The sequence below is a fragment of the Mus musculus genome, chromosome 9 (genome assembly GCF_000001635.26).
Source record: "Mus musculus strain C57BL/6J chromosome 9, GRCm38.p6 C57BL/6J".
NCBI classification, from domain to species: Eukaryota; Metazoa; Chordata; class Mammalia; order Rodentia; family Muridae; genus Mus; species Mus musculus.
The window spans coordinates 26,761,596-26,815,652 of NC_000075.6; the positions used below are offsets into that span (position 1 = coordinate 26,761,596).

Sequence of the window (54,057 nt, forward strand, 5' to 3'; positions counted from 1 at the left end):
GGTGGGGGGGCTGGGGTTCCATGAAGCATAGAGAGAAAGTCCTTCTTCATACGGGAATGGGAACCAAACAGCAACATGCCAATGTGCAGCTGAGGCAGACAATCCAGATAAAAGTGAAGTGTCCCCAACTGCAGAGTTTCCCCCATACATATAGTTCAGCAAAAAAAAAAAAAAAAAAAAGCAATGTGACTGCAACTGATCAGGCCAGGGAGGGGTGGGAGTGGGGTGACATGGGAATAAGAAAGCCTGGGACCATTTGGCCTCCAAAACTAGGGTAAAGTTTTTGGTTTCTACACTAAGTGAAACCAGAATCCACTGATGGAACGGACTGACCTTCAAGAAAAACCACTTTGTTTATAGAGCTGAGGACAAGTGGTCCAAGTTAGGGGGCTGGGGAGGCAGCCCCTGCAATATACCACCTACAAGATGATGGTGGGTTGGAGGAGGGCAGAGAGGAGCATCTGTCTTCCCAGCTTAAGAAGGGGGTTGTGTGTGGAATGAAGAGACAAGAGCCCAAATCACCTGGGACACACAATGGAATTTCTGTTTGTTTGCCCTGGACGGTGTGCAGGAGAGGTCACATAAGGGAGAGTGAAGTTGTGTTTCTGACCTTGTCATACACATATGCCATAGATAGTGAGGGACAGCTGTCTGTGTGCCTGCCTCAAAGATTGGGAACAGACACTGGAGGGTGCTGGTGTCCCACAGGAGTGGTCCCACACAGTGAGTAGACAAAAGGAAGGGAGAGTGAGTGAGCAGAGTCTCAGAGTAATTGGATGTTGGTGAGAGGAACTCTGGAGGGGCTGAGATCAGGTATGTGGTTCACAGGCTCTGCAAGAACTAGTCAATTCTGGAGAGCTAAGGTCGGCTGCACATGCTAGAGAGGTAGAGAAAAAATGTTACTACAGAAAGACCTTATCTGGATACATACCTAATGGTGTATGCATGAAACCGACTCCCGGGCTTCTTCACTCCTTTACAGAGGATGCTGTGTAAGATTCCTTTATATTCCGACTGCCTGTCACACTTCTCAGCACAGCCCTGCTTAATTCAGCTTTGCAGAAACCCGCTCTTATGTAATGCAAGACAAAGTGACAATATGACACTGCTCTCTGGCTCTGGCTCTGCTCAAGTAGCCCTGGACTCCTCTGCATCTTAGCAGGATGCTTCATCTTCCGGGCATCGCAGAAGAAATTGGCAAGAGTGGGGAAACTTGGGGGCTTGGCAGGCCTTGCTCTGTAGGCATCAGCTACAAGTTTCACTTTGAAAGGCTTCCTCTGAGGGTGAGTAGGATGGCTCAGTGGGTAAAGGCACTCTCCACCATCCCTGACAATTTGACTTTGTTCCCTGGGACACAAGGAGAGCCAACTCCCACAGCCTGCCCTCTGAACAGTCACACATCACATCATGGCTCTCATACACCTCATTTCCCCAGACACAAAAACAGATAATTATCAAGTGATTTTATTTTAAATTTTTAAGACAAATAAAAGGCTTTTTAAAAAAGGTTCCTTTGAGTTGGGCATGATGCTACAAGCCTGTAATCTCAGAAGTTGGGAAGCTAAGGCAAGAGAACCAGAAGATCAAGGCCAGACTGGATTATTATAATATGACCCCATCTTAGAGACATCGAGAAAAAGACAGACAGACAGACAGACAGACAGACACAACCTCAATTTCTCAGACCCAGTGGGACATGGGTTGTGCCCCTATGACCACTCACAAGTAAGTTAGCTGGGCGCTTAGCTCAGTGGCTGTAGTAGCCCTGACTACAGTAGTCTTGGCCTTACTCAGGGAGCCACCCTGTCAGTCTGTAAGCCTCTCCGTTGGCCTGTTCTTGCCTAGCCCATCTTCACTGGGCTTCTGTGTGGGCACTATTACTTGGAGCAGTACATTTCAGCTGTAATTTATGAAGCAAAACTATCTTCTATAGCTCAATGATATGTTCTGGTTTCGCTTTCTAGAAAGTTCTTATTCTTAACTACCAGCATGAGATTGGACTGCTCTGAATGCAATGACATGCCAAGGAGAATTGAAATCAGGAAAAGTGGTAAGAAGCCAGTGGTCTGTGCCACTTGCCAGCTGGGTACCATCAGTATCTAGATCCTTAAGGGTCACCTCCCATGGCTGAGAGTGGCGCAGACAAGCTTGAGACATCCACAAAGAAGGTTTGCTTCAAATGTATTGCAATTTAGAATGACAAGCCCAAGCCAAACCATTGCACTTGATCCCTTGAACAAGAACCTTCAGTCTGGACTAAGACAGCGTGGCCTTTCCTCCACCCTGCTGCCTTTCCTCTGCCCTGCGGTTTGGTCAGGAAGGGGAAGGAGAGTATTCAAAGAATCACTGAGCTAGAAACAAGACAGTGCTAGACCTGTGGGCTGTAGCTAACGCCAGATCCAACTGCAGTGGGGTGCAGCTGCCCAGTACTACCTAGCTGGGCCTTCTGCCATTCTCTTCCTGAGAGCATGGGTGTGAGGTGGTTTCTGCTGAAATGCCAACCTCTTAACATGGGAGATAAGTACTGAACACGCCTTTTTCTCTTAGGCTCTGTTTACCAACTGATTCATGTAAGAAGAGACAGCCTGAAAAGGAAAAGACATGTTTCTTCCAGATTCGCAGAACAAAGTCAGGTGCAAAGTCAACAAATAAAGTTGACTCGTGTTAGATCCCCTTTTCTCTTTGCTCTACAAACAATGACAAACGCACAAGTTCAGGAGCACAAAGAGACTGTCTAAGATGTTGCTATGCCCTGCTGGGAATGTTCAAAAAGCCTACCTAGAACCAGCAAGCTGGTCAGCGAGGCTTTCACTTCCAGAAGAGGGCAGTACCCACCCAGGCCCAGCACCTTCTTCGAAGGTGATATAACTACATACTCCACCCTCAGAGATGGCCCTACGGCTTCCCCTGAAAGATCAGAGGAACAGAAAGTGCCCATCCACAAAACCAGAAGAGAAGACATCTCACTGTGAGTGTATCCCAGAGAGCGCTACCCCATCTTCTCTTCAGTCCTCTCAGGCTTAGGATTTTTATAGTCTAAGTTGACTATAGCCCTTCATTCCCTGAGGTTGCTAGTTATGAATTCTCCTGCAGGAGAGGAAGGAAGCTGCCAACCACAGCAGGGGCTGCTGGGACTTCTGTTCAGTTAATGTACTGGTTCCTGCCCAGGTGGGGGATATCAGTAGACTGGACCATGGAGCCTGACATTGTCTCTTCAAAAATGATAACCTGTGAGGAACAAGGGCTGGACTGTGAGGTCTGCCCTGTAGGCAGATGGGAGAGTATAGAATAGCAGGATTGGAAGGGTGGGAGTGGAATGGGGCTGGAAGGAGGTAGTAGGGGTGAATGCCACTAAGGAACGGGGAAGAATAGAGTAGCTGAAATACCCACCCTCTCCTACTTCCTGGTCAAGCATTTTAGGGACAGAGAAGCAACTTGATAGCATGGGGAGCAGAGATGGGAAGAGAGTTTCCAGGAAAAAGGGGGGAGTCTACAAGTATTCCCACCTTGTTGATTCCTTTGTCCAGCCAGACACCTGGGAGGTAGAGAGTCTCCTGAGGTCCTACATTCCAGTAGCGTCCAAGGTTGTGCCCATTAACGAATACAACCCCCTTCACCCAGCCCTTCAAATAAAAGAGGGAAGGTCTCGCTTTACCACGGGAGCCCCAAAGTGAGAGACAGACCATGTTCCTGAGAGACCAAAGTGAACCAACATTAGACATCCATAAGGTCAAGGCACCCCGCTGCTGTGCCTGCTAGGCAGGGTAATCAACCTTAGACTGTCCACAGGAACCCACACACTGAGGAGTAGCACAAGGTGCATCAGCACAGAGCCCACTCTGGCCCAGGATCCCTATCAGATGGGGCGATATAGAAAGACAGGGAGGTTTCTGGTCCCGGTGTTACAGAAAACTCTATCAAAGTCAGCTTGGCTCAGGGCCCTAAGACAATGAGAGAACAAGTGAGGAAAGGAGTCCTACAAACCTCCAACTTCAGAAATGTGTCAGAAGGGTAAATGCCAACTGACAAGGCACCCAGGAAGAAAGCAGGAAAGGTCAGTTCTTTGGGTATGACACTCCAGTTGTCCATGTCGAACCTAAGGACAGGATGGAAGCAGAAAAAAAAAGAGGGAAGGACCATCTCACATCTGCTTCCAGACCCACATCTAATTCCTAAGGCACGTTCCTTCCCCTAGCAAGACTCAAAGACCACCCACTCCCAACTAGGTCATAGGATGGCAGCAAGATAGCAGGATGGGCACTTCCCAGTTTGTAAACATGGGTTCCAATGCTGCTCCTACACCTCACTGTGGCCTCTGGGAGGCCAGGGTATTCCTGGCTCTTGCTACATATTAGCTATGACCTCATATACCAGATTCATAGGACCTACCTCTGAAGGAACTGCTTTGTCATATCCAGGCTGTAGATTTTGAAGTTTTTCAGAGCTTTATTATTCAGATAGAGATTTCCAATTAAACCTAGGAAGAGTGGGCAAAGAAAGATGAGAAAACCCCAAATTAGGAGACAGGTGACACGGTGGCAGCCAGGGCATGTGTGGATGTGCCGGGAAAGATGGAGCAAGGGTCCTCCCTGAAGCATGTGCAGCCAAAGGTCCTCTGAACGTGACCTGAAGCCTCCTGGATGATGTCAAGCTCATAACAGACAAGACCACCATTTGTCAAGCCAGAGAATTTGTCATGAAGAACAGTTCATCCAAGGACAGTGACAGAGCTGAGACATCAGTGTGTGACATGTGGTTTCTGGCCTCTTTTCAGGGAAAGCTGTATTTGGCTAAGTGATAACAGAGAGCCTAACTTTATGGTATTATAAGGGTCTCAGATGAAAAGACCATGTCACTCAGTAAGGAACTCGCCATTCAACCTAAGATTAAAGATAGGTTTAAAGACATCTGGGTGGTGCACAGGTAGCAACATGATAGAGTTTGCTCATTGCATGTCTGCCTTCCTCCTGGGCCCAGCAGCAGCCCCTCGGTTTTCTTGAGGGAGATGAAGAACAGAAATTCAGTGTCGAGACCCAAGAAGGCAGGGATCCTATACTCTTCCACGGACTCCAAGATATCCCCATTCCTTGCTCCTTAGTCACAACACTGAAAGCAGAGAGGCCCACTCCCACCTAAGTAAATTTCAGCAGAAAGAACGATGAAGAGGGCATATCAGGGCTTATGGAAGTTCCTTGCACAAGCACCATACAGTTCTAAATCACTAAAGGGAAAGTGGACAAACCTCCCTGCCCCATTAGCCAGGACTTATATGTAGATAAACCAGGCACCGTCTCCCTTCAATCAGCCTCCATGAATTGCCTCTCTTGCAGTGGGTCCCCAAGATCCACCTCCCTGCAATAGGCCTCCATGAACCACCTCCCTGGGGGGGCCCCAGTGGCCTGCTAATGTACTCGATGTCGAGCAGACAGACAAGACTGAAGAGTGGCGACGGCTTTTCTCCTAGTCTGTACTAGGACCCACCTTTGCGCTGACTGTCAATGTTATTTCCATAGTTGACTCGCCCACGATTCTCCACCAAGATCCTCAGTATGGTGTAACCCTGCCAGGAACACAGTGGCCAGTTATCACCGCTTGATAAGTCAGCTACACCTGGGAATCTGTGTTCCCAGTTATTCTCCAAGCTCTGAGAATGAAGGTGAGAGCCCCCAACTGGTCACAAAGCTACCTGTGCCCTTCCCTTTCCAGTTTTTAATTAAAGAGTCTCCTGGCTTCCAGATCTTCCTCCTTTGACTCCAACCAAGTTTCCTAGCCATCACCTACATCCCTAGGATAACAAACCTGGGTCAAGGGGATAGTGATCTTTGTTGTTTTATAGTCCAGGAATCCTATGGATACTCTATTCAAAAAGACCTGCCAAAGTGAGCAGATGAAAATCATGATCAACAGGAGGGAAAAGCCCTCTGCTAAACAAGAAAACAAATATTGCTGGCAGTACTTATGAAGGTGCTTAGCAGGCATGGAGGAAAATGAACACCATGGTTATGGGGGAAAGATCATGCCAACTACACACTGCCAACAGATAATCCTGAAGGCAGAAAATAATATGTGTACTGCCATGCCCAGTCACCACAAATTCCCACAAGCTCTGAGGAGATGCTCCTACCTGTCCTCTGTCACGCACGAGGCCACTGAGGACACCAGATGAAAAGATAGTGGTCTCATACAGAACATACCCAAAGGCCTGCCCATTACCATTGTTTACTGGCAGGTTCTCCATGTTGATGGGTGTCTCAGATGTGACTGGCTACACAAGAAGACACAAGAAGGCACAGGAGTCAGGAAGCTCCTAATTCTAAGTCTTTACATGAGCAGCAAGGATATCAGGGACAGGATGCAAGGATGCTCTAACCTCTTCTTCTCTATTCCACCTTCTTACTAGCTTAAACTAATGACTTCTCAGAGGCATAAATAAGGACAAAAGGGGAGATTTCACTAGAGTCCTGCAGTCTAGCAGAATCCTGAAGCCACCATCATGTCACTCAATCCTGAAGCCAGCATCACAACAAAATGAACTATAGCAGGTTTCCTCTTCCTCTCCACAGACCTTCCTCTGCTCCTCACCATATCCATGACCCATGGAAATGCCTACCCCTGAGGCTTGAGGGGAGACACCAGGTTAAAGCTACCCTAGTCATTCCCAATTCCCACGCCAGTACCAATGTATTCTCTTCACTCAGTTCTCTGGTTTGGTAGAGACCTCAAGGCAACTGAGTGGCTTTGCTCATCCTAGAACCCCGTTGGGATATCTCCTGGGTCCTGTCTGCTTACTAGCTATCCCTGACACCCAGCCTATAGCACTTACCTTATCCATGTACTGGATAGCATCCCACAGTGATAGGTAGAGAGCTGGACTCATTGGCTCATAGACCATCTTAGCAGTAAGCTCAGGTGGAGGAGGTGGAGGAATACCTGCAACAGGAACCATGGCCCTCCTTTAAAGACTCAATCATCGTTACCTCTTCCAGCCTCATACCCACGGTCCCATGAATTCCTTTCAGCTTGGCACCAAGATCAACCACAGGCCCTACTCAGAGCTTAAATTATTCTAGAGCATGGGGTCTGGGCAAGGGCAGAACTTATTTTTATCTTCTATATGGCATAAATAGGCTTAGCATGAGTCAAATACAAAAGGCACCAAAGGATGACAATAATCTCTCAACCCTTCTTTGTCTAGAATATTGGTTTTATTATTTACTTATTTTTTTTTTTTTTGGCAATGTGGCATGTGGAACACAGGGCCTTATGCATGCTAGGCAAGAGTTCTACCTCTACCGCCGAGACACATTCATAGTAGTCTAGGTCAATTTTGAGTATGGATTAGTTAGAGTTGAAGTAGGATAGGAAGACAACAGAAACTCCAAGGGTTCATAGCAAAAGCATGGGCCCAAGTGAATGTTTGAATCTGTTCCTTGTTTGTACCTGAGACAGTTCCAAAGAGTTCTCGAAGCTTGGTGTATTTGGCAGTGTAGTCTCCAGCCTCTGTCAGTATAGCATCATAGTCTGCAAGATACCCATGGGCCAATCAGGTTCTCCTGTCCCCAGAACAGTACAAAGTGGGGGGAAAAAAGAGGAGGAGGAAGAACTTGGAAGGGAGAAACAGAGTTCTCAGATCAGTAATTTTGAAGAAAAACAACTTTAGTATGATCCATTCAGTCAAGTTAAGGTACTAATTACTACCAAAGTATACATGAGCACAGCATGATGCTCTATTTTTGACTGCAAGTACATATGATGGAACATCTCTTCTACTCCCTGAGAACTCTCAGTCAGAGGCTCAAGATCACACCTTCCCAAGGGTCTGAGAGAGGGGAGTCTATCTCCATCCCCCACTCTAGACTTACCGCCCCTCTGAGAGAGGGGATTCTAACTCCATCTCCCCACTCTAGACTTACCGCCCCTCCCTTGCTCCTCCAAACAGCTCTCTCATCAGAACAAGCTGTTCACAGGCACCTATCACTCCAGAAATTTAGAGGTGACAGTCAGCCAAAGTCTCTATCTTCCCTGGATATTATGTAGCTAAAGACATGAAAGGACAGAGAAATTGCCTCTAAAGGATTCTCCATCAGAAGTGCCAGCCCTACAGACACTGGACAGGACCATGGAGAATCACTGAGGATACTTGCCATAGCTGGTAACATCAGCCTTGTAGTCATTAAAATGCATGGCTCCATTTATGAAGCCAAAATTTGTGCCTCCATGGAACATGTACAGGTTGATGGAGGAGCCGTCTTTGATGATGGCAGACACTGTTTGCAGGACTTCTTCAAGGAGAGAGCAGGGAGAAGAAACATGTACAGTGAGCCAAAGCCTGAGGAAACTCTCACCAGGCCCCTTGTTCCCAGTCCCCATTGGTCACTCATCACTGGGTCATTCAGCTTTCTCTGGACAATCTGTAGCCAATGGAAACAGACAATCTGTTTCCACTCTACCAGGTAGCATGTTTCCTAGTGGCTATTCTGTCCAAAGGAAATGCAGCAAGGCTGGGACCTCATTACACAACAATTCTGCCTGTGTCCCAATTCCTCCCTTAACTCAAAAGAAATCAACAAAATGCAAAGAGAGTATCAGATAATAAAAATAAAGTTAAATTAATATATATTTGAGTGATATATCTAATAAATGCAAACTTAATTCTGACCTAGTGAATTGGCAATTTTTAAAAAATTATTTTAATACTTGGTACTGATGAGTCTGCAGGAAATGAGTATTCTCATTTCACAATTACCAGTATGCTGCTACAGTCTTTCTGAAGGACAGTGGTAAATACATATATTAAAGCTGTATTGATGCAGCAATTTATTCTTTATCATAAGAAAATATATCCCAACAAACTTCAAGGATGATTGTTTAAGTGGTATTTAGTTAACCAAAGCCAAAATTAAGCAATCAGTAAGGAACGGGGTCACTAAATGGTTTAGTCATCAATACAATGGTGCTCTTCAAACCAAGCATACCTATGTTCAATAGTATAGGAGGGTGGGTGGGTGGGTGTGTGTGTGTGTGTGTGTGTGTGTGTGTGTGTGTGTGAAGATCTGATCAACCTGTTTCTAGCTCTGTCTCTATGTACATGGATGGAGATACACTAATTGCTGCCTGTGCTGTTAAATATATCAGCATTCTTGTTCTGGACTCAGGGACTTTTATTTCTTCTTTAAACTTTCCTACATTTCCTAAATATCTACAATACGCATGTGTTACTTTTCTACTCACGAAAACACAGAAAAAGCAATGAGGAAAGCCCTATTGTTATTTCAAGTGTCAAGTCTCTGAAATACCAAGAGCTGAATCTGAATACGAATGATCCTGGGATCTCAGCATGCTACAACTCCATACGCAATGCCGGGGAAGGCAGAACACATCCCTACAAAGTATCAACATACATACTAGGCTTAAGCAAAGTAAAACACTTACCAGAGGAATCCAAGATATTGTGGGAGCCACCCCACGAGTCAAACCACCCTGTCCAGTACTCCATCACCATCTTGGGTTGAATCCCCTGGGTACCACAAAATGAGAATTAGGCAGGCAGGCTGATCAAACAGAACCCCGTATCTCTGTCCTCCGTGGCTGTCTACCCCTTGCCTGAGAGGCTGATAGGTGCACGGCACGGATCATTCCGCCACCACCACGTGTGGCCTCACCATCTGCTGGTATAACAGGGAAGAGGCTGCCAGAGTTGATGTTTAATGTGCTTTTGATGGTGCATATGACAGATACTCACAAGAAAACTTAAGTATCTGCTCAAACCAAGCTTTCATTAGAACTCATCCCCTGACTTGGTGCCCTTTCCTACACGGGCTGCGTTGCATTCTGGCTCAAGACAACCTTTGCCAACCAGGGAAGAAGAATGTCCTATTCTGGATGAGTACATCTGAGAGTCATGCCATGGACACAGACAGACCAAAGTTACTACTTCTCTGTATGTGGAAGTCAGCAAGCTTCAGGGTTTCCTTAAGTTTGGCTTAAACAACCAACAGTTTACAAAACTAAACCAGAAATTCAGATCCGAGCAGAGCAGCTAGCTACTCATGGTGCAAGCTCTACAGCTGCACTCTGGATTCTCACCTTGCCTCGGATACTGAACAAGTCTTAATTATTACTTCAGACTACTGAGGTGACATCTGCTTTCTCCAAGTATACAGGGATCATTCTGGGACTGTTTGACTCCACCATGTTTGCAAAAGCTGTAAACACCTGGGCTGTGTAAAAAGCCTCATCTGCTAAGATTTTAGGCTCTGAGCCAGGAAGCATTCCTTATTTATTCAGAGACAGCTGACTAAATATCCTCTCTCAGGGCTTCCCTGGCATTTGAAACTCCATAAAGCATAACAGAACATGTTCCAGAGAGGGGGTATACTTAGTGGTTCATGGCATAAAAGTACCAACTATCCCTGAGGAAAAGCTAACATAGCCTCAAGGTATTTTTAGCAAGCTGGCAGCTTTGTTTTTCTTTACATCCCAAAGTATGCCATACTATACACATATCTAGTCACCCAAAAGGGAGAAGCAGAATCTACATACTAAGTCCCAGAACCTCCAGGGCCATCAGTGAGCTTCTCTGCTTAAGAGCTTCTGTGGTGTGGGGAGCAGGTGATGAAGGTCCAGCAAGGACCAACTTGTCTTCCTACAGAATGTGGTACAACCAAAACCAAATTGAGCATCTTCTGGGTACTTTATCCATTTCCTGTCTATCTCAGTAACAGTAGCTAGCACTCATGCTCACTAGGAAAACTGGATGAAAGGTTGCATATAAATTTCTGGTATACAGGAATTACGCATGAGTGATCTTCCTCGCTGAGCATATATTTAAGGACTAATCAATACCCCAAAGTACAGTGCTAGGATCTATAGTGTCCATTCAATGAAGCCCTTCAGACAAAACCAGTTCTTTAAGAAAGGGCAGATGTCACAGACTATACAAGAAAGTACTTCAGCAGTGCCATTCTACTGGTGACAGCCAGCCTAACAGCACTGGCATGGCAAGTTGTCTAGAGATCAGCAGCAGACACCCTTTCCATCTCCAGTATGGTGAGGTGCTTTTCAAATATTACCTTATGCAAGACAAAGTTCTCATTATACCTACACCCCTAAAGGCAAACTTAAACACCGAGGAGCCAAGCAGTGTCTCCACAGGGTCACAGTAGAGTGGCCAAGTGGGGACCGAACAGCTCCCAGAATCTGTACTTCCCTTGGCAGTGCTCAACTGCAACTCTACTGAGCCACTCTGAGGCCATATATCATGAGCCTCTCATCCCAAGTAGATTCCAGACACCACAGGATGGAGGTCCTATGATCAGTCATGAGGTAAGACAGACCAGACACCTCTAGAGACAGAGTATAGACCTAGGACAATACTGGACGAAAGACGATGAGAAGAAAGGGTTCCACCTCAACACACAATTTATATGCATGATCCCTCCCTCTGGGGAGACTACCAGAGACCAGACCTGCCCTCCTCCTAGGAGCCTTCCCACCTTTCTGGCCACCATCTACACTGCAGGAGTAGACAAAATATACACACATCCTCACCTTGCAGGGTACTACCTGTCCCAATGACTTTGAGTGTACATGAGGATATCGTCCCTACTTTGAAAGGCCAACAGCTAGAGCAAACAGTCTACTCAGTGGACCACAAGTAATCCCACACTATTGGCCCAGTATCCCCACAGGCATATATCCAGTGTCAATAGACTCTATCAGTTTCCCCTTTAGGCTGAGGACCATAGCAGATACACAATTGGTGGAGGCAACCTGGGGACATTCACACCTTTTGGTAAGCCTGGCTGAGATGAGCTATCTGTTCTGCACATAAGCTATAGCTCAGCCTCAATCCCATCTGTCTGTTTAGTGGGCCACACAAACAGAGACATCAGCTGGCATAGGACTGTGTGCAACCATCAGTCTGAAGAAGGTGAAATATAACCAGAAACCTCTCTCATTTACTGACCTGGAACCAACCAGACCCCCTGTCTTATGGATAACAGAAACATGTCCAATGCCAATGAAGCCTTAAAGGGTAAGGCCGAATGCCTTCTGCAGTACACAATGGAGAGGTTTTTCCCTCTCAATATGTCAAAGAAATTCTGGGGCTTATAGAGTCCATAAAAGCTAAAAGCTTCAAAAGGTGCCCTTCCCAAAAGAGCGCAACACACTTGGATGGTGTTAGTCTACACAGCAAACTTTAGAGCAGGGTTTCTAAGCTGCTTCTCTCCCGTCCGTGAAGCACTGTGGATGAACCAAGCGACTGAGATTGCTAAGAATCCTCTCCACCATCACAGCTCTCTTGGCACAATTCAGGCATAGGGAATCCCTCTCCTCAAGTTAGAATATCCCAGCATCCCCTGGGCCAGACCTACCTGTATAGATAAGAGAACAGTGTTTAGTGCCATCAGCTCCTGTTGCGACTGTAAGTTGATGGTGGCCAGCACTAGGAAGGCAGCGGAAAAGGAAAAACAAACCATAGTCTTGGAGTCCCAAAGAATTTCCGGATTACCCAAACCTTCAATCCAACAGCATAAAAAAAAAAAAAAAAAAAGAACCCAGCTAGTGTAGACATTCTTTCCCACCTCCCATTAAAAATTAGCTCCGGTGATGCCAAAAGACTTGCCTATATTGTTATTCTTAGAAACTCCACCATTCAACACAGGTCAAAGCCAGAAACTCAACATCTGATTTTTACTGGTTGTGATTTTTGCAGTCAAAGGAAAGTCTTATCTGAACTATGGTCATGGGAACCAGCGCCTGATCTCTACACTGTACCCCCAGTGCAAAGGCAAAGCCTTTGTACACCAATAGCAACAATGGTGTCAATGAAGGCTCACATCACAGTTCCTGGTAAGGACTCACTGTCTACTGTCCCATAATGTATTTATTTTAAAATTTTAACCGTATTTCAGACAGTTTCTCATAAGTAAAATACATGCTCAAGAAAAATGCTACTGATGGCTGATGGCCATGACCCTGCCACAGCCACAGCCAGCTACAGAACTTGATTCCAAGGACCCTTGCCTGCTCACTGTCCACTTGAATGGCCAGTGTCAGATGAATGAGCTTAAGAGCAACTAAGGCAGGATGGCCAGCCCCAGCTATTACCTGGGATCGCAGGCCATGCTCACCAGTGAAGAAAACAAAGCTAAGGCTCTGAAACTTCCCTCATGGTCCTCAATCGGTGAGTGGCAGAGTAGGGTTGCAAACTCAGGCTCCTTCACACCGAGCCTATGATGTCACTGTCCTACGGGAACCCACAGGGGAAGACCCTGCAGCTCAAAGCCAACCCAATGCACAGAGCTAGCTGAACACAGACAGCTGTCATGTCATCCTGACACCTCATCAAATTCAAGAGCTAAGAAGTAAGATGCAGAAGAGGTGTGAGCAAAGGCAGCGTGCTGAGGGAACCCTGGGGAAGTGAAATCCATCAGGGCCAGCAGGGGCCAGCAGGGTAGATTTGGTGCTTTCTACCAGATCCCAAGTAAGTCCTTCCTCCACTCTGAAGGGGGCCCCCTCCATCCACAGGCATCCTCCCAGCCCTGCTGTCAAGCTTCCTTTGCCCCAGAGCCCATTCCTTCAGTGTGGTTCACATGCTCTCAGAAAACAATCCTCTAGGAGCATAGAGGTGAGAAGTAGAGGGAAAGATGGAGGGAATCCATGAACACGGGGTCGGGGGGAGGTGCACAATCTGTTCCTCCAACATCTGTGCAAGAAGCCTGAGGCAGTAAAAATGGCATTTCTAGACACTGATGTGAGTTTCCTTATATTAACAATTCTCATAGCTCCATTATCGCCACAGGGAAGGGTGCCTGTTCACCTCCTCTACCAATCTTCAGAGCTCCATCTCCCTTCAAACACTGGAAAGAATAGTAACAGGAAGTCGGGGCAAGCAGAACTAATAAAAGAAACAGATGAGGTGTTTAGAAACAAAGGAGGCACAGGATGGGAGCTTGGGAGGCCTCTGTTATGAGATTTGCTAAGAGAGAGGGGGAGAGATAAGGCTGGGGACAGAAGTGAGGATGGGCTCCCTGTATGGTACATGCTCAGAGTCCCAGCATGCCATCACTCTGGGGACCAGGGCAAAGGGGTCATGAGTTTGAGAACAGACAGGACAAAGCAAGAAAAGAGAAGTCAGGGATGGGGATTTGGGGGTGGGGAGTGGGGGGTGGGGGGGTACCTGAGATGACAAGAAAATCAGATGGGATCATTCATCTACTCAAGGTGAGACTGGCTGCCTGATTCTCATGCTGCACAGCAGCACGCCCCACCCAGTAGGCCTGCAGCCAAAGTGCACATCAGCACTGAACTGTACTAGCGAGACAGGGAAGGTGTGTGTGACCAGGGGAATCCCAACCATGCCCATCAGCACCAGAAGGCAGCTTCAGACTCCTAAAACAATAGAAGGTTGAGCTGCATGTACAACTTGTATATACAAACAGGGAGGTTTGAGCTGGAGGAAAAGGTTACAGTTTGAGGTAGCTGTTTCTGGGGCTCTGGATGAGGAGGAAGGTGTATTTCTTGATACGTATTATTATTATTATTGTACTGATAGGCCATGTGAGTGAATGTTTTAACTTTTTAAATTAAAAAAAAAAAACACATCATTTTAGGCAGCAGTGGCCTCAGTGGCCCAAGGATTTGAGCCTTCAGGGGAGGACAGGTGCAAAGGGACAGAGCATCTTCTAAGGCCTTTGTAGACTGCCTCATGCCACATAGTCCCTTCATCTGGGCCTTGGTAATAAACATAAGTAGACGCTGCCACCTTGTGGAAATAACAGGAATCACTACTGATCTTTGTCACCTCCAAGGAGAACCAATGTCTTTTCATGTACTCTGCTTGCTGTAAATAAGAGCCTTCTCCTCTCCATCTACCCATCAAGTCATTCCCAGAGGTAACCAAGCCACATACTGTGAAAGGGATATCAAGATAAAAGCCCCATCTATGAACAGGTCAGTCTAGAGAAGGAAACACAAAACAAACAAATCAGACACAAGGAGGTGCTGTCAGAGAAGCATGGCCCCCAGAAAGACTCACAGTGGGACTTACAGGAGGGCTCAGTCTCCCTGGGCGCCAGCTGCAGATGAGCGCACGTTCAAGCACAGGCCATCTGAGACAGCCCAAGGCCCATGCAGCTCACTGCTGCTGTGAGATAGAGCGGTCAATGAAATGAGCCATTCCATAGGTTAAAAGGGAAAATGGAGCCAGAAGAGTGGGCTGAGCCTTTCAAGGATATTCTAGCAGGGTGTTCAGAGAAAGCCTCACTGCAAGGACCACCAGAGAGGAAGCCAGTGCAGACTCCCTAAAGGCGTACAGAGTCACCGAATCCCAGGGCATTCCATGTACTTGAGGAATGGGAGCCAGGAGGGTGGAACAGAGTGGGAAACAGGAGGCACCTGGAGGGGAACTCAGTCGGTCACGTGTGTGTGGAGACTGAGGCATGCTGCCAGGGAGTACTCGGGGTCATGTGTAGGGCTATGGGAGCAGGCAGGGGTGGGGGGGTGCCTGTGGGAGGGAAGAGTGAAGGGGCGTGCAGGGGTTGCTGCTGTGTGAGGAGCCAGTGTGGCCTTTCTCAGAGTGTGTGCATCTCTCTTGTCTCAATGGAGCAAGGGAAGCCAAGCAGTAGATCAAGATGATCTAGGCTGTTCCCTTAACTGTTAGGCACACGGCGTTGCTATGTAGTCTTGGCTGGCCTGGAACTATGTAACCCAGGCTGGCCTCAAACTCACAGCCCTCCTGACACCCTTCCCTAGCGCTAGGTTGGCGTGTGCCCCAGCCCAACGCCAGGGTTACATTCTCAATGGCGGGCAGAGATTGCTGCATTGAGAAAATGCTGCTGGAGGGGTCAGTGAAGAGAGAAGTCGGTGGGAACACTGCAGCCTCGCAGGTGGGAAAGATGGTAACAGTAAGGTAGCGAACCACATCCAATTTCCGGATATATTTTAAAGGCAGGAAGCACCTAGCCTAGAAGAGACTTGAAGTGCCAAGATGGGGGGTTTGGGGGGGGGGGGCTGCCCAGAGGAGAAGGAGAGGGAGGACAGGGAAGGATTGTGGGAGGGGTGACCAGGAGGGGGGCAGTGAGTGAGATGTAAAGTAAATACGTTTAAAAGCATTAAATTTAAATTTTAAAAAAAGGTAAAAGCAAAAGGATGTGCCCAGTGGCTGCTGTGTCCGGCTGGACAGGGCTCAGAAAAACCGCAAGGTTTGGTGCACTTGAAGGGAAATGGAGCTGCAATTTTCCAATAAACTGGCTGATAAGGCATTTGCTAAAAAGAAAAGGGCCATGGGGATGCCGTGCACCCTATTACGCCTACAACCCAGAGGGCCAATCCCCTTGCTATACAACACAGGCACCAAAGAAACCGCTGTTTACATCTCAGCCCAGGGAGTTGTAAGCAGGCAGCCTCCTCCAGGTACCTCCATCAACGACTCCCTTTTCCAGGCCATCTTTGTTGTCCGAGGTCAGGAGCATCTCAATGATGCCTCTGTCTTCCAAAGCCTGTTTGGGGGATAAAAGACAAGTTATAACCTGTTCTCATGGCTCGGAGTTCCTGCAGGGTCACTGCCAAAGCCGAGTTTGTCTACAGAGCAAGAGAGAAAAATCTAGTCAAAGTACTCTGCATGTTATCTACACCCATGATATTCAACCAAGTTCCAATAACTGCTTGCTTTCCAAGTGTGACAGAGGACAAGCCTGCTGAGATCTGGCAGGCCTTGGTCACTTCTGTAGGGCTGATCAGTTTGAGGCTACACATAAGCTTATTCCGAGGCTGGCTCAGGGAGGGTAGATGCCATGCGATTGACTAAGGAACTCCATCGAGAAGGTCAGGTCTCGCCAGGAGAACACTATACTTTCCCTTTCATCCACAGCATGAACAAGCAGCCAGTCTCTTCTGCACTCTGAGCCAGTATGAGCTTGATTAATGGCGAGAGCACACCTCAGGGCCATGCCTGTGGAGTACTGCCCATGGCCAGAAGAACTGGAAGCACTTCTTGGAGGGCATAAAGCCCACTGCTGGCGGAGCAGGAGGATTGCTGCCACTCGGAATAGCTGATAGCATGAGAACATTAGCCATGATGCTAAGCACTTGGACTGTCTCCTTCACTCTTCATAGCCAACATGTGAACAGCACAAACAACGCGTCAGAGGCTGAGTGAAGGATGATCAGTTACAGAGGTCATGCAAGAGGTGAACTCAAAACATGTCCACCCGCATGTGCTCCACCCTGGGACTCTGGACTCAAACCATTCTACAAAGGTGGTTTTACAATGACAAGACTATTTATTTCAATGGAATTCCTCTGGAAACCAAAGGGTAACATGTAACAATAAATGCCAGATCCCATGTGCTGTGAGGACAGAACAAAAAAGGCTTCAAGACTCAGGGATGGCAGGGACTGGGGCATTTAATCCATGAGGAATATTGGTGAGGTCTCTATTAAAAGCCCTGACCCAAACTCCTTCAACTACCTGACTAGTTACTCGCTGACACAGAACATTAAATGTTCTATACCCTTAAATTTTACAGACATTATTTTTTTTCCCCTTTAAAGGCCAATTTCTATTTCCTAAGTGCTAGCCACCTGCCAAGCACAGAGCTCACACCCTCCCACAGAAGCCTTAGGAAAGGGCAATTTTGTGTCCATTTTGCACTTGCTGAGAGTAGGGCTCAGAAAGTTGAGGGAGACCATGCCCAAGGTCATTCAAGGCCAGCAGGCTGCACATCTTGCTGACATGCCCAGGAGAAGTTGCATAGCAGTTCAGGAAAGGATCGTTCCCAAGAGCCTCCACAGGCTGAGCTCTGGGCACCAGGGAAGTAAGGCTGTATAGACAAGATCCCCAAGGGAGTTACTCTCTACTCCTGATGCTCCTCAGAGCTCTTGTCTGCAGCTGCATCATTGGTAAACAACTGCTGGAGAGGCGCCCGTACCCCAGGGAGTCTGACAGAGGGAGGCCTGCAGCAAGAGAAGCTCTGGAGTCTAGGCCTGGCTTTTTCTAGGCGACTCAAAACAAGGAAATTAGACACGTGCTCGATCCAGAATGTGGACAAGGACTGACTGCCCCTTTCCAGCTGGAGGAATGCCACCCTTCCTAGACAGCTGGTACCCTGCTGAGAGCTCTCCTCAAGTAAGAAGGAGGGGGCAGGGAGTCTGACACTAGAGGTTGGAACACCTGAGTTTCAGTCTCCAGTCTGTACAAAAGAAAAGTGATTTCTAGATGGAAAGTTAAACTGGGGCTAAAAGCAGTAGACACCTGCTGTCCAGAGCACCTGAGCCAAAGTCATAGGCCTTTAGTCATACAGATCCACAGTCCATTTCCTACTTCCCAGTCACACCATGGCCAGCTCTCCAGGGTACACTGAAGCCAATGCCAATGACTATCAGAGTCATTCATTGATAATTTATTGTATACCTACAGCAGTGCCAGGCCACCTGACTTTACATGATTCAAAAGACGCAGGCACTCCTTGAAGCCTGCTTAGTGTAAGAGAAAAGGGGGCTTAGGAAAACTGGGGTATTTGTTCAAAGCCTCAAGTGAAAACACAAAACCAGAAACAGACGTGAATGTGCCAGGCCTGTCTTTGCTGTCACCCCACCATCTTCTCCGTCTGTCATCCCAAGTGAATCTGTGGTTTACTCACTCCATGATTTGATGTCTGCGCACCACCCCAGAAATTCTTATAATGAGTGCCATATGTAGATGGTCGTTGTTATTTGTTTTGCTTTTCCATTTCCTCAATAAAGTCAATGAGCAACCACAAATCTGGCTTTATGCTAGGACGAGGCCGACAGCCCACAAAGATTTGCTCACCTCCATTTAATTAAGGTAATTCCTTTCTTCTTAGTCCCTGCATACTGGATGTACACTGTAGCTAGCACGATAAACCCAATCGATAAAGGATAAGTGAGTGGCAGGTCGGCTGAGATGAGCCATGAAGAACATCTCACTAATTAATGAGTGGTGTTGGAAGACATGGTGTATTAATTAGAGAAAAGTACTAGGGCAACGTGTCACAATCTATAATAGAGTCCAGAGGAAGAAATGCGAAGCCATGAGTGTAGTGACTCTTACCTTCTTGATGTAAGGCATGTATGCACGGTCTTTGTTATAGGAACCGTATTCATTCTCCACTTGCACGGCGATGATAGGTCCTCCATGCTTATACTGGAGGAAAGAGATAAACAGAAGTGAAATGGGTAGTGGGGACATGATATCTAAATTTACACCCATTACAAATGACTAGTAGCACACAATACTGAGAACAGAAATCTCAATAGGCTGTGTGTGTAATGGGGAGTGACAGCATCAGACATCGAAGCAAGGAGCATCAGGCCATGTCTTCCCGTGGAAATATCAAATAACCACAGACTAACCACAGCAGTACTGGAAACCAGTCTAAGAGCAAAGCAAATAAGTGTCATGATCACCAATCAAAAAGCCACTGCAAATGATAGTAGGAAATCTGTCATGTTGGTACTCGGCCTTGGCCCCAGTTCCTCCTGTGTGCAGCACAGTGTGGTTAAGAGAAAGCATCTCTTCCAACCCCCAGAACGGACATGCAGAATGAAGCTCATTTACAATGTTCTGGTCTGTCTGTGGACTGCCGGGTAGAGTGGCTTCCATCTCAGATGACTTAGGACCCAGGCTGGAAGCTGAAGAAGGCAGTGGCAGATGCAGTAGCGTGTCAACACCAAAGACTACAGACTTGTGATTGACTGGAGCAATAGAGTAACGGGCCAAAGAACATGGCAAGCATCCTAGAAGAAACTGCAACAGGACTTCTGGGGACATGATGACTCGTAAGGAGATTAGGGTTTGGGTGGCAGAAAGATGGTATGGACAAAATATATGTCCAGAAAATAGGAGGGATTGTATATCTGCATCCTGAGCTGAGTTTCCAATTTCAAAACCCCATCAATTGGTAAAGGCCTTCTCTGACCATCTGCAGAAACAGGGAAAGATGATTTAAAAAAAAAATGCCTTTTGTTCAAACAAAAGCCCTGGGGCAAACACACACACAAATAAAGAAACATGGAAGTTGGGAACATAACCCAGTAGAAAATACTCGGAAGTTTCCTAGCATGTGTCAGGCCCTAGGTTGGATGCTCAGAACCACAAACCAAAAAGAGGGGAAAAGAGCAAGGCTTGACTTGATGGAAAGGAGAAAGAGATGAGAGGATATAGGAGGGCTTTGATCAAAGACTATATATCACATACACACGTGCATATATACGCACACAACAGATTTACTAGACAAAGGGGACAGTAAATGAACTTGAAAACAATCGTTTTAAGTTACCTACCTTAAGGGAAAGAAAAGAAAAATGGATGAAAAATGTGAACAGGGCCTAATGAACTTAGGTGATACCATTTATCAGACCAATATACTTACTTTTTGACATGGAGGGGGAGGAAGGGGAAAGGGGAGAGAGAGAAAATGCCAGACCCTAGATGAAGAGCTGTAGGCAATTAATGGCTGTTAGGAGAGGAAACGCCAGTCTTTTCTGGGGACAAGGCCTCCAGTGGGTTATCCAATCACAGTGCTCAGCACTAAATACACAGACATAGAGCAACACTAAATGAACTCAGCAGCACAAAATTAAATACATATTTCATATATACATACATATATATTACATATTTAAAGAAGAGGTCAATAATTCCAGTGGGAGCAACATGGAAGGAGTTGAAGGGGGGAAGAGGTAGAAATGGTATAATTATGATACTCATATAAAAATCTCAAAAAAAATCAAAATTTAAATTAAAAAAAGAAAATATAGAGAAGGGTATTTAGAGAATTAATGGCTGACCAGGCATGGTGGCATGCATCTTCAATCCCAGAACTTTGGGAGGCTGAGGTAGGTGAATTATGAGTTTAAGACCAGCCTATGTGTAGAGTGAATCTGAGCTTGAGAGCAAAAACTCATCGAATGTTTAAAAGGAAGGGGGGAGGGGAGGCAGAAGAGGGAAGAGGGATGACTAGAGAGAGGGAGGGCAGAAGGGAGGGAGGGACAGAGGGGAGAAAGAAAAGGGAAGTGAAAAAGGAAAGGGAAAGGGTGAAAAGGAAAGAATAGTTGAAAATCCCTCAAATTTGTGTATGCACACACACACACACACACACACACACACACACACACACACACATCCCAAAATCTCAGAAATTCCTACATAGTGATGTTTTATGAAGCCAAATGGTTGAAAATACAAGGAAGGGAGAGCAGGATACATGGAGGAAAATGATATATCACTTTACAATAAACTGTCAGTGAAGCTACCAGGTAGACCCAGCTACGGGTCAAAAGACAGTGGGATAGATAATACATTCAGTGCACTAAAAGAAAACAGTTGTTAACTGGAAACTCTTTATTCTAAAAAACAAACAAACAAACAAACCTTTACAAATATAAATTTCTGACCAAGGGAAGTTGAAGGAGTTGATTCCTTCACGCTTAGTGTGCAATTAATTCCTAATTAATTCCTCAAGCTGAAATGAGTCTAGGGAACCTGAAGCTATATAAAATATGGTGTCCTCCAGAAACGACAAGCAAACAACACAGCACCCTGGAACAGCTCGACACATATTTTTCTCTTGGGCAAGATAGACCATTTTCATTACAGCCCATATGTTAGACCACAAAACAAGTTCTCATAAATTTTAAAACACTGAAATCAAAGTATTTTTCTACTTACAGTGGAGTGAAATAGAAATTAACAGGGAAAGAAAACTGGAAAGTTAACAAATAATGCACATTTAACAATAATAATAAATAACAATGGCTAATAAAGAAATCACCATAGACAATAGAAAAAAATGAGATAAATGAAAATAAAAACAAAAAATTGACAAAATGCAAGGAATTCCCAGCTGTGCACACATTTAAAAGATGAAGCGTCTCAGATTAACTATTCACCCTCATGTCTTAGGAAGTCAGGGAAAGCTCTGACAAAAATGAAAGCAGAGGCTGGTGGCTGTTCAGGGTGCTTAGAGGAAGTGAGTGCTAGCCCTTAATAGGACATTTCAGCACTTCCTCTAAGGCTTGGGGTGTGGGAGATGAGGGAGACATCATAGAAGAACGGAGATAAAAAATAGAAGAGCCAGACGATAGGGAGGATGTCTTTAGGGCTGGCACAACCATTGCAAACAGACCGAATAACAGCTAGAGCTGCCTACATTGGGTCTGCACAAGACTGGGCCTGTCAACAGCCAATCACTGATTAGAAAGGGAGCTTGGGGCCCCTCCCCTCCCTGCCTATCTATAAGCAACTGACAGATTCTAGGGAGGGACGGTCCTTGTTTTCAGTGGAACACACCAGACTCACAGGGTTACACGGACAACCCCGGTTAAAATCAGTGAGAGATGAAATTAAATGAAAAGGATAAAGGTGGCAAGGGACCTGGAGGGAGGAGGAGGTGTGACAGGGTAGAAGGGAGAGAAGAGAGTAAGGGATGAGAGTAAATGCAACACACTCCATACACACACGGAACTGTCAAAGAACAAATATTGCCAAGTAACTAAAAAGCACATAGGAAAGGAGAAACAACTTTCAGAAGGAATAAAAGAACATAGGTTGAGCCAGAAATGTTTTAAGAGATGAGAAAAATTAGCAATATAAGACCTGAGTTTTTAAAAAGAAAAAAAAAATGTATAAAACTGAGAAAAACCAAGGTGGAGAGATGGCTCAAGATTAAGAACACCAGCTGCTTTTCCCGGGGTCCTGAGTTTAATTCCCAGCAACCACATGGTGGCTCACAACCATCTGTAATGGGATTAGATGGCCTATTCTGGTGTGTCTGAAGACAGCGACAGTGTAGTTATATACATTAAATAAATAAATAAATCTTTTTTTAAAAAACTGAGAAAAACCTTTAAACTAAGAAAAATGGAAGACTCGATTAAAATCAGAAACTAAACAGTACATGGCTACTGATTTTATAAAAGTTACAAAAAAAGGGGGGGGGAGTTTGGATGCCTCCTCAATCCTCAGCCTTCAAAAACAAAAACAAAAACAAATAAGCTGCTTATTTTTACAATGAACAGTGGTAAATATAGACCCCTGCAACTATTCAACATGCAGGGAGTAACTGTTGGATTTCCAGCCATAAATGAGATATCTTCACCACATCCCTTCCACACATGGCTCAGAAAAATCCCAAAACAGAAGGCAGGAAGGTAATAAGAGGCAGAGGTTAGGGCGGCTGCTATGTACTGGAGAAGAGTCAGTTTTCTTCAGGTGTGCAGCGCTCCACACACAAACACCCCAGCTGGAGGTCCATGCGCTAGTGAATGGCCCCAAAACCATACACATATCTGCAGTCCTAATTGAAATATACATATTTATATTTTATAAATACAAACTAATTTTTATATATGTATACATACACACACATTTATATTTATATTTATATTTATATTTATATTTATATTTATATTTATATTTATATTTATATTTATATTTATATTTATATTAGAATTTATATAAATCCCATGGTTTGCAAGGGGAGGTCCAGAAGGGGCTGAAGTGAGGAATGCAAGTGAATATGGTCAAAATTAAATAGCATAAATGTATGAAATGAGCAAATGATAAATGAAAGAATTATGGTTTTTAAAAGAGAAGTTTAAACAACTATATACAACTGAGTAACCCAGATGAAATACATGAATTCCTAGAAATATAGTAAATCATGAAGAAAAGAAAGTGCAAACACGCCTGCATCAGTAATCAAGAGTCTCCCCATCAAGAAAGGACCAGGACCACAGGCTTCACTGATGAATTCTATTTTTGCTTCTCTTTTAGTTACTTTTTTTAAAAAACAAGTTTCGACTGTGTAGCCCAAAATGCCCTGGATCTAACTATAGTCTAAACTGATCTTCAACTTACTCTGTAGCCAGGGTGTCCTTGAACACTCAATCTCCCTGTTACTGTTTCCTTAGCATTAAGATTATACTCAGCATCTCTATTAAATACTGAAAACAGAATTTACACCAAATGAAGTTCAGAAATACTCTCTATGTTATTCAATGGGGTCAGCACTACCAAGCCAGAGAACACTATAAACAAACAAAAAACCTATCCAGCAGCACCCGGGGGGAGGGGGGGCAGAGGCAGGCAGAACTCTGTAAACTTAAGGCCTACCTGGTCTACACAGTAAGTCCAGCTGAGCAGGGCTGTAAAATGAGACACTGTCCAAAAACAAACAAACAAAAACACTACAAACTAATCCTTGATTCAAAGGATTACACACCAAGAACAAATAAGATTAAATTCTGGGATGTAAGGGTAACCAATACGAAAACCAATGTAAACTATATTCTGAAAATTAAAAAAAAAAATCATACACTCTCCTTTTTGTACATAAAAAGCACTTGACAGAATTGGATGGACTTGAAGAATAAGAACATTCAACAAACTAGGAACTACCTCAACATAATAAAGCCCACATATGAGAAGCCCATGGCCAACACCATACTCAGCAGTGAACAACCAGAACCCTGTCTTCCAGATGCAGAACAAGACAGACTCCTTCACTGATTCTGTTCAACACAGTTCTGGTCCCAGCTAAAGCATTAGACAAGAGAAAGCAAGCTTGCACAAATGTTAAAAATGAAATCCTTACTACTTGTACACATATGACCTTAATGTAGAAAACCACCAGTGACTCCACAGACAGACAATAGTGTTACAGTTTATGGGCCAACTCTGTGAGTTTACCGGACACAAAATCAACAAACAAAAATAAAATCAGTTCTATTTCTATATACAACCAATGACTATCTCCAAATAGTATCAAAATGGATAAAATAAGACTTTAAGGAAGTGAAATACTACAAGTTGATACTAAGAGAAAGTTAAGAAGATACCAATAAAGAAATTAATTCTGGGTCCATCCATTAGAAGAGCCACCGTTCTTAAGTCAGTGCTGTCTAGTGATCTACAGGTGCCATGAAATTCCTATCACAACCCCAGGGCTGTTGCTGAAATAGAAAAAGATATTCTAAACTTCATCTCCAAATGGACACCTAGGAGCCAAACAATGTAAAAGGTTATAGAGACCTCCCACTTTGGACTTCAAAACATACTACAAAGCCAGATACTGAAGCCATGGGGTAGTGGCATGATGGCATTATCTACTGAAATTATTTTTTAATATTTATTGGCTTTTTAATTTTTTCTTCATAAAATATATTTTGACCATATTCTTTCTCCTCTCCCAATTCCTCTTAGCTCTTCCCCATGTCCCTACCCACCCAACTCCATGTTCTTTCTCTCTCACCCCATAAAAAAAGAAAATAAAAACAAAGACAAAAATACCAAAGCAAAACAACAACCAACCAAAGATAAAAAGTGTACAGTCCACTTTGTGTTGTCTAGCTACTCCTAAGTGTGGTGCCTGCCCTGGAGTACGGTTGATATACCCAGGGTCACTCCATTGGAGAAAACTGATTTTCCCTCTACTCGCCATTGCAAACAGATTCTTGGTTAGAGGTGACCTGTGTGTCCATTTCGTCTTGTCCATGCTTTGATTCTGTCTGGCTTGAACTTGTGCAGGTCTTGTGCATGCTGCTGCAGTTTCTGAGTTCCTACATGCATCAGTCTCTTGTGTGTAGAGTCATCTAGCACCTCTGCCAATAGTTTAAAGGACACAGATATTCTTCCTATTCTATAGGCTGCCACTCTGGTCAAACAATGGTGTCCTTTGCGGTACAGAAACTGTTTAGCTTCATGGGGTCCCATTTATAAGTTGTTAGTCTTATGGAACCCCTATGCTGTGGGGTCCCATTATAAAAGTCCTTCCCTGGGTCATTGAGTTCAAGTGAATTCTCTACATTCTCTTTGTTCGATTCAGAGTATCAGGTTTTACGTTGAGGTCTCCTAATCTACTTTCCTTCTTCAACCTGCAGCCATCCAATTTGACCAGCACCATTGTTGAAGACTCTGTCTTGTCCCCAGTGTGGTTTGTTTTGTTTTGTTTTGTTTTGTTTTGTTGTTTTGTTTTTTCTTCTTCTTTGGCAAAAAGTAGGTGTCATAGGTATGTAGAGTTATGTCTGGGTCTTTGATTCTATTCCATTGATCAATATGTCTGTTTTTACTCCAAAATCAATCATGATGTTTTTTATTGGTATAGATCTGTAGTACAACTTGAAACATGGCATAGTGATAAAGCCAGCATTTCTTTTATTATTCAAAATTCTTTTAGTTGTCCTGGGGTTTTTTTTTTTTCTTTTTTTTTTTTTTTTTTTTTTTTGTTCCCATATGAAGTTTAAGGTTGTTGGGTTTTTTTCCAGTAAAGAATTGTGTTGGAATTTTGATGGTCGTGGCATTAAATCTGTAGCTTGCTTTTGGTGGGATGGACATTTTTTTTTAATATTAATCCTACTGTCCCACGAGCATGGGAGATTTTTTCCATCTTCTGGAACGTTCTCCAATGTCTCAAAGATTTTATTGCACAAGTCTTAAGGCTACTATGAAAGGTACTGTTTTCCTGGATTCTTCCTCAGTATGTTTGCCATTTGTATGTAGGAAAGATACTGATTTTGTATTACTTTTGTATCCAGCTACTTTTCTGAAAGTGCTTCTCAGCTGTACAAGTTTTCTGGTGGAGTTCTCAGGGTTTTTTCCATATGTAATCATAATGTCTACAAATATGACTATGTTTACTTCTTCCTTTCTTATTTGTATCCCCTTGATCTCCTTCAGTTTTCTCTCTGTTTAGGATAATGTTGACTGTGGGCTTGCTGTAAATGCCTGTATTGTATTAAGATACCTCCCTTGTATCCCTCATCTTTCCCATTTTTAGTAGCTGATAGAATTCCTTTTCTTACACTATACCTGCTCTCTCCTGAAGCCCACATTTCCCTCCTAGGGGATGCCAAGTGTTTCTGAAGTTACGTGTAGCAGTTCTATAGATGCTCTGGACCACTTCCCAATTCCAATGATTCCACAGTTTCCTGCGTTAGAAGGTTTAAATGTTTGAAATGTGTCAAAATTCATATGCAAAATCATAACTTCAAGTGGTATTAAGAGACAGAACCTCTGAAAGGTGACAGGATCATGAGGATGGAGTCGTCATGAGTGGATTATTGTTTTTATGAAAAATGCCACGGGCTAGGGAGGGACTTTAGAGATAAAGGACTTACCTATTATATATGAGCAATCCAAGGTGGGAAAGAGGACAGAGGAGACAACCAGATGAGGTTGGGGGATTGACTGACTGACTGAGTGACTGATGGATTGATTGATTGATTGATTGATTGATTGATCAACTGGTTGATTGATTGATTGATTGACTGACTGACTGACTGACTGACTGATTGATTGACTGACTGACCAACTGACTACTGACTGACTAACTGAGTGACTGGTTGATTGACTGACTGATTGATTGATTGATTGACTGACTGACTGATTGATTGACTAACTGACCAACTGACTACTGACTAACTGACTGAGTGACTGGTTGATTGATCGACTGATTGATTGATTGACTGACCGACTGAGTGACTGACTGACTGATTGATTTGTTGACTGATTGATTTGTGGGATTTCTGGCTTTCTGACCCTCCCCAGTTTTCCTGGGGTTTGAAGCTGTCATGCAGTAGTTTCTCTTAGCTGTTATTTTCAGCCATCATACAGCTCCCCCTTAGAATAGTTTCCCCTTGGCTGCTGATTTTAAACCATCAGATAGTAGTGGGCTTGTGTTTCATGATTCAATTATATATGACAAGTGATGGTATGGAAATATGAGATGGGAAATTCCATATACAAATCATAAATTTTAAACTGTGCATAAATTCAAAGGGAGGAACAATCTGACAAAAGCTAGCACTGGCCTATCATGTTCAGCCTGACTGTAAATCATCTCTTTGTCCAGGGTGTCTGTGCTGCATACAACCTCTCTGTCAGTCACATAGTGGCCACATCAGTTTTAGAGGAATTTCAGGACTGCACTGCTCGGGTATACATAGGCCTGGCTCTACTTTAAAACAGCCCCCAAAGTATAAGATTAGAGATCCCAGGGTCATTAAGAACATTAGCTGCTCTTCTGTAGGTCAAGGGTTTAATTTCCATAGGTCATGGCAGCTTACTGCTGTCTATAACTGTATGGAATATAATTCCCTCTTCTGGTGTGCAGACAGTGGTGTGCAGACAGACATGCATACAAAAAATCCATATAATATAAATAAATAAATCTTTTTTACAAGATCAGAGATCCTGATGACTTATTACAGTGTACTGTTATAATTGTTCTATTTTATGATGCTATTATTATTAATGTCTTACTCTGTCTGATCCATGTAAACTTTGTAGGGAACCTCAGAGTCAGCTCAAGGCACCCCAAGACCATGTTCTCAGAACAAAGGAGATTTATTTTCCCCGAAGGGACAGAGTCCATGGATAAGGGATAAAGACGGAACATAGAGAAAGAGGGAGAAAGGGAAGGGGGCAAGGAAGATGGAAGAAAAAGAGCAAGGGAGAGGGGGGTAAATGATATTTGTCCCGGGGAGGTGGGGTGGACAAAAGACTGCCTATGGTTAGAGAGACAGATGTGGCCCATAGGCAAATGGAGGATTATAAAGATATAATAGGAAACCGCATGTTAGAATGAGGTGTTTAATTTTAATAGGTCATGTTAATTAGGTGAGCCAAAGGGGGCTTTTGATTTCTGGACTTCAATACTTTGATAGCTGGACATTGGTAGTTACCCTCAGGAAGAGAAATTGACTAAATAAGGGAATAGACCTTTGGAGCTAGCTTTAGTAATGCAATCTAGTGGTTTTTATCAAGGCAGAGGGAACTGGGGTCATGGGTAAGGTCTGCCAGAGTGATGCTCACCACACTCAAGCTAGCCAGAGTCCCTTCAAACTTCATTGTCTATGTCTATGAATAGGAACATGTTATGTATGGAAGGTTTACTCCTATGTGTGGTCCCAGGCACCCATTAAGGGTTTTGGAATTCATTTCTCTAATGAGGAAGATAGATAGATAGATAGATAGATAGATAGATAGATAGATAGATAGATATGTATATATAGTGATATTAACTATATACTTAAAAGGGTCAGTTTTTGTTAAATACATCTTACAAAATAAAAAAAATCAAGTGAAACAATTGTGCTGTACCCATGAGCAGAGCTGGTTATTCTATTCGCATGCCTCAGAATGCATCCCCAGAAAACCTTCACTGCTGCTCCCACCACGTAATGTAGTGGACCATCTCAGGAACTCCATGTGCTAGGACAGGCTAGGCTAAGAAATCCCAAGCTTCCTGGTTCTTTCATATTTAGTAATGCCTGGTTCAGTAAATAAAAAGACAAGACACTCAGTTACATCTGATGTACATAAGCAGCTACATCTGATGTGTAGTTATAAATTTCCTGCAAATGTGGCTCAATTGATATTGGGGTATATGTATATAAATTTTTCCTTGCTTATGTGGCTTTCAAACCAACCCTGATAACCTGTTTCATCTGGCTGTTTATTTTAACTCATGTTGCTATGAATGTTCCAAACCATTAACCCAAGAGTGATCTTTTTTTTAAATCAGTGCACTATTTTATTGCTGTACTAATTTCCTAATATCATTCTTTGTGGTTTTACACAGCAACTGGGCTAATTAATCCCATTCCTGTTTGTTATTACTTGAAACTGTTACATAAAATATTAAGATTATTTCTACCGAAGTTTCATCTGAATACATTTGTTTTGAATAGTAGAAATGAATTGTATAGCACCGTTTGGTAGCATAGAGTGGTACTTTTAAAAAGACATCAATTAGAGCTTTATCCTCACAGAGAATTCTCATGTCCCATCTTGGGCCTTCCCATGTGTGCTGTGCCCTGTGTGGTCACTGTGTCACTGAGACCCTGACAGATGCATGCTTCAGTTCCTAAGGTCTCCTACGGACCCAAGCTCAGTTAGAGCTCTGGCTGCACAGACTAATATGTGTCCCCATGCCCACCTGTTATTTCGGTTCTGCCTGAGACCACACTAGTATGCACACTCTTTGAAAACACAAGTACTTCGGGCCCTTGTGTTCTAAAGCAAGCTCTCACAGAATGATGAAGAGTGTGCCCTTGTGGTGAGAAGAACTGCAGGGCCCTCATCTGCGAGCTTACTGAAGATTGCATGCTATTTAGAAGACAGGCAGAAAATCAAAATGCCTTTGCTTTTTCTTTTACCTGAAGTGGCACCACCCTGGACATCAGGTGGTCAAAGTAAAGATCCACTGCCTTAGTGAAGCCGTGGTAGGTTGTCCTCAGCTTCATGTCAGGGTCTTGGAGGAGCCAGCTTGGAGACAGAAACGAGGAAAAGGAGTACCAGTGTTATTGTCTGTGGGTTTGCTTGGGCAGGCCAGTGAGCAGGGAAAGGAAGCAGCTTCAACCCACTCAAGAATGGGTCTGGAGAGCAGGTCAGGCCAGGGCTAGTTACCATCCCACCACCACCAATTAGCTAGGAAGTCAGGAAGCTATGAACGCAATCCAGAGGCAAACACATCACAGTGCCAGCCTACACACTGAATGCCTTGGGGAGGAAGTTTGGGTTGAACTTCAGGGCTACAGGTGCTCTTAACTGCCCACTGGAAAAAGAACAGCAAGACCGGGTCTTCAAGTATTTACACTAACGGCCTAAACGGGCATCAGAGCACTCCTGGAATCGAGCACTCAGCTGAAACAGGGGAATCACGGTCTTAAAAGCAGCCTGAGATAAATAGTGAGGTAGCTGGCCTGTGCACTAAGACCCCATCCCAAGGCAGGGAGGAAGGCAAGGTCAAAAGGATTATAAATCACTGGACTAGAGAAGCCCAGATTCAACCTTCCAGGATGCCCCAGAAAAATGATCCCGATGACTTGTGAGATGGTATCAGAGGGACTCGGGAGCCTGGGCCCTGCAGTCTGCCACCAGAGCAGCAGCAGGAGAGCAAATCGATCTGCTGTGGTCACATATCCCAACAGAAATTCAGCACCAGGGGCTAGCTCCAAAGCTAAAGCCAAAGTGCTTCCCATTCAAATGAGTCCTAAAAAACATGTTTTCTACCAAGAGGCTCTGATGTCTCCCTTCCCCTAACTCAGAATCTCTGAAAAGTGACAGAAACATATCAAGGAATGTCAGCTGATAATGAAAGGCTGAAGGGGGCGTCTCCCCTAACCTGACCTGCACATCCTGAACTATCAAAGAGGCCTATTTTCTCAAAGCACTGACATCCTACCCTCCTGGGAATCCCTCATGAATAGGTAGGTGCCCCCCTCCATGGCAAGGGAGAGCAGATCTAAGAGTCCCCATTGCTTCTAATTTAAGAGTGTTAAACCCTGTTGTCCTCCTATGCCCGGCTCCAGCTGAGCCCAAGGAAAATGCTGACAGTGGCACAGGTGTCTAATCTGCAGAAAGGGCCAAGCAGCTTGTGTGCTCACAGCTCTGCCTGAAACACTGTGCCAGATCAGAATGATCCTGGCTGCTGGACAAAAGACAAGTTGTACCCCTGACGGAAGGGCAGGCCATGCTGGAAACAGAGAGCAGATAAGATCTGGGCATAGTACGTGTGCTGTGAGGACAGAGTTCCCCAAGCCACTTCTAGGACCAAGAGGTTCAGCCTCTTGGGAACAGCAGAGGTGGGCAGAGCCTGTTGCTAGCCACCAGTCATTGATGCCGTGAGGTCAGGCACAGCACAGGTGGGCAGAAGCTGTGACTAGCCACCTGTGATTGATGCTGTAAGGACAGAGATAGTGCAGATGGGTGGAGCCTGTGACTAGCCACTAGTGATTGATGCTGTGAGGTCAGACACAACACAGGTGGGCAGAGACTGTGACTAGCCACCTGTGATTTATGCTATAAGGACGGAAACGGTGCATATGGGTGGAGCCTGTTGCTAGCCACCTGTGATTGATGCTTCGAGGACAATGATGATAACACTTGATAAGATAGATCTTTTTCTTTGCCTGAAAATGAAGGCAGTCTTATTGAGAAAGGAACAGATGTGGGTCCACATGATACCCATTCAGATATCACTCCCACAGCATAACGCTCAGCACACTGACCTTACTGGAAATTACACTTAGGCAGAAACAGACCCAGGAGGACTCAAGACAAAACCGCAAGACCGATTCCTCTACACTACAGCAATACTTGGGGTTTTAATAAATCACCAGTAATATCTCTAAGAAACAGATAGGATGGTTTGGTTTGTTTCCTTTTGTATTGATGGACAGATCAGATAAGTAACCTGCCTGGGTGCCTCTCCAGTGTGGCCAGAACAATGAAATGCCTCCAGGCAGATAACCTCCGACTGCTGTCACCTGACACATAGAAGGACCTGAGGTTACTCAACAACAGCAGGGATGGCAGCATTATGCCAATGCCCCTTGCTTCAAAGAGACAATTCTGCACAGAACAAAAACTACCTTAAAAAAAAAAAAACTAAGTCAACACCTCTAAGCGCCCAGACACTTCCAGCTACTCTGGAGACCCACACTGCCATCTCTCACCTGGGCAAGCCCCCGAGGTCAATCTCACTACAGATGTAGGGCCCTGGTCGCAGAATCACCCACAGCCCGATCTTTGCAGCCAGCTGGATAAAGGCCCTAAGAAGAGAAAAAAATGTCAGCCCTGAGAATCTAGAATAAGATTAAATATGGGAGGAACGACAGGCATTTTGATATCAAATCTTCCCTGTTCCTCCCTGCTCCTTCCTCTCTCAATCAGGAAACATGGGGTAAGAGGGACATGGCCAAAGTTCAACATAGCAGAGAATTCTTGCACAACACAGGGAGCCAGAAACCCAGGGAGCTGGGTATGCACTGCTTCCTTGCATCAGGACCATCCATGCAGACCCACTGGAAGTGGTCAGACAGACAACATACAGGAACTTTGCACCCAGAAGCAGCCCAATTCCATCCCAGGTATATGAACCCCAACAAGGAGTCTGGTGGGATATGGGATCTAGACTATCTGGACTGTAATTAAAAGGAGGACAGGAACCTGTAGGCTGAGAGCCCTGGGTAATATGTCACAGCTGGGGAGCATCCAGGCTCTGAGTTCAAAGCCTTTCTCAGCACTCTAAGAACAAGGCTCAAGACCCAGTCCTCAGTTTCTCAAAACAGATTTAAGACAGAACATCCTGATGGCTTGTCACCAACCCCAAGTAGCTTCCCATCCCAGACCAGGCACGGAAGCACCAAGACGACATACTCTAGGTCCAGGTTCCCGGAGAAGTCGAATTTGCCTCTTTCTGGCTCATGGAGGTTCCATGGCACATAGCTGTAAAAGACAAGATAATTGCAGGGAAGTTTGTTCATCCGCATAAGCATCTAACACTGATTATGATGGCTAAAGAGACAGTTTTCAATAGCTTCAGACCTCAGAACCAAGCATGAGGACCATTAGAATTCAAGGCAGGCCCTAGGAAGAACATTGCATTGCCTTAGGAGGACAGAGAGTCAACTTATCTAAGGTGAAGTGTGAGATATTTGGAGTAAAAGGTCAGGTTCTGTGATTCCAGATTAGCACACACTGCAGTATTCTCAAGGCCTTTAGGGGCCCTCAAAGAAGTTGTCCACATTTCTCTCAAGAGAGCTCTGATTTATTAAAAGTGTCCCTTTTACAACTGTCTTCAAAGCTAGTTCACAAATCACTCAAGGTAGCCCACTTCCTTGATTTATAATCATACCTTTTTTGCCTAATAATGGAGAATTTCAACCTGTTGATCCTTTTTATTTCATAGAAATAGCCCCAAAATATAGGTTAGAAATTTTGAGGACAAAGCCATAAAAAGACCAATATTGTTCATAACTGGGCCTGTTTCTATTTATTTCTATTAATTTTAATTCTCTGCATGTATGTCATGGGTTGGGGGGACATATGCATGTGAGTTCAGGTTCTCACAGAGACCAACAGTGCCTCAGGCGCTTGAGACACAAGCAGGTTGTGAGGCTGGCATGAATGCTGGGAACCAAAGTCAGGTCACTCTTGACAGCTGAGCCTCTGAACCTCGTTTTCTGATGACTTGCACAGTCGATGTTTTATCTGGTGACTGCCAAAGAACACCAGGCTACATGCAGGGATGATAATCACAACCGTCCAAAGATCTTTCCAGAAAATAGATGCTGACTTGCTGATAGGCCACTGCCCTTGAAGAGGACTACACTCATCCAGGGTAAAAATTTGGGAAGCAGAAGTTGCTTGTATAAAACATTACTGGTCAATCTAGACAAAGTGAGGCACACCTGCAATCCCAGCATTCAAGACTCTACTCGAGGAGGACAGAGTATGAAGCCACCCTGAGCTGTATAGTTCACCTCTTAAAAAGAAAGAAAGAGATAGAGAGAAAGAAAGAGAGAGAATTACTTGCACTATGTCTTTATAACAACAACAACAAAAAGACACTTTTTGTTGTGCACAGCTACAATGGAAAAGTCACTTGAGGAGACAGGGCGATGACAGTTCCCCCACAAGCCATGGAGGCTCCAGGAGAAACCAGATTATAGACAGCTTGACTCTGAGACTCTGAGTGGTTAGCCTGCAGAACTGTGAAAAAGCAGTTTATTTATTCAAGCCACAAAATGAACAAACAAACCACCTCCTATATCTATATCTATGCTTCTCTCCCTCTCCCCCTCCCCCTCCTCCTCTCTCTCCCTCTCCACTACTTGATTGCATCTCCTCTAACACATCTGTAGGGAGTTCTGTAGAACTTGCAAACCTAAGCAAGCAACATCTGGCTTCCTGTCATAGCTTTCTTCCTGCAAACACTGTTGCAGGGGCTCTATTTGGTAGCTAGGCTTGGTGGAGGGATGAGGAGACAGCACTTACGTGGTAAGGGTATTCAAGCCACAGGCTTTCAATTTGAGCAGGCGGTCCCTCCAGTATTCCCTGGGTACACGGAAATAGTGTATGGATCCCCCCAGAATCTGAAAGATGGAGTCCTCCAGAATGAAGTCTGGGCCTTTTGTTCGAAGTCCCAGGCGCTGATGTTGGAGCCATAGGGGAACCAGAGTGCTCCAGTTCAACCTGGAAAAGCAAATGCCCTCATGTGGTCTAGAGTTTCCACAGCAGTGAGAACCAGCACAGAGACACACACTGTGTCCTTCTCTCCTCCACAAGTCTTCTGTTTTCTCTCTTTCACCTGCTCCCAGGGTGGCCAGAGAAAGCTCCCACCTTCCCACTTAGCCAAACCTTGAAAGGTGACTTTCTTCAGCACTACTTCCTGGGCTGGGCCCCACTGCAGGGGAAGAGCAGGCAGATGCTGCAGCCAGGAACAAGACAGACACAACGTTCAACATGAAGACACGTGGGCTAAAAGGAGAGAGGACGAGGAAGGGTCATACTACATGAGGAAGACCTCTCTAGTGTCACAGACACAGGAGCAGCTGCAGCTCACAGGCTCCTACTACTGCCAGTTGCTCTAAGCCATCAGACTAGACATTAAAGCAAGAGCTACTAAAACAGTACCTCAGAGCCCCCTCATGGTCACAGCTGCCCACCTTGGGATTCAGATACCTAGAAAGAGGTGTCTAGGTTAAATGGCATCCATTCACTGACCACATATGGAGTTCTTAATTATCTTCTGAAAATCTAGTATTAACTAAGGGTCAACAAAGCATGGTAAGGGCGTGCCCAGGAAGGCTATGGGGTAGCTGCAGCCCATGAAAATGTTCCTATTGATGTCTCAGTGGTTGACTGGCCAAGAGGAGACCTCAGCTTGTTTCTCATAATTTATATGACTACAAGTCTCTCTCCTTATCTACACTCTTGAAGGTCAAGAGAAAAAGCAACATGAACAGGTTTAGGGAAGTTGGAGACTAAAAATACAAACAGAATAATATTTGGTGTAAAGTCAATTTTTAATTACTGCCTTTTTCATTATAGATCCTGCAATAAGAGGTCATCTTATTGCAGGCAAGCTCTTCCACATAAAACAGTCATCTGAGTACCAAGAACTATAGCCCTAATGGCCCCAGAATGGGCAGATTACTAAGAGTGTGAACAGTGTATGGGCAGCATGGTATACTTAGGGATTCTCTGGGACCATTCATGAACAACGAATATTACTTTTGATCTATTTCTTTTGGCTTCTCACACACACACATGACCAGCTTCCAAATGTCTGTCTGTCTCTGTCTCTGTCTCTGTCTCTGTCTCTGTCTCTCTCTCTCTCTCTCTCTCTCTCTCTCTCTCTCTCTCTCCCTCTCTCTCTCTCTCAGAAAAGCTTCATCTTCCAGATATCTGAAGACTCTTAGGGGATGAAAACAAGAGCAGCATCTGGAAGTAGAAGATCTAGATGTGATGTGAGGCCCCTGGTAGGGATCCTTACCCTAAACTAATGACTCCAGGTCTGTGGGTGAGTTTCTTCTATGGAATGGGACTGATGCCTGTCTCTACCACACAGAAAGGCCACTGGGAGCTTCAGGTAACAATAACACCCTGTGGAGGATGATGAAGGAATTTATCACTATTTGAAAGCAACTCGTGCTAATGAGCTTGCATGGCACAGAGAATAGTACTCAGTGCATTTAATGACATTAATATGAAATAATCCCATGGGTGCCACTCTCCCATTTTTGTAGAAAATACTTTTGATGCCTAACTTTCTGTCAGGCTATCTTATTACACTACCAAAACTTTTGCACTGAAAGATCGGTACAGAGAAATCCTACCGATCCAAGCCTCTGCCAGCATGTAATCTACACTTGCCACGGGCCAAACCCTGCCTATTTGTGTGTCTCCCTGAGTTTGAGGCTACTTCCTCTGAAGTACATGCTCTGCTTCACTTGCCTGCTCACCTACACATACACACACATACACACACACACACACACACACACACACACACACACACACCCTGCTAGACCTGCCAAACTACTATGAGTAATGACTGGAAGGACACATTCTTTCTTTAAGTCTTTTAAAGTCTTAAACAGGGACACAGTGACAATCTGGTTATGAAAATATACATACACACAAGCTCATTATTTTTAAAGACATTTATAATACATGTTACAGATAACTCTATCGGGTAGCAATCCTACTCACTGGACAGATCTTGAAAAAAAATCTCTAACTATTGGCTGAAGTTCACATCTGGATTCTTACTTCTTGCTTTCCTTGGTGAGCACCTATAAATGTCTATTTATAGGTGCAAGAGACTCATTCTGCTAAGTGCAGAGATATGGACTAAGCTGAAAGTAAGTTCTTTGAATCTCATTTCTTGACAATAACAAGCATTTTTATCTGTGACCTAGCTGGTGACCAGTGTAGGCTGAATTCTGAGTCTTGTGTGCAGACAGCGAGCATTTCCATCTGTAGCTTGTTGGAAATGCAGGAATCTGAGACCTACTGAACCAAAACCTGCACCTTAACCACATTCCAAGGTTAAAGACAAACTTCAGATTGTACTTTTACCTTTAATTTGTATGTGCTCACTCTCTCTCCTCCCACCCCCACTTCTCTCCCCCCAGTCTCTCTCATACACACACACACACACACACACACACACATTCATCTTTCTTATGATGAAATCAAACAAGGAATCAGTAAGAGAAGTAAAACTAGAAAGTTCTCAAACAGGTAGAAATTGAACAGCACTCCTAACCAACAAAGGAGTCGAGGAAAAAAAATCACAAAGAAATCAGAAAATGTTTTGAGATGAAAAACAAAACCACACATAGAAAATATACAGCTTCATTTCAAACTTTTTAACTTCAAACTCCCATGAGCCATTATATGACTTAATATCTTTATTGCAATATATAGCAAGCAGATAAGGGTCCCGCTTCCTGCCCTCATATATCTTTTTCTCCTCTTCTCTCACCCACTAACAAATCTGAACGAGTCATTCTCAACTCCTCTTTCTTTTTCTTTCTCTGTCCTTTTATAGCCTATCATTTTTTGAACTTAAAACAAAATTTCACAATGCTGTTCAAGAAATAGAAGTAAACAAACAAGCAAATGACTAACTGTTATCAAATTCCAAATTCTGGAGAATTGGTATGTTTTTTTTTCTGGAAATTTTCTGGTAGCCTACTAAACAAGGCATTACTACCTCAATAAAAGGGATATATTCAGTGGGAAAACAAGGATGGTAGACGTTGGGTGTCTCCAGAGAATTCACTGTAAGAAAGAGATGATGCAAGGGAGACCTTCATATACCAAAGGACAAAACTCCCTGCAAATAGTTATTAACACTAATCATGATCATTAATACTAATAATCATCATATTAAGAATAAACCCCATAATTTCCTGGGTAATTAACTCAGTACTATTAGAATACAGGAAATGCCAACTGTGTGGCTCTGAATGGCTGGTTTAAAGATCATAGGGGCTTCACTCCTAAGTTAGGCTTGTTACCAAGGCCATAAGCAAACCCTAGGGAATCCAGTGCATTCTGTTGTTTTCCTTAGCGAGCAGTTCACTCATGATAGCAGTTTCTTGGATGAAACCATAGGTACCTACCTTCTTTGGAGCTGGGAGCTTATATTACTTTTTTTCTAGAACTTCTGTTGCTTTTGTATCTTGGCTTTATTTTTAAAAATAAATAAATTTCTTTCTTTATTAAAGAAGAAATTTAGGAGAAGGACTGTGCCCTGCAGCCTAAGGTCTGCTCTGCTCAGTCATGTTTTGTTCTTCTGCCTAAGAAGAAAGGGTAGTCTTGCTCACATTCTAGATAAGGGTCCTAGACAAAGATGTATGTGTGCATGCGAGCATGTGTGTGTGTGTGTGTGTGTGTGTGTATTTGTATGTGTATTCCTAATGGAGCCTCATGTAAGTCATCCAACTAGTGGCAAGTGAAAATACAGTGTCCCCTGCAGCTATGGAGGGCTACAGACATAGAAACAGGCTGCAGCGAAGAGACGTGAGTTAGGCCCTGTGAGGACTCCTCATCAGGCTGAGCCTTGTGAAGGAGCAGGGTGGAGATGGAAGCTTCTTGACACTTTGCCCCTGATCACTGAGGTGGATCAGTAGAACAGAGAGTACAGTACAGGCTCCAGCAGGCAGCATGTCCCTGGCTATGATAAACTGTGCTGCTATGTGGGACCCAGTGACAGACTACCACCTTTTTCACTCTGAATAGGCCTGTGAGTGGAATTTCAATGGTCAAAGTTAAAATAAAAACTGTCAGTCAACTTGTAAGACACTTGGGTAGGAGAAGGCCAGATCCTGCCACCTCCTGGAACAAGCTTCTTAAATGACATATCCAAATCAGTGTGATTTTGGAGTGCCTGTCGCCATGCCAGAGGGTCCTCTGTAAATCCTGCAAACACTGATTTTTCAGTACCAGGTTTTCGGTGGGGCTAGGAAGCTTCACTAGAGACAAAGCCAGCGCCTTCAAGAATCTGTTCACCATAGCCTGCCCAGACATAAATGGTCCAGTATCCCCATGAGTTGATACAACACAGACATCACCAGGAGCAGCTGAATGTGGTGATCAGGAATCAAAACCAGGTTGCACGTTCCTGTAGCAAGCCGGGCACCTAAACCAGCAGTCTAGAACAGTAGTCCTTCCACTCCCGCAACTTACGAACCCTGAGGGCTAATTGCTTTGGTAAAATACATAATATGGTGTCCGAGATGAGAGCGGACAAGTTCAACTTCCAGATGCGCTGTGAGCTTCTTAGGGTTTCCCAAACCAAAGAGGAACTGAATTCAGTTCAGATCATCCGACTAGCAGAGAAACCACAAGAATACCCACTTTAGTAGTCCTCATTTATCCCTGTAGCCAGGCCACAGACCTAGCAGGTACATTAAAAAGCCCAGAGACCTCATTATACACACATAGCAACCCCCCTGCATCAGCTCCCACATAGCTCAGCTTTGGATATACGCCCCCTAGTTGAACAATGCTTTGGACTCTTACTTTGCTGAAAGAGTCATCAAACAGCGTCTACAAGGACCTGGATTTCAAACCCAGAAGCCAGTGTGTGCTCTCTACAGTGACACAAGGCACTACCACAACCCTACTGTCTCTACTTTTCCTTTTGAAAAGATTTAGACTGCTTCCCAGGCTATAGATGTCTGTCCTCTTGGCCCTCAGACAGTTTTGTGCTTCAGAGGACAACGTTTTCTAAATCCTGTAGGAAACATATACATGAAGAAACATGTATTAGATGGATACCTTGATACCCAGTAGTGAAATAAGGAAACCCTTTTGGATATTCACACCTGACAAAAAAAACAATTACAATGGACTTCAGAGATAGTGTACTTTTACTGTGACCAAAAAAAAAATCCATTAAAAGCCTCATAAATTAATAAATTAGAGTATCTCAGCCTACATGGAAGTAAAAACTCTGATAACCCAAAAAGATTCTTGGTCTTTAATAATAAGCCTATGGGGTAATTCTGCAAGTACAGACAGAACAACCTTCAGATACAGGAAACAGCGCGGCTGGATTGATTGCTTTAAAATCTGTTTCTTAGGATTATATCACAAAGGCATATAATAGGCACATTAATCTTTATAAAACCTCAGGAATCTATATTGTCCTATACACAAACTAAAAAGAAGTTCCTCCCTTAGTCTAGACAGTTGAGCTCAAAATGCCCTTTATATGACCCAGAAGAAAAGAAATATGCTGTTTTGGAAGAATCTACCAAGATTGAAAACTAATATCCGTTATGATCAGCAATTCTACTTATAGAAATCCATCCACTGGATATTTACTGCACTTCAAGAGCTAGAAGACTAAAAACAATCAATGCCCATCAAATGGGGAATGCTTAAATAAATTATGTATCTAATGGACCAGTAGAAAAACAATGCAGCTATCTTTTCATGTATGTGTACAATGCATCTAAAGGAAGCATCAGTGACTTTCTGGTGGGAAGGGAAATTGGGATAGAGGAGTTTCTTCTCACTGATGCTCCCTCTATCCTCGAAATGTTCATTTGTTGCCTACTCACAATTTTTAAATACTTGAAAGCATCTTCTTAATTCTTGGGAACATCCATGAATACCAGCTGAGTCTCTCTCAGGCAAACAAACAGCAGTCTGAAAGTGCTTCCTTACCATAAGCCTTGAAAACCACCCCTGCCCTTTCATCTGGGGAACAGTCCCACACAAGGGAAACTCTTTCTTCAACGTGGGCTTTAATATTCAGAGTAATAGATTTAAGCAAACTGTGAGACCGGATGGAGAAGAAACCATGCCCACACCAAAAGGTCTTTGTCCCTGCTGGAGGAGGCAAGTTAGGAAGATCAAACTGTCATTTTAGCAAAGAGCAAGTGCATGTATTTTCATTGCTACTTACTTGACCCAAAGTGGGAAGGACCCTTTTCCACCATTCTGATAGACCTGATACCAATGCCACATAGTTCTTTGCTCTGATCAAGAATATCAAAATCTGGGCTGGAGAGATGGCTCAGAGGTTAAGAGCACTGGCTGCTCTTCCAGAGGTCCTGAGTTCAATTCCCAGCAACCACATGGTGGCTCACAACCATCTCTAATGGGATCTGATGCCCTCTTCTGGTGTGTCTGAAGACAGCTACAGTGTACTCATATAAATGAAATAAATAAATCTTTAAAATAAATAAAATAAAATAAAATAAAATGTCAAAGTCCTAATAGAACATTTCCTTCAGAGATTGGCTACCATGGTTCTGTAAAAATCCCAGTGCCAACGCACAGAATAGGTCAGACATCTTACTTGTCCTGCACTGTGAGCTACTTCCCAGGCCACTTTTGCTTCGCCACCTTTATGAGGTATGTGACTGTCTGCCCAGAGACACTTCCCAGATTCTAAAACCTTTACCACTAAAAGATGAAAGGGACAATATTCAAAGAGTTTGGACACTCTGGGGTCTGTGACTCAGGACTCAAACAGAATGGAGTCCTAAAATACATAAGACTCAGAAACTCCACAAAACATCAGATGACAGACACAGTTTGTCCCCAGGCCTCTGGAAAGCACACTGATTTAAATTTAAATGCAACTACCATAGCTAAGCCATCCACTTACCCACTTCTAGCAAGGAATAGTTTGAGAGAAAGACACCAGGGCTGAGAATCCAGATACTGCGGGTGAAGGGGCAGAGCAAAGAAGTGAAGGCGTCTCTAAGAAACACGAGGCTGACTAACATACTCATTCTAATTCATTCATTCTCTCCCCCCCTCTCTCTTCCTCCTCCTCTCCCTCCCCCTCCTTCCCTGAGCACTGCCCCCCATTTTAGCCAGATAAAAATCTAAGCCTAAGATATGCAGAACTGACTGAATTATTGCTCAGTGAAGTGCCCTGAGGAAAAGGATCATAAAGAAACTGTGGCCAGATCATATCAAATAGACTTCCTTGTGTTCATCAAGTGGAAGGAAAACCAGAAAGGAGAGCAACCAACTGTAAGCGTGGCTCACGTGACAGAAAACACAGGATTCCACTCTTAAGATAAGTGGGGAGAAAGAAAAGAAAAGGAGCAAGCCAAGAGAGAGTGCAGACCTCAGATAACATATGAGGGCACACACACACACACAAAATCCACCAGTAGTTACTGAGTCTTGCAGAGGAAGAAGAAGTGGGAGGGAAACAATGGGGTACCAAAGAATTCAGGGGGAGGGAAGATGGCTATTTCTACTACTTTTAATTGTAGCGGTATTTTTCCCACATTATCTACATCAAAGACATCATTTGGCACAAAAGGAAAAAAACACCAAATTGAATAAAATCTTCCCATAAAGTCATTTTTAGCCCTCTTAAATATGTCTTAGATATGATTTAATCAAACAGCTATAATTCTGTGAATAAACTGTAGGAAGAAAAAAAAAGGCAATGTTTCTAAGCCAAACACCTAACCCCCAGAAACCTCAAAATACCTGCTGATGGGATCCAGGAAAAGGACTGGTCCTGAAGCTGGGCTCCAGAGAACTTTGAGGAGAGCAGCCAGTTTCCATGTGACCTATATTCCATTAGCCACACCAACATTCCCCAACAACAGCTGGGAGAGGCCCCCACCACCCACTTAGTTAATGACCTAGTCAAAGCTGGGGGAAGCCAGGAAGAGAGGGCCAGTTTGTTTCCCTTTGGCTTCATAGCTATTAAAGTAACTCATCTATGTTAATACAGAAAGAACTAGACAGGATGCACCTATGGAGAAGATATAGTCAAAATGATGCCAAAGAGACTTGTTCTCTCAAGGGATCCCAAAAGATGGCCCTGACCTTGGATCGGTGCCTCTTTAACCTTCCTTGCCTGCTGCAAAAGAGAGTGTCATGAAGCAACTTCAGGCTTCATGATTTCTGCTGGGGCCGGCTTGCCTGGGTAGGGAATCAGTTACTCACCTACGAGAGGGTTAGGCTGCTTCTTCACAGTCCTGTCCCTTGCCTCACCCCTCATCAGTGTCCTGCTGGGTGACAAGTGTCCCTCCTCCTTCCCACACATTTTCCTGAGGACTATTAGAAAATGCTACCTGACCAGGCTCATCCCTCATCAGTCACCTCTCTGAGTCACCTGCAGGGACAGGTGTACTTCGATCAAAAACAAGCAACTATTTCTCTGGAGCTCCAGCTCCATGGTTCCCTGCTCTATGCAAGAGCTTGTGTTGCCTCAGCCTGGAGTAATACCAATGGAGTTACATCAACCGTGCCCCTGGGGAAAGCTGAGAATTTGACAGAAGCCATGACTAAAATTCAAAGAAAGGGCAGTTCGAATGAATAAGAAAGTGTTTGGAACAACTAAGGAAACAAAAGGCCTTAGGAGTTTCCTGGACCCTAGAATGAGAAAAGATCTAGTTTCATCTCAAACAATATGACATCCTCTCAGAAACAAAGAGATGTAAGTCTTGAAAGGGTGTCCACGTGAAGTTTCCAAATGTGTTCTCACGGCAGCAAAAAGGACTCAGATCTTAAATAAAAATAAAAAAAAATTAAAAGCCCTAGTCTCTGATTCAGGTAAATGAAGAAAGGAACCAAAGACAAAACTAAGGGTGGTAAGCTACCACCAGTTCTCAAGGCTGACCTCAAGTCTACTGACAAATTACTCCATGTTGCTGCCAAGCTTCCCAGCAACACTGGAGAGTTTGAATATGTAAAGCGCCAGGCATTGACCTGGAAGATCGTCAGGCCGGTGACTCCTATAAATAGATATGCTTTGGAAACCTTCTGGAGTAGATCACCAGAAAACTTGTTCATGAGCAGTGGGTAAACCTTTCTTTCAATGAACACCACCGACTGGGACAAATAGCGTTCATAAAAGGGGGCCGTACAAAAGTGAAGGAGGAAAGTGGACAGACATAAACAGCAGTGCGGTGTAAATCAGGGCTGAGAGTCTGAGAGAAGCCCATGGACATCACCTTCACGGTAAACATCACAACACTAACCTTGCAGAATAGAGACTTCCAGCTTGGGAAGAAATGTAGGGGTTTGGAAGAAAAGCAGTGGGTGCTACATGGAGTGATGGGGGTGTCTGAAGAGAAACGAGAAGGCCAGTTCTGTCGATCTTCCCACAGGACTGGACGTGACTATGAACAGCAGAGTCCAGCACCAAGTATGGAACGCTGCGAAACTCAACACACTGACCCCTAGGGACTGACAGGGCTGTGCCTGCCTGCTTTACCCAGAGGCAGGGTAAGAATGATTGGAGGCTCGAAGGGACTCCAGGCTGTTGGAGCGCTCTAAGAGATTAGAGTCGCGGTTTCCCAGATTTGTGGCAGACCAGAACCTGAGGTGTTGGGCTGGGACCAAAGGAGTCCCATAGGTGCTGGGCGGAGCGTTCTCTCACCTGCGGAGCACCAGGAAGCTCAAGACCAGCAGCAGCAGGAGTCCGAGTGTGCGGCCTGGCCTCCGCCGCAGACTCCACTTGGGCATCTTGCAAACGCTGCTGGTAGACACCCGGGTTCCCACTCCAGCAACACTCAGAGGCGCGCCAAAGCCTTGGCCCGGAGGGGCGGGGCCGCTCACTGGTTACCTGGGCAACCATGTTACGGCCAGCCCAGCCCACTGGCGCCCATTGGCTGAGGTTTATGGTCCCGCCTCCATTCCCGGGCCTTGCACAGACAAGGGATCGGCTGGAGACCAGGACAGGGAGGGGCGGAGCTGGCCTGTCAGGGGGCGGGGCTGTCGAGGGGCGGGGCGATCTCAGCCCAGGCCCAAACTTGTCTGAGTGTTCCGCAGCTGAAGTTGCCTGCTTACTGAGTTTAAATAGGAATCAAGTACCTAACAGCTAACAACTTCCCATGTCAGCCTGGTTCTCACTCTGAATCGCAGAGGCACTTAAGTTGAGGGTCTTTTCCTACATATGAGTGCAGACAGGTATAGAACTATTGGGCCTGTTTGTTTGAGAGGTATAGAACTATTGCTGCATCTTTGAATATTCAAACTGGGAGAAAGTCACTCCCCACAGCATTTCATTATAAGCAAGAATTAAGTGTGCCTGACAGGTGAATGAAAAAAAAAAAAAATGTCTGTACTGGCTGGTTTTGGGTGTCAAATTGACACAGGCTGGAGTTATCACAGAGAAAGGAGCTTCAGTTGGGAAGATGCCTCCATGAGATCCAGCTGTAAGTCATTTTCTCATTAGTGATCAAGGCCCCTTGTGGGTGGGACCATCTCTAGGCTGGTAGTCTTGGTTCTATAAGAAAGCAGGCTGAGCAAGCCAGGGGAAGCAAGCCAGTAAAGAACATCCCTCCATGGCCTCTGCATCAGCTCCTGCTTTCTGACCTGCTTGAGTTCCAGTCCTGACTTCTTTCAGTGATGCACAGCAGTGTGGAAATGTAAGCTGAATAAACCCTTTCCTCCCCAACTTGTTTCCTGGTCATGATGTTTGTGCAGGAATAGAAACCCTGACTAAGACAATGTCTTTTAAAACAACTCAAAGTTTGAAAAGAAAAATGGTTTTGAAGTAATAACTCATGTTAAAAGCCAGGACATTGAATAATTTACTTAAGATTATTTGAGAGCTGAGTGTCACTGAAGTTTCAGTAGCACTAAATAAAGACCAAAATATTCTGCCTTTAGTTCCCCTGATCTAGTTCAGGCCTGGACACCTAGCACACTGAACTCTTATTTTTAAAAGAGTCATAATTAACATTTTACATTTGTGGTGAGGTGGCTCAGCCATTAACAGCAGAGGACCTAAACTCATTTCTTAGTGTCCACATTGGTGGCTCACACAGCCTTTAATTCCAGTTCCAGGAACTCCACACATATGTGCATGCACATGCGCATACACATTCACACACACACACACACACATATATACACACACTATAGCAGTGTCTCAGAGCATTGGTTTGTAGAGCATCTTTCCAGCTGCAGGTCTGAATTTTTATACAAATACATAAAGCTGACAAACAATAAGAGAAATTTCAGTTCCAAGGACAAAGACAAAAAAGTTGGCCAGAAGGGTCTTTTTTTTTTTTCTAGCATAACTAAATACTTGGTAAAGAAGCAAATTGGAGAGAGGGAAAATGTAAACAGGTAAACAGGAGGAAGGGAATTCCCTGCCTGAATAAGGAAGCATAGACTGTGGCTTTGCATAGAATATTGTAGCCACAGGTCCAGGAACACTGCTTTAGAGACCCAGAGGGAAGTAGGGCCCTCTGAAATCAGCAACCAGGTCTCCTAAAATCCAAACGTTTTCTACAGTGCTTCCGCAGAGGAGAACTTAGTGTTTGCTAAGGCTGTGATGGAAACTTTTGGGTTTAGCTTGGATTAAAAGTTAGTCTATCAGTTACAAAGACAGAGCATCAGAGGTTGGCCCACATATTAATTCTGCTTGTGTGAGCCATGTCCAGTTACGGTGGCAAGTGTCAGGGCTCTTGAGAAATAAAATTAAGAATATGAGGGAAATTCTGGACATAAGCTAGGACCAGGTCAATCACAGACAAAAACGAAATAGGAAATCCTAAAATGAAAATGTTAGCCCTAGAAAAGAGAAGAGAATTAAATCAAAAGGCAAAAAGCCTGCCAAGTCCAGATAATGTGGTGTAGCACTGGGAGGAGCCAGTGTACATCGGGGAATGCTCAGAACTTTGACTGTAGCCTTCACAGTCCAACACTGTCATGCAAAGCCTCAGCCTTTGCAAAGCTGGGTGACCATGATCTAACTCATTAACAACAACAAAAAAATACCAACAAGGGCTGTGGACAGCCCTGGCCTCAGCCTACACAAAGAACTGTAGGTAGCTAAAGCATGCTGAGGGTGGGAGAAATAGTTTTCCCCAAGAAAGAGTACACCAAGTAGTTATCCAATATGAAACAGTCAGGCCTGAAAACACACGCATACAAACATGTTTTATACACCATGCATTATACAGACTGAGCAGGCTGTGTGTATACAACAACAATGAACAAAAGAAGCCATGATTTTGAAAGAGAGCAGGAAGTGGTATACAAGAAGGTTTGGGCAGAAGAAAGGGAAGTGGGAAAGGATACAATTACATCATATAAACTCAGAAAAAAATTAAATAATAGGTGGTAGACTTTTAATAACCACTTCCTGAATGCTGAACACTGTTTCAGATACTTGCAGACACTTCAAACATATCAGCAGACACAATAGACTATGGTCTCAGCCCTTTAAAAACTCATTATTCTGGCTGAGAAAGAAAACCGGCAAAAATTGTTTTAGCATAGTAAAACAATATGCTGTAGAATACTCTCATAGGTAATAAACATCCAAACAAAATAAATGTAGACAAGGGGGGGGTTAGGTGTGGGTTCTGGAGGATTGCAGAGAGGAATGAGCCCCAGAAAAATGTTAACTGAGCTAAGATCTGAAGGAGGTGGGAGTTAGCAACCGGTTGAGGAAAGGCTGCTTAAGGAGGAGGGAAAAAAGAAACCAACAACAACAACCAGTACACAGGCACTGGGGCAGGACCAGAACCAGGTGTTCTACTTCAAAGAAAGTCAAGGAAGCCACCAAAAGAGAAGGCTAATGTCAGAAGACAGAAGATGAGGTCAGAGAAATGCAGAGGTCAGGCTAGGGAGGGCTAAGAGTGAAATCATTTGGCCGTGCTATTGGTTATGATTTAGGAAGATCATTTTGGCTATTGTGCTTAAGTATCTCAGGAACAGGAAAGACTAGGGGGAGAACAGATAGTTTATGATATCGCAATGATCTGCGTGTTGCTCAACCTTCTGTTACTATCACAAAACATCTTAGATAAATGATTTGTAAGACGGAACTCCAGTTCTCCGAAGAAGCCACATCTATATTCAAGAGCCATAGACTACCAGGCCCTTGACTGAGCAGAACAACGTGAATATGGAGAAATGGGTCGTTAAACATGAAGAGCCAAAGTTATATTGGATTATGTTTTACCAGCCATTTTTATCAACTTGGCCATCTGACCCTATAACTTCCATGTAAGTTCATGGAAACTGTTGCTAAGCTTGTTACTTGTCTAATCTCCATTCACCAAGAGGCTACGAATGCAGTAGCACCTCAGGGCTGAGTCTGAATCCTTTACAAGGTTCACTACAGTTCATCTGCCTGATACAGACATCCCAATGATATTATCATCAGAACTGACACTGGCTCCGAAGAGGAAGATAACAGTGGCGGCACTGAGACATCTAGATGTCTGGAAATGTTTGAAATGATAAGGGTATTTCTAAATCTATGCATTATTTGTGGAATGAGAAATAACAAAGACGCAAAGTGATGCTAACGTATTAAACTTGAGAAGCTGTAAGAACCAGAGTTGTCACTGCCTGATACAGGGAGGCTATGGGGAGAATGAATTTACTGGGGGATATCAGGATCCAGGCTTTTGTTTACAGTTTAAACTGTGGGAGACATACAAGTGGTGCCCAATATAAATACAAGTATAGTGTTAAGTATAGAAGGAAGGGTCTGGCATGAAGGTACCAAGTAAGGGTTTTACAGAATACGTTGATTTACATCACCAGTAAACTAAGTATGACAGATAAAGAGGACCACGTGCAAGTTCTGGTACACATAATAAGAAAGAAGAGGAATTCATGGGGCAGCAGCCCCTGTGAAACAAGAGAAGTCAGAATGTGGGGTGTCAGTCTGCGTGTCTGCCCTGCTGGGGTATCGGAACACCACCTAGATGTCACTCAGGGAAGGCGAAAAGCAGTCTAAGATAGTGGTCCCAGCCTGTGTTTCTCCAGGTGAGAAACAGCAGGAACTGGGATGGAGGCCGTGGTTCTCAAACTCCTGTGTACCCAGTTGCTGCTGGGGACCGTGAGGAGTTGGGAATGGGGGTCCACGGGCCTGCAGTGTGCCTGGGACAGGGCAGACTCCGGCTCAGTTCCAAGTGAGTGCCAAAGTAAGGAGTGGCTGGAAGAGAAGCCCTCTACAGGAGACTTGGGCACTGCTCTGTATGATGATGTCCACCCCCACCCACCCACGCCCAGGTCCTTGATAAAGGAGACAATCCTTGCTTGTCCGAACTGTTTTATTCATAGCAGATGAGAATGCATTTGTCTTACTCAGGGTGAATCAGAGATTAAATACCTTTTCCAGGAAGGGAAGTTTATTGGCTAAACACTATCTAGATACCTCATTGGCATGGAGAACTCTATGTTTTCATTCTACTGTGGCCAGGACAGGAACCTGCTCGGAGCTAGTTCTATCTCCTGCCCTTCTCAATTATGAGATTTACCAGGATCCTGAACTCGCTTCAACCTTGCCAGTTCTTCTCTCTGGTGGCACAGTTCCACTAGCTCCACAGTGGGGTGTCCTGAAAGATACTAGGAAAAGTGTTCCAGGTGGAGGCAGTGATAAACTGTGATAATGTGGCTACTGAGAATGGACAAAGTATGTGGAATGCATCAGATACTGGTAAACTTAACCAATCTATGTTGATCAGATATGCACAGTGAGTTCAAGGCTAGCATGGGCAGCTCAAAATAAAAACATCTAAAGAGTGTGGGGATCTGGTGTACTGGTAGAGAATCTGCCTTTCTGGGCCCAAGGATGAGCCTCAGTCCCATGCACATGTAAATAATAATAATAATAATAATAATAATAATAACCTTAAGATGATGTGACAGGGTTGATTGTCAACTTGATGGATAACTGTGAGGGAATGTCTTGATAAGGTTAGTGAAGGGTTGCCTTCATTAGGTTCACTGAGGTGGGAAGCTCTGCTCTGAAAGTAAAAGACATCACTCCTTAGATGGGGGTCCTAGGCTACATAAAAAGGAGTAAGGTCTCTGAGTACCAGCATTTGCCACTCTTAGCTTCCTGGCTGCAGATGTCATGTGACCAGACATCTCAAGTTCATGTTCCCTTGACTTCATTGCCCGGATGGACTATGCCTTCGAACCGTGAGCCAGAACAAACCATTTCTGCCCCAAGTCAGAGTATTTTATCAAAGCAACAGGAAAATGACAAACACAGATGACAAACACAGAGAACTTATTTAAGGATCCATACCAGAAAGGGGATAAGATAAACACTATGGTAGGTGAGGATGGAAGAGGGAAGGGAATGGCTCAAGAGAAGCACCCTGTGCTCATTTCTCTTTATGGAGAAGATGCAGATGGAGCATGAAGGCTGTCAGTGACCTTGCTTAAAAGATAGTGGAAATCAGTGATGGAGGACAGAGGAGCAAGGGCTACACCTATGAGGAGATGAGGTGGAGGGACCTGGTTACCAACCAAAGGCAGGGGCTTCCCAGGGAGTACATAAGATGATTTCGGACATTGCTGTATGCTGAGTGATAGAGAGATACTTGGGTTACTCCAAATGCACAGTGTAACTTGGCCATGACTGAGAACTAGGCTTATCATTGGAATTGCTGCTAATATCTGAACACTCACTTTCAAATATAGGGGTGCATGAGAGATGTGAAATAAAGTGAAATGTGCAAGTTTTATTGAGCAGCCAGAGTGAAATCAAACAATGGTTTTGGTTATTGTGAAAATGATTAATGCACTCTCCAGAAAAAAATCTTATTAAGGGCATTCTCATAATTAAGCACAGAGGAAAACAGATGGACTGTTGCGGTTTAAATATGAAATAGACATAGGCTTATATCTAAACACTTGATCCTAAGCTGGTGGCACAATCTGAGAAGGTTTTGTGATCTTTATAAGGTAGAGCCTTTCCAGAGAAAGTGAGCAACTCAGGGCAGGCCTTGATGGTGCTTTGTTTTAATTTCTTTTGTTTTGAGGCGGGGTCTCTACTCATAGCCCCAGCTGGTTTGGAACTTATTACGTAGACCAGGCTGGTCTTGAACTCACGGAGATCTACTTGTCTCTGCTTCTAAAGTGCTGGAATTAAAGATGTGTGCCAAAGCCTTGGGATTTTATGGCCCCGCTTCTTATTCACTGTCAGCTTGTTTAATGTGGACGCAGTGTGACCAGCCAGCCTCTTGCCCCTGCCATCATGCCTTCCTTACCTGCTGCCATGTTTTCCTGCCATAATAGATTTATTCTCTGTAGGCATAATTTTTTTTTGCAACCTACTTTTAATAAGGATTAAACCTCTTCTCTAGTCCCCAACCCAGTAGAAGTAGTGAAAGAGAAAAGTAATTAGGGTGTGGGGGAAGTAGAGCAGCAATAGTTCTTTAGGAACAAGCCTGATCTTCTTTCTCAACAGTTCAGTCCTGTAGCAAACACCAAATACAACTCAGCAGCTGCAGACCAGCCCTCTGGGCAGATACCACACATGAACTAGCAGCTACAGTCCAGTGCTCTTGACAGGCAGGCAACGGGTGTGAACCAGAAACTATAGCTCAGTTCTGAGGAAACCACCAGGCTCACCAAACAGCCTTAGGTTAGTCCACTGAAGCAGCAAGCTGCCACAGAAACCTCACAAGCAGTTCTTGGGCAAGTTTCTCTCAATGGTGGCATTATTACAGTTGAACTCAACAAGCTATGTAAGGTGAACCAACACATGTGTGTTCTTATTGAAGAATGGCAGGGCAGAGCAAACCAAACCAATGTTCAGTGCTCATCTCCCATTGTCTGTGGGGTCATATTTATACTCTTTCATCACAGGTCCTTTCATATGTTTGTTATATCTTAACATCCTTTCACCCATGTCTACTTCAAGAAAACATTCTTTGACATGTTTGCTTTAGCAATAATATATCTTTCACCTGTGTGCCCCAGCAAAATATCATTTGATATAACTAACCTTCCAAAGAAACTAGAAGTCTCCACTTCAATCCACTTGCTATAGATATTGTCCCAAAGATCTGTAAGTCAAAGGCTCATTCCCCAGAGTGGTGCTATTAGGACTTACAATGATCTCTAAGATCTAGGTCCTTGGGTCTTTGGGGATATGTCACAGTAGGACAGATCTCAAAAGAAGCCTGGCCTTTTCTTTACTCCATTCTGAGATATAATCTCTCTTCTACTACTAGTATACTCTCAGCATGTTGAAGGTATCTGAAGAGCCTCTGTTAAGGCCATCTGAACCCCCGAGACTGCAAGCTTAATAAACCTATTCTTTATAAAGCTAGCCACCCCTGACATTTCATTGACATGACAGAAAGCTGAATAGCACATCATTCATGGTGTTGAGCAGAATGCTTACAAACTGAGTTTCACTCTATTCATGAGACTTCAGAAAAAAAGTACTTACTTAGGAATTTTTGATAACTTGTATGAGGAAAAGAATTTTCAAAGTTGTATGCAGCTATATTTATGACAAACTATTCTGCCTACAGCTAGAATAAACAATACAATAATAAACCATGTATGAAAAAGATGGAGCATTAGCCAGAGATCAAACATCCTTACTCCCACCAAGCATGTGTCAGAGAAAAATCATTTCATATAAATTTCAGTGTATAAAGCCTGAGCTGAAGAAAAAAAAAAAAACTAAGCTGAAAAAGTTTATTAGAGAAATCCCCATATTCTGTTTTCAGTAGAGGTTTGCTCCTGAAAGACTTTCAAAATTAAGGATCTCCTATAAAATATATTAATAAAGTCTTTGTCACTTGGGTTTTATCCAGAAGTCACTATACATATAGATTTATATAAGGTGTTTGGACATGAAGAAACAAGGTTTGTCCTGCAGGGTGGCAGAGCATGGGCTAATTGTGTGTTAGCAGAACTTCTTCTCCACTCTCTTGTTGTCATGGATTCTTTTCATCTGGTACCAGGAAGTAATTTTTCATACGTTTGTTTGCTTTTCTGAAGCAAAGTCTTTCTATGTAGTCAAGGCTTATGATCCTCCAGCTTCACTCTCCTATGTACTCCATACACTGGGCTTACAGGAATGAGCTACCACACCTGGCAGAGAACTAAGAAATATTTATAATGTCAATTTAGGAAATAAAGTTATTGTGCATTTGTATCCAGAAAAACAAACAAACAAACAAACATGGTAGAGGTCATAAGTGCTTAAGGAATTACAAATTTAGATGTCTCACTCAGAATCTTCAACTCCATTTTGCAACATGGCCTCCATATGGTTAAGGTAAATTTTTTCACCTAGAAAATACAGAACATATAACATTCTTTCCCTCTCTTTCACTTTCTGATGTTTTGAAGGTGGCATAAGAACTCATCGATGGTTTTCACAAGGTCTCGGGAGAGGAAGCAGACTGTCATGCTGTACGAGCGATGCTTTCCAAACATCGGGTGGTTTGCTTGAACTGAGAAATCCAGCACACTGGCTCGCCTTGAGAATAAGAGCTCCTCGTCTGTAAGTCCTGAAAAAGGTCAGTCTTAGCCTCAGATGGTGTGCACAGGAAATGTTAGAGGTGCTAGCTACCTTCACAAAGGATGGCTATCTGAAGACCCATTGCTATCCAACTGCTACATTGTTAGGTTCAATATGTACGTAGACAATGGTTTAGGGGTAAACAAATGGAAACCACAAAGAAATACTATTTCATATCAACTGGTGGCTACAAGCACAATCCAAGGTGAAAGATACGGGTATAAGTCAGCGGTAAAGTGCCTGCCTAGCACATGTGATGCCCTGAATTGGATCCCTAACAATAGAAAAGACAGACTAGAACTTATAAACAAGTGCTGGTGAGAAGATGGAGAAGCTAGACCCTTTGTATCCATCAGTGGGGACAGATAATGATGCAGATCCCCTAGAAACAATGTGGGTTTTCCTTAAACACTTCAGCACAGGAGGGCCTTCTGAGCCTGTAGCTCATTGACAGAGCACTGCTCTAGCATGTGTGATGCCAGAG

General features: G+C 44.1%; 1 protein-coding gene across 8 annotated transcripts; it reads right to left on the reverse strand.

The window, feature by feature from the left end:
* Positions 1-1,448: 1,448 nt before the first annotated feature.
* On the reverse strand, positions 1,449-44,878 carry Glb1l2 (galactosidase, beta 1-like 2). Of its 8 annotated transcripts, none has more exons than XM_006510297.4 (20): positions 44,703-44,878; positions 35,174-35,293; positions 34,811-35,008; positions 33,191-33,259; positions 32,488-32,583; positions 30,187-30,295; positions 19,079-19,171; positions 16,424-16,505; positions 12,378-12,448; positions 9,433-9,517; positions 8,145-8,282; positions 7,441-7,521; positions 6,824-6,930; positions 6,125-6,265; positions 5,800-5,871; positions 5,482-5,560; positions 4,390-4,477; positions 3,985-4,096; positions 3,507-3,623; positions 1,449-3,228 (listed from the first exon to the last, which is right to left on the reverse strand). In XM_006510297.4, exons 1-20 carry the CDS (start codon positions 44,786-44,788, stop codon positions 3,142-3,144), a joined length of 2,031 nt encoding a protein of 676 aa, XP_006510360.1. In that variant the 5' UTR covers positions 44,789-44,878; the 3' UTR covers positions 1,449-3,141. The 8 variants fall into 8 exon arrangements, with proteins under 8 accessions (XP_006510360.1, NP_722498.1, XP_006510365.1 ...); NM_153803.2 differs by lacking the exon at positions 35,174-35,293 and adding an exon at positions 35,450-35,497 and having other exon boundaries at positions 44,703-44,873; XM_006510302.4 differs by lacking the exon at positions 44,703-44,878 and adding an exon at positions 44,302-44,586.
* Positions 44,879-54,057: the final 9,179 nt, after the last annotated feature.

Bases quoted from the DNA above. Each gene is read 5' to 3' on its own strand.
- Glb1l2 (XM_006510297.4), bottom strand. From the start codon at position 44,788: ATGCCCAAGTGGAGTCTGCGGCGGAGGCCAGGCCGCACACTCGGACTC. The intron at 8,283-9,432 runs GTAAGTGTTTTA...CTCTCCTTGAAG, and splicing joins CAATATCTTGGATTCCTCTG to AAGTCCTGCAAACAGTGTCT. The intron at 5,561-5,799 runs GTTTGTTATCCT...TGTTCCTGGCAG, and splicing joins TCACTATCCCCTTGACCCAG to GGTTACACCATACTGAGGAT.